The sequence below is a fragment of the Musa acuminata genome, chromosome BXJ3-3 (genome assembly GCF_036884655.1).
Source record: "Musa acuminata AAA Group cultivar baxijiao chromosome BXJ3-3, Cavendish_Baxijiao_AAA, whole genome shotgun sequence".
Taxonomy (NCBI): domain Eukaryota; kingdom Viridiplantae; phylum Streptophyta; class Magnoliopsida; order Zingiberales; family Musaceae; genus Musa; species Musa acuminata.
Window position 1 is genome coordinate 25974814 of NC_088351.1, and position 71020 is coordinate 26045833.

The 71020-nt window shown below is 40.7% G+C and overlaps 5 protein-coding genes and 1 long non-coding RNA gene across 13 annotated transcripts; all 6 read left to right on the forward strand.

The window, feature by feature from the left end:
* Window positions 1-11758: 11758 nt before the first annotated feature.
* Window positions 11759-14074, forward strand: LOC135632652 (laccase-11-like). Its single transcript, XM_065141295.1, has 6 exons — window positions 11759-11911; window positions 11990-12141; window positions 12207-12451; window positions 12533-12661; window positions 12731-13654; window positions 13764-14074. The coding sequence occupies exons 1-6, from the start codon at window positions 11813-11815 to the stop codon at window positions 13892-13894; spliced, it is 1680 nt and encodes a 559-aa protein (XP_064997367.1). The 5' UTR covers window positions 11759-11812; the 3' UTR covers window positions 13895-14074.
* Window positions 14075-16702: 2628 nt separating this feature from the next.
* LOC103978366 (auxilin-like protein 1) lies at window positions 16703-24328 on the forward strand. 3 transcript variants are annotated; one of them, XM_009394136.3, is made up of 8 exons: window positions 16704-17359; window positions 18513-21984; window positions 22119-22191; window positions 22310-22380; window positions 22487-22552; window positions 22640-22729; window positions 23462-23638; window positions 24054-24328. In XM_009394136.3, exons 1-8 carry the CDS (start codon window positions 17004-17006, stop codon window positions 24087-24089), a joined length of 4341 nt encoding a protein of 1446 aa, XP_009392411.2. In that variant the 5' UTR covers window positions 16704-17003; the 3' UTR covers window positions 24090-24328. The 3 variants fall into 3 exon arrangements, with proteins under 3 accessions (XP_018679395.2, XP_009392411.2, XP_009392412.2); XM_009394137.3 differs by having other exon boundaries at window positions 22313-22380; XM_018823850.2 differs by lacking the exon at window positions 24054-24328 and having other exon boundaries at window positions 16703-17359; window positions 22640-22725; window positions 23462-23637.
* A 204-nt stretch (window positions 24329-24532) lies between these two features.
* Window positions 24533-37098, forward strand: LOC135633552 (uncharacterized). The gene is made up of 3 exons (XR_010495054.1): window positions 24533-25031; window positions 25324-25441; window positions 36788-37098. It is a non-coding gene; the product is annotated as an uncharacterized LOC135633552 (long non-coding RNA).
* A 797-nt stretch (window positions 37099-37895) lies between these two features.
* On the forward strand, window positions 37896-41402 carry LOC103978367 (protein NINJA homolog 1). Of its 3 annotated transcripts, XM_018823993.2 has the most exons (4): window positions 37896-38166; window positions 38241-38499; window positions 39271-40450; window positions 40599-41402. In XM_018823993.2, the coding sequence occupies exons 3-4, from the start codon at window positions 39379-39381 to the stop codon at window positions 41084-41086; spliced, it is 1560 nt and encodes a 519-aa protein (XP_018679538.2). In that variant the 5' UTR covers window positions 37896-38166; window positions 38241-38499; window positions 39271-39378; the 3' UTR covers window positions 41087-41402. The 3 variants fall into 3 exon arrangements, with proteins under 3 accessions (XP_018679538.2, XP_009392413.2, XP_018679539.2); XM_009394138.3 differs by lacking the exon at window positions 38241-38499; XM_018823994.2 differs by lacking the exons at window positions 37896-38166; window positions 38241-38499 and adding an exon at window positions 38500-38635.
* A 4138-nt stretch (window positions 41403-45540) lies between these two features.
* On the forward strand, window positions 45541-53781 carry LOC135583728 (uncharacterized). Of its 4 annotated transcripts, XR_010494720.1 has the most exons (7): window positions 45542-46103; window positions 47355-47524; window positions 47805-48220; window positions 48295-49544; window positions 50128-52017; window positions 53086-53227; window positions 53310-53781. XR_010494720.1 is itself a non-coding variant. In XM_065141233.1 (6 exons), the coding sequence occupies exons 3-6, from the start codon at window positions 47424-47426 to the stop codon at window positions 51712-51714; spliced, it is 3354 nt and encodes a 1117-aa protein (XP_064997305.1). In that variant the 5' UTR covers window positions 45541-45774; window positions 46064-46103; window positions 47355-47423; the 3' UTR covers window positions 51715-52241. The 4 variants fall into 4 exon arrangements, 3 of the variants coding, with proteins under 3 accessions (XP_064997305.1, XP_064997306.1, XP_064997304.1); XM_065141233.1 differs by lacking the exons at window positions 53086-53227; window positions 53310-53781 and having other exon boundaries at window positions 45541-45774; window positions 46064-46103; window positions 50128-52241; XM_065141232.1 differs by lacking the exons at window positions 53086-53227; window positions 53310-53781 and having other exon boundaries at window positions 45542-45774; window positions 45927-46103; window positions 50128-52241.
* Window positions 53782-55971: 2190 nt separating this feature from the next.
* On the forward strand, window positions 55972-57181 carry LOC135633304 (uncharacterized). The gene is made up of 4 exons (XM_065142620.1): window positions 55972-56176; window positions 56256-56354; window positions 56440-56510; window positions 56594-57181. Exons 1-4 carry the CDS (start codon window positions 56026-56028, stop codon window positions 56681-56683), a joined length of 411 nt encoding a protein of 136 aa, XP_064998692.1. The 5' UTR covers window positions 55972-56025; the 3' UTR covers window positions 56684-57181.
* The last annotated feature ends 13839 nt before the right edge of the window (window positions 57182-71020 follow it).

Here is a 71020-nt window from a genome sequence, read left to right on the forward strand (position 1 = left end):
TATAAGTCTGGTATCAAAGAATGAAGTACTCATACAAAACATCCTTTGTGTCTCAAGTCTAAGGACCATATACATCATTGGAACTACGGAATTACTGTCTAGCAATAAGGCATCATCAACCATCCAGCATTCCGTAAGTGGATCAATCAGTGAACTCATTCTCCAATGAGCACCTGTATTGTATCCCTAGTGTCCACATACGAATAGTTGTGAGACCAGTTGCATCCATCATATGGATGGGTATATAGCACACCAGTCTATCCAGTTATCTCGATGTCCCTCTCGAGTAACTTATAACCGGGATTATTTAGGATCTGTGTTTAAAGGTGAATTGGTCTTATTATCATTATCTCATCACCATCTGATTCCCATTGTACAAATACATAGACATCACAATGTGTGTGTGTATATATATATATGTGTGTGTGTGTGTGTGTGTGTGTGTGTGTGTGTGTGTGTGTGTGTGTGTAACAAGCAATATAAAGTGATAAAATGCCAAATAATAATAATAAGCAAAAAGACTATGTGTCAAGTCACACGTGTCATCACTCATATGATTAGCTTGCAGGGCACCTATAACTAGCAATCTCTCACTTGACCTAAAGCCAATCACCTATGTGTCTGATCCACATCAGACCCTTGTGACGCTCAAAGACAATATGAGACTCTTCGGATGGAACTTTTTTCACTGCTACATCTCCTCGTGTCACAATTTCTATAACAAGCTGGAACCTCCTCAAAACACTTCTGATGAGACTTAGGTTCCTGTGTTTGACCAATCGCCACGTTGTTATCGTAATATAAGGGAATCAACTCCTCGCCACCTGACACGACTCCCAGATCTGTGAACAACTTCTTCATCTATACTCTCTCCTTTGTTGCCTCTATTGTAGCAATGTACTCTGCCTTTGTGATCGAGTCAGTAATAGTATCTTACTTGGAACTCTTCCAACACACTGCTCCTCCATTCAAGGCATACACATACCCTAAATTTGACTTGTTATCATCGACATTGGATTGAAAACTTGAGTCTATGTAGCCTTCAACCTTGAGGCTACTATCTCCATATACCAGTAAAAGATCCTTAGTTCTTCTTAAGTACTTAAGGATACACTTTACTATTTTTCAGTGCTCCAAGCTTGGATCCGCTTGATACTTGCTCGTGACACTTAGAGCATGCACTATATCAGACTTGGTATATAGCGAAAAGACCCAATCAATGAGGTATATGATATCCTATCCATGTTCGTCCTTTTTTTAGGAGTCTTTGGGGCATATTCTTAGAAAGTGATAACTCATGTCTCATCGATATGAGACCTCTCTTGAAATTTTTTATGTTAAATCTTTTGTCAATAGTGTCTATGTAACTGGACTGGGATAAGCCAAGCTTCCTTTATATCTATCTCTATAGATCTGAATCCACAAAATATACGATGCTTCCCCTAAATCTTTCATGGAGAAGTATCTAGATAACCAAGCATTTACTATGGATAGTATTCCTACATCATTCCCGACGATTAGGATATCATTCACATATAACACCAAGAAGGTGATAGTGCTCACACTTATCTTCATGTACACACAAGGCTCATCTTCATTTTTAACGAAGTCATAAGATGTGATTGCCTCATCAAATCTTATGTTCTAACTTTGGAAAGCTTGCTTTAGTCTATAAATGGACATACGTAACATACACACCTTATATCGGTAGTCCTTGGACACGAATCCCTCAGGCTGTATCATATACATATCCTCAAGGTTGTTATCGAAGAATGTAATTTTTATATCCATTTACCAGATTTCATAATCATAGTGTGTTGCAATAGCCAATAAAATTCAGATGGATTTTAGCATGGCTACGAGTGAGAAGGTTTCGTCATAGTCAATATCTTGTCTTTCACGATACCCTTTAGCCACTAGCCTTGCTTTATAGGTCTCTACATTTCTATCTATTTCGATCTTCTTCTTAAAGATCCACTTGCAATAAATGGGTATAATACCTTCGACTGCATAAACTAGGTTTCAAACCTTATTGGAGTACATGGAATCTATCTTAGAATTCATGGCTTCTGGTCACTTCTCGGAGTCTATACTCATAATAGCCTCCTCGTAGGTCTAAGGATCAATATCCTCAACATCCTCTCCTCTAATATGTCCCACATATCTCTCATAAGGATGGGATGCTCTATCGAATCTACATAAAGTCAGAACTTGTGTGCTAGATACCTAAATAGACTCAAGTTGTGGTGTGATGCTTGAGCTACGTTCTTCAACCTCGCTCAACTTTATCACGCTCCCACTATCTCCGCCAAGAATGTGTTCCTTCTCAAGGAACACCGCTCTCTTGGCTACAAAGATCTTTTGATCCTCGTGATGATAGAAATAATACTCATAAATTTCCTTGGGGTATCCCACAAACTTGCACCGCTCCGTCTTCGATTCCAACTTATCGGGGTTGTATTTTTTAATGTGGGTAGGGTAGCCCCAAATCTTAACAACCTTAAGATTGGGTTTTTTTTTCTTTCCATGCCTCATCTAGTATAGACACTACCGACTTAATTGGAACTCTATTCAAAAGGTAAGTTGTGGTCTCTATGGCGTATCCCCATAATCATATGGGTAGGTCAGTGAAACTCATCATGAACCGCACTATATCTAATAATGTATGATTCCTCCTTTCAAATACACCATTGAGTTAAGGTATATAAGAAAGTGTCCATTGGGATAAAATCTCATAATCTTTAAGGAATTGGGTGAATTCTATACTCGAGTACTTACCTTATCGATCTGATCGAAGAGTCTTGATACTCTTTCCAGTCTGGTTCTCTACTTCATTCTTATACTCTCTGAATTTCTTAAAGGTCTTGGACTTGTACTTCATTAAGTACACATGTCCATACCTTGAGAAATTATCAATAAAGGTAATGAAGTAGGAGTAACCACCAATGGCATGAGTTGATATGGGTCCATATACATTACTATATATGAGTTCCAGTAGCTTAGTGATTCTCTCTCCGGTTCTACTAAAAGGAGAATTGGTTAGTTTTTCACGAAGGCAAGATTCAAAAGTTGCATATGACTCGTAGTCAAATGGATCTAGATATCTATCCTTTGGCAACTTTTAGATCCTTCTCTTATGGATGTCACTTAGCCTACAATGCTACAATTAGGCATTGTTCACCTCATTTCGTTTCCTCTCGGTTACATTTACATTCATTATATATAGAGCAGTATCTAGCATAAACAAATCATTATATAGTATTCCTCTTGCTAATCTCCTAGGCTTTGCTAAAATCTATAACAAATTATAGATATGATAAGCACTATCGGTATCCAATACCCATGCACTATCATAAAAATCTAACAACTAGAGATTGATCATGAATATACTTGAAGCTTCTTCAAGCTTCTGTTTCGCCCTCTTTGAAAAGTACACTTTGCAGTTTCTCTTCTAGTACCCATCTTTGTCGTAGTGGAAGCACTGGCCTTTGTCCTTTGCTAGGATCTTTCTTAGCAACCTTTGCTTTGCCCGGTCTACCCTTGCCCTTGCCCTTCTTAAGGAACTTTTCTGTTTTTCGATTCTTTCTGGTCTCACTAATATAGAGAACTGGCTTCTCTTTCTTGATAGTGCTCTTTGCCTCCCTCAATATATTGAGGAGCTTAGTAAGAGTCACCTCAAATTTGTTCATACTAAAATTCATTATGAACTATGAAAAGAAATCTGGTATGGGCTGAAGCATAAGATACATACATAGGTTATTCTCTACGACCATTCCAAGACCTGTGAGTTTCTCTATCCACTCAATCATCTTTAGGACATGGTTCTGAACTGGTGTTCCCTTAGTCATCCTAGCGTGGAAGATACTCTTGGATATCTCATATCGTTGAGTCCTTCCCTGTTCCTCAAATAGTTTGCGGACATAAAGGAGAATAGATCTAGCATCCATCTTTTCATATTGTCTCTGTAGCTTAAGAGTCTTGGAGCCCATCATATAATACTGAGCTCATATATGTACTTTACGTAGTGAGCAATTTCATCCTTGCTTGTCCCTTCCTCGAGGATAGGCATCATTGTATCAAGCACGTATGCGATTTTCTCCACCATAAGAACAATTCTTAAGTTACGGAGCCACTTTGTATAATTCGGACTAGTGAGATAGTTGACATCAAGTATGCCAAGTAAGGGATTTGAAAGCAACATTTTTTGAAAATCAAGATGTAACAGAAATAAATAATATATAGATTTTGTAAAAAAAATAAACAATCAAGATATAGACTTCTATCTTAATATGCTCCCACTATTTTACAAGTGAGTCACATGACACCCTCAGCACGTGAAACGGAAGTCTCCGACAGACTTCTAGTGGGGATCGGGATCCAATCAACATCTCAGTATAACCTCGAGGGACTCGACTAATCACACTAAGCCCAAAAGGTAGGCAACTCTTGCCGATCATAATGCTAGTCATAGGTGCCCAGCAAGCCAATCATGTGAGTGATGGCACGTGTGACTTGACACAGAATCTTTTTGCTTATTATATTTTGGCGTATATCACTTTATAACTATTGCATATAAGCATATATATATTGTGATGTCCTTGGATTTGTGCAATGGGAATCGGATCGTGATGAGATGGATGCAGCTAATCTCATAGCTGCTCGTGTAGGGACACTAGGGATACAGTACAGGTGCTCATTGGAGAATGAGTTCACTGATTGAATCCGCTTACAGAATGCTGGATGGTTGATGATGCCTTATTGTCAGACAACGATTCTGTAGTCCTAGTGGTGTATTTGGTCCTTAGACTTGAGACACCAAGGATGTCCTGTATGAGTGCTCCACTCTTTGATACCAGACTTATAGGTTTGGTTGTCCTAGATCTAGTACAGCTGGTCATTTGGAGTGGTAGTCGACCTTACGAGGGCTATTGAGTGTCGATAGAGGATCATCCACTCTCGGCGTCATGAGAGGAATATCCCATGTGTTCTTGCTCAAACAAATCCCTAGCTAGGGTCATTCAGGTTGAGAGAGAAAGAGTTCTCCAGGAGAATCCGATTAGAGCGAGACTCGAGTAGAAACCGTATGGGTCTGACAGCACTATGCTTGATATACAGTCTCTGGGATATTAGAGGGATGAGGGACTATAGGTATACGATAACTGAGGACAGACAGGTCCAATGGATTGGATTCCCCTGTATCGTCTAGGGACTATGGCGTAGTGGCCTAGTACATCCGTAGTCGATGAGTCGAGTGAATTATTACAAAGATAATAATTCACTGAGTTAGAAGGAGTTCTGACAGGTATGACTCACGGCTAGCTCAATATTGGGCCTAGAGGGTCACACACATATGGTAGGCATTGTGATGAGTAGAGGTTCGAATATGAGATATCCGACGGAGCCCTTGTCTTATTGGATGCAGATCTAATACCCACTAGGGGAGGACCCATTAGGGTTTAACAGGGGATCTCTATAAATATGAGGGATTTAGAGCCTCATAGGCTAGAGCCTTTGCTTGTCTTTCCTATTCTCCTCTCCCTCTCCACCTCAAAGCAGGCCTGGAGTTTTGAGGAGCGTCGTCGTAACCCTACTGTGTGGATCACTACTAGAGAGGAGGACGCTTGACCTCCTTCACCCTCTCCTAAGGATCTGCAAGGAAATAGGGATATACGATCTCCCTAGGTAACACAATCTACTCTATACGTAGTTTTAAGTTTCGCGGATTTTGCGTACCAATCTTCGCACGACGACGGACATCTCTTTGGGAATCGAGGATTTTGTTTTCTTGTTCTTCCGTTACGCATATGATGTCGCCCCCAAGATTTTTCATCACATAACTCCGTGTGATTCTCGTCTTATTCAGCCTCTGAATCACCATGGTCTTGAGAGACTCAACCAACCATGATGTTCGGTTAAGTCAACATCATCGTTACAAGATGAGTCTAATTCGATGATATGCCCTCAAGGGACTCAACCAAGCATACCATGTCCTCAGGTCACCAGTGACATCTCTATACCATGTCCTCAGGTCACTAGTGACATCTCTATACCATGTCCTCAAGTCACTAGTGACATCTCTATACCATAAGCAAGATAGTGAATCGCGATATATACGAGTCTCGAGAGACTCGACCAACTCAACCTACATCGGGAATCGATCCCTACCTATAACGATGGAAGGCCATGTAGGTCAATCTAATTGTATCATATTTACTGACTTAATATTTATCGAGAGAGAAGATTTTAATTTGGTATCTTAATATGACATGTTACACACATACATATTTAATATATATCTACATCGCATTATATATATATATATATATATATATATATATATATATATATATATATATATATATATATATATATATATATATATATATATATATATATATAGTAGGTATATAAGCAATCATACATCACATGAGCAATCACACCAGATGATCATGAACCACAACCTAATATGATCAGTCTCGAGCCAGTTTGCCTAATCACTCACATCAAGATTTGTGTGTAACGGTGCATCTCTATGCCCTATGATCATATATCTCGTCCTCGTCGGTTTTGTCGGCATCTCGACGCATCTTCATGCATCACGATCGTCCGTCTTGTGAGTCCTACTATAGCTTCTATGCTCATACTGCATCCCCTCATATGATTACAACTTAATCATAAGCATCCAGGTCTGACAATAAACAAAAAATAAAATGGAGGCTCGCAGGCCCCAACAATAATAATCACAAGTACACACATATCACACGGTCCATGATCATCTGTCCATATATCATACATCACATGTATCCATCATCATCATATAGGACTACTAGATAATAATAATAATAATAATAATAATAATTAAACTTTTTAATTAATTATTATTTTCTAAAATCAAGTACATGTAGAAAAATGTTTGAATTATAAGGGATATTTTTATAATTTGGATAAATGATAAAATCTAGAATTTCTGAAATTTCAAGGGGCAAAACTATCTTTTGCCCAGAAAAAGTCCCTAAACCCCTCCTCCCCTTGCTTGTTGCGGCTACCGCCACACTACCGACGATGGAAATATTCTAAAGAGAGTATGGAAAAAAAAAGATATATCTTATAATCACTTGAGAGTCTTTAGGTGCAAAGCATTTATTCATATTCTCAAAGATAAGATGTCCAAGTTTGATAATAAGGCAAAAGCATGTATTTTCTTGGGATATGGTCATAAAGAGTTTGGATACAAATTATGGGATCCAGTGAAGAACATTATTAGAAGCAAAGATGTTGTATTTCTTGAAGACCAATTGTTTGATGATGGTGACAATGTTGAGAAACCAAAAACCTCTATTTATATTCCTTGGAGTTTGGTTCCAATCCCTCCACCTGCAGTTCATGATGATCATAGAGGAGATGAACAAGAACAATATGGTGAGAATGTTAATGATGATACTCCAACAATTGATGATGTTGAACCAATTGATGGGGGAGAGTGACAATTGAGAATGTCAGCAAGTACCTCCACCACCAGTTGAGATTTCATTAAGAAGACCCACAAGAGAGCGACAATTATCTACAAGATATCCTCCACATAAATATGTTATGCTTACTAACGGAGAAGAGCTAGAAACTTACTAAGAAGATATTCTACATAAGCGCAAGAAAGAATGGGTTAAAGCTATGCAAGAAGATATGAGACCCTTGCTTGAGAACCACACCTATGACTTAGTAAAGTTGCCTAAAGGGAAGAAAGCTCTCAAGAACAAATGAGTTTACAAATTGAAGACTGAAAATAATAGCTCTTAACAAAGATACAAGGTACTATTAGTCGTGAAATGATTCAGTCAAAAGAAATGTATTAACTTTAAAAAAATATATTCTCTTATAGTGAAAATGTCCTCTATTCGACTTGTTCTTAGTTTGGCTGCTCGTTTAAATTTAGAAGTTGAGTAAAAAACTATATTTCTTTATTGTGACTTAGAAAAAAAAATTTACATAGAGCAACCATAAGGTTTCAAATTCAAAGGAAAAGAAAATCTAGTGTACAAGCTTAGGAAAATCTTATATGGACTCAAACAAGCACCCATGGTATAAGAAGTTTGATTCTTTTATGATGAACCAATGTATAATAGAACCACATCTGATCATTATGTATTTACAAGAAAGTTTTCAGATGATGATTTCATTATTCTCCTACTATATATTGATGATATGTTAATTATTAGCCATAATACTGATAAAATTAAGAAGCTTAAAAGAGAGCTAAGTAAATCATTTGCCATGAAAGACTTAGGATCGACAAAACAAATACTTGGTATAAAGATTCTTCATTATAGGAAGACTAAAAAGATTTAGCTATCTCAGGACACCTATATTGAAAAGGTTATTGAAAAATTCAACATGAGTAAAGCTAAAGCAGCTTGTTCTCCACTTGTAGATCATTTCAAGCTTAGTTTGAAATAATATCTTTTAAGTGAGAAAAAAAAAAAGAAATATCCAAAGTGTCTTACTCATCTGCGATATGCAGTTTGATATATGATATGGTTTGTACTATGCTAGATATAGCTCATGCAGTTGGAGTTGTAAGTCGATTTCTCTCTTATCCTAGTAAAAAACATTGGGCAATAGCGAAATAGATATTAAGATATGAGGTAATTCCAGGTTATGTTTATATTTTAGCAATGATGAACCTGTGCTAGAGGGATACACACATGTAGACATGACATGTGATACTGATTTCAAAAAGTTCACTTTGGGTTTCTTGATAACGTTTGCAAGGGAAGCAATCTCTTGGCAATCTAAGTTATAGAATTGTGTTGCTCTATCAACCACACAAGCAAAATATTTATCAATTACTGAAGCTTGCAAAGAAGCTTTATGAATAAAAAAGTTTCTATAGGAATTGAGCTTGAAACATAAAGGATATACTATTTACTGTGATAGTCAGAATGTCATTCACCTCTCAAAAAATTTAATATATCATTCTTAATTCAAGTATATTGATGCAAGATATTACTAGATTCATGATGTGCTTGAGATGAAAGAATTGCACTTGAAAAATATGCATACTAATAAGAATAGATCAGACATATTGGCAAAGTCTTTGCCTAAGGAGAAACTTGAAGCATATAGGTGAAGAGCGAGCTTAGTATAGCCCACCATATGAGTTGGAAGGAGAGAATTATTAGGTCTAGCCCATAGGTAGGCTTGGACCAATTGATTTAGGCATTGAGCCCAAATCTGATGTATTAAAAAAAAGAAATAGTGGAGACGTGTATAGCAAAGGGTGTGCGACAAGAAGAGGCATGCGATGAAACTATGGTGACCTAGAGAAAAGGAACATTGAGACAAAAGGAGAGAAAAAGTTAAGATTTTGAGGCATTTGCTAGATGATTAAGTGGCTAAACTTCATCGGTTTTGTCTCAAATTTTGTGTGAAGAATCCTTATAAGAAGCTCTTAAATCTTAATCGTACCGATCTACAATTTATCTTCTCTGAGATGCTTTTATGTTATATCTACTTTGTGAGACTTAAAATTTTTCTTTCGTGAAATTCATCTATGGTGATGATGATATGTTATTGTTGAGATAAGATATATGTTGTTGATGTTATTGTGAGACTCTAGTTATTCCGGAAAAGACTTATTATAAACATATTACTATTATTAGTAATTGTAGAAGTTTGAAATATACTACGGTACTATAGTTTTTTCCACATTGGGTTTTTTACATAAAAATTAAATGTATCATTTTATGATTGATTTATTGTTATAATGTTTATATTACTTTGGTTAATATTTATTTTTAGTAACAAATTAATATTTTGATGAAGAACCTTATTTTGATACATAAATGGGGAAAAAAATTATTCCACTATAATAGCTTTTCCTAACACATACAAATGGAAAGCTAATTCAATTAAACATTACTTTGTATTTAGGATTGATGCTAATATTCATAGTTGGCGAAAACACATAATCATTTCCAATATTTAATTACGATTTGGATGATCTCATATCATATTATAAAAAAATTCCTCAAGTATTATATTCTTAGTCATATGAATTATTCTAATATTCTTTCATCCCTATAAATTTGTAATTTGACTGAATCTTCCGAACAAGAAATGAAGCATCGAATGACTCAATTCGGACTTTTTCTTTACCCGACAACGAGGCAGACATACGGAGCAAGATCTGGAGTAAATCTGAATCAGCATCTATATTGGACATTGCGTTAACACATGGTACTGCGAATAATAATTACTTGGAAACCGCGCAAGAATTCTCATTGTCCACCACAAATGGACGTAAAATAAAATTCCTAGATTCATGACCGAAGCCAGTGGATCGCACTCTACTCCCCAAAGCAAAAAGGACAGCATCCATGACAGATCAAAACGCAGAAACGTGGAAACAAAACAAGATGGTGAAATGCTTCAACGACGACGAGCGACTCCGACCCATATCAAGGAGAAGGCGCACCAGCTGCGCCGGGATCGACCGTGCCACCTCCACTGCCACCCACCTCCTCGTCCTTGGCATTATCGGCTCCTTGGGATCCGCCGCTCGCGGCGCCCGGCTTCACCTGAATGCCGTCTTCTCCTTTGGATTCCAGAGCTCGGTCCATTCGCGACACGGGACGGAGGTAGCGTCGAGCAAAGACTTGACCCACGTAGCAGGCGGCCGCCACCAAGACGGCGATCACCGTGAGCACGATGAAGACGGGCGCAAAAGAGCCGCTCTTGGAGCCGGAGCCGGAGCCATGCCGAGCTGCGATGTACTGTGGGTAGACGATCGTAGGCTGCTTCAGGGATGACATCTGTCCGCCACTCGCTCGCTGCCTTCTCTGGAGTACTCGGAAGAGTGGGGGGTAGGCAAAGAGTGTTGGTCTACCGGTGTGCTTCTTTGAGTGAGACCAAGGCAAAGAATAGATGTCCAAGCTAAAGAATCGATTCTTGCAGAAAGTCGCCATCTTACGCACTTCGAAGCAAGCGGAACGCTGCTGTGATACGTGTGATATCGCTGTTTACGTTCGTACGAACTCATTTTATACGGTGAAGCAATCATTGATTTCTCTTTGTCCTCTTCCCATCATCTGAGAGCAGCTAATGAGGCTTCAGTACGACGCACCAACTTCTGCTGCTTTGGAAATTAAATATTAATTCAACGGATTTATTTTATTAATTTCAAATTTTTCATTATACTGTTTCTATAATAATAATAATAATAATAATAATAATAATAATAATAATAATAATAATGATGATGATGATGATGATGGCCAATACTGGGCTGGAGTCAATGATAAATGGGCTTTCTCGTTTGACTTTATGATCCTTTAATCATCGTATGACACGTAACCAGCAACTCGATTCATTTGCTTGCATGTTTTCCCGCTCTTTAATATGAAACATGAAGGATAGAACAGCACATTAAGTTGACATATCAACTACTTAGGACACATCAATTCTTCCAAGTGACTCAATGTCGTCTCCTAAAAGTGCATCCGTATCCTCCCCATGCACAATTCTTGAAGCAAGAATCTCCACTGTCCCTTTTTCTTGAAGACAAAGCTGCAGGTGAATCCCATATTTACCTCCGGATAGCCTCCTCTCATGGTCTCACTATGCTTAACTTCCTCCGTCTTGCTTCCAAGCATCGGCGAGCCTCTCTCACCAACTCTTCCTTCCTTAACCTACTGATGCCACAAACCCTTCACCTTACACCTCTATATATGTATATATATACACACACGTAAGAATCCATCAACCTCACGACACAAACCATCATTGAAGACGAGGAACACACAGAGGAAAGAAGACGATGGGTTGTTTCCATGCTTCCATTGTCATCGTGCTCCTGGGCTTTCTCATGTTTGTTTCGGTACCGACAGAAGCTGCCACAAAGAAGTACCAGTTTGATGTGAGTAGTGCTTCTGCTTCCACGACGTTACAGATCTCATCTTTCTCTGTCCCATGTCCATGGTTTCTGCTACTTCAGGTCGTCGTGAGCAACGTGAGCAGGCTCTGCCATGCGAAGCCGGTCGTCACCGTCAACGGGCGGCTCCCCGGGCCTACCATCTACGCCCGGGAAGGAGATCGGCTGATCGTTAACGTCACCAACTACGCGCAGTACAACATGACCATCCACTGGTACATGACTCGAACACATCACACGCTGATTCCAAGATCTAAACATGCACGGTCATGGTGGGCAGGCACGGGGTGAAGCAGCTCCGAAATGGGTGGGCGGACGGGCCGGCTTACGTTACACAGTGCCCCATTCGCAGTGGCGGCAGCTACACCTACCACTTTAACGTGACCGGCCAGAGAGGGACGCTGTGGTGGCACGCTCACATCCTCTGGTTGCGCGCCACCGTGCACGGCGCCATCGTGATCATGCCCGAGCAAGGAGTTCCGTACCCCTTCCCTCAGCCCTACCAAGAAACCGAACTGATCTTAGGTGAGTCGTGGAGAACAGACGCCGAGCGATGATGGGTCGCAGTTGCAGAGAGATTCAACATTTGAGCTTGTGGATTTGTAGGAGAATGGTGGAACGCCGATGTGGAAAAGGTGGAGCAGCAAGGAAACTTACTTGGATTGCCTCCCAACACTTCGGATGCTCATACCATCAATGGGAAGCCAGGGCCTCTCTTCCCATGCCCGGAGAAGCGTAAGAGATCACATTCCTCTGCTTTCACCGACAGAGAAGCACTTGCTGAGCATGATGATGATGTTCCAGATACCTACGCCCTGGAAGTCGAATCGGGCAAGACATACCTCCTCAGGATCATCAACGCTGCCCTCAATGACGACCTCTTCTTCGCGATCGCCGGGCACAGCATGACGGTGGTGGAGATCGACGCAGTTTACTGCAAGCCATTCAACACCAGCGCCCTGGTCATTGCACCAGGTCAAACGACCAACGTCCTCGTTCGAGCCGACCAAGCTCCCGGCAGGTACTTCATGGCGACCAGGTCTTTCATGGACATCCCCATTCCCGTCGACAACAAGACCGCGACGGCGATCCTGCAGTACAGGGGAGTCCCCACGACCGTCGTCCCCGTCATGCCACAGCTGCCTGCGCCAAACGATACCTCGTTCGTCGCCAGCTTCGGCGACCAGCTCAGGAGCCTGAACTCGCCACGATATCCTGCAAGCGTGCCCCTCGACGTCGATCGACGTCTCTTCTACACCATCGGACTCGGGGTGAATCCGTGTCCCACTTGTTTGAACGGCACCAGGCTCACGGCGTCGTTGAACAACATCACTTTCGTGTTGCCCCAAGTCGCGCTGCTCCAAGCGCATTACTACGACATGAAGGGAGTGTTTAGGTTGGACTTCCCCGACAAGCCTCCCACCTCGTTCAATTACACCGGCACGCCCCTCACGGCGAACCTCGGCACATCGCTGGGAACCAGGCTCAGCAGGATCGCCTTCAACTCCACCGTCGAACTGGTGCTGCAAGACACCAACCTCCTCATGGTCGAATCGCACCCCTTCCACCTCCATGGCTACAACTTCTTCGTCGTCGGAACCGGGATCGGAAACTTCGACCCCGCCAAGGACCCGGAAACCTTCAACTTGATCGACCCGCCGGAGAGGAACACGGTCGGAGTTCCCACGGGAGGTTGGAGTGCAATCCGATTCAGAGCTGACAATCCAGGTTAGGTTCATGCTTCCTTTACATCATCATCGTCATCACCATTCTTTCTTGCAGCGATTTGAGCTGGGATTGAGTTCGGCACATGCTGAAGAAGCTTGTCTGGTCGCAGGGGTTTGGTTCATGCACTGTCATCTGGAAGTCCACACGAGCTGGGGGCTAAAGATGGCTTTCGTCGTGGAGAACGGAGACGGGCCGGAGGAGTCGATCCTACCTCCGCCGATGGATCTTCCACCATGCTAATTTGATGGAGGAGGAGGGGCTTGATTGATTGCATGCTTTGCTTGCTGGCGGGTTTTGGTGTCCTGCGAGTGTCGCAGGTGTTTGTGGATGATGTCGTGCTAAGAATGGCCAGTCATCTTCCAGTTGATGTGATGTAAGATTTGTATGAATAAAAAGTGCCCTACAAAAAGGCTCAGGGGATGCTTCTGTGTGTACCTTTTTCTGCATGTCGTCTTCAAGATTCACCCATTGCAAACACAAGCAGCACTGATTTGTATGGCTTATCAACAAACAGCTGAGGTGTGAATCGTTGGAAAAAAAATCTAAAATTTTATGTCTGAAGGTCTTCTTCGTTCACATGTTCATGCATGTATCTAAATATTTTTTTTGGTTGTATCTTCATTCCCATATTGATGCATATATCTAAATATTCTTTTGATTGTATCTTGGGATGAATTTATGATCAATATTTGCACGAAAAAGGTTCGGAATATGCCTTAGGACAGTGAATCATTTTTGTCTTAATTATAATTTTGTTAAGTTCTTGATCAGAATATATTTAGCATAATTCAATTCTGTCGCTCTGATCTTGAGCAGATTCATGATCACGGGGAACCAGGCCACATCACCGTCACTTCCAGAGACAAAAAAGGAGAAGAGATTTAAGGGGGGAAGACACATCAAACATTGAAGCCGTATATACCTACTACGACTCCACACAGTGCACATCCTTCTTGAAGGAAGACAACTTTCCAGTGTGTGAGAGTAGATAACCATTCCCATTGATCATTAATGCTCATTCCTTTGGATAGAAAGCTAGCGTCAACCAATGATCACTTCTCGTTTCAGATTATGATGTTTTATTAGGCGAAGGATTAGGATCTGTCTCCTCTCCTCCGAGTGCAAGCGTACAAACAAAAAGCAATCCCTAAAACATATAGAAACGAAGGCCATAGACTGGGAGAATCTTACTGGCCATGAACTGTGATGCACCTGATAGTGATGAATGCCAGCCAGCAGCATATCGAGATGATTGCTTGCGCCATCACTTCTTTCCTGTTGTTAGGCAGGCAGAGGAGTGATCTCCACTGCCCACCAAACTCCTCCTCGGACGTCCCCATCGATCACGCGGCCACATCACGTCGAACATGGCATGACCATTGCTTCTGCTGCGCCCCTCTTCCCACGTAAAATCACTGTTCATGCAACAGCCGAGGTCGACTGCAAACAGAGGCGACGAAGACATGGGCCAGCTCGTGGCCGAAAGGTAGCCGCCGTCCAACCTCGTGGGCAAAGGGGTGATGTGATGTCAGGAGAGGCACCCCAGACAATGTTTGCATTATAAAATATATATAATTTCAAGGATGAATTTTTTGAATTTCTTTTCTTTTGATATATCATTTTCCTCTAATACCGTAAATAATCCATAGGGTGTGATGTGAATTTAAAGAAGAGAAAAAAAAAATTAAATCTGAAAAATGGATGTAATTCATTATATAACTAATTTTTATAATAATGAAAGAAGACGATAAGAATAGACTTAACATTATAAAAAAAAAAATAATTAATGAATGAGAGGTTCTTGTGCTTGTGGATGGTGTGCTATCAAAAGGGAATTAATGGAAACAGTGCATGATGGCAAGCAGCTATCAGCATTTAACTAAATCAATTGCATATATGAGATTGACGGGCCAACCAAATCAAACAATGAATATTTTATTATAATAGCAGTCAGCTATCTGTGATAATAAAAATTGATAATATTTTACATTTGTATGTACTTCAAATCAAATAAACCGCTTTTTTTTGTAATTAAAAAATAATTAGTCTGAGTTTTATGAATGGACATTTATGATAGTCATATATGTATGAATATACATTTTTTTATTTATTGAAAAAATATATATTTATATGAACCTATTGTGTTACGATCTGAATCAAAATCAAAATCAAAATTAGAACCAATCGATGATTTTATAGTTTCAAACCGAATTAAAACTAGCCGGATAGTTTGTTCTTTGTCCCTGCCTTGAAACTGTAGCAGACGATTCAAATTTGATTTAGAACCGAGTTAAAAATTAAATATATAATATTGATAATAAACAAATAAAAATAATAATAACTCTAAAATTAGAACAAGAATTAATGACTCTCGATCAAAATTAAAAATCGTTTAGAATTAGTTCGATTTCGATTCTATATTTTATGAAATTAAAATTGATGGTTTCGAAACTGCGATTGGACTTTTGTGATTTTCACGTGATACATTTCTTTTATATATATATATATATATATTCTTTATAGATTATATGAAATTCTAATAAAAGAATGTAGACGAGGCATCCACCGTGAGCATCAATGTCTGTCATCATCACATCAATCCAAGCGTCATACACATCCCCGTAAGCGTACAACCAACAGAACGAGCTCCACCAAACCCATTGGTGGGTACAGGGGGGACCCAAAGTTGCTGCGGTCGTCACAAGATCGGGTCGAAAAGGAACGTCCCGCGAGCCTCCTCTTCGAAATTTGCGTGCGTAACTATACGCACGTGAAGCGTTAAGTCGACGATTATTGTTCTTAAATCACCGAAAAATAATTCGAATATGTGAAATGTACCCAATTAGTTCACGTAACTTTCTTTTTTTTGGTTGTTGCGGGGTTGGGGAGGTTAACGGAAATGACGTGTCATTTTAGGGTGGGACCCAGTGGGTTTAATGGTTTCTTTGGGTTGAGATCTGACATCAACGCCAATTACCATTACAGGATGCGGTCCAAAGCAGTCCCCCTCTCCGTCCTCTTAAAAGCATAAAAAGCCAAAGACAGCAAAAGCCTGGCGCCGCTGCTGACTGCCGCCCAGTCGTCACTCCCATCGACCCCCCAGCTCACTCCATTTCCAGCTTCCTCCTCTGCCCCCCATCCCATCACCAGTGCTCACCACATCATCACATGTCTCTCTCTCTCCTCTCTCTCTCTCTCTCTCTCTTGTTTGGGATGGTCGGAGCCGAACGGGAGAGAATGAGGAAGAGGAGACTGCGATGAAGCCCTAAATCCAGACGCTTCTCCTTCTTGGTCCCGTGCTCTCTCTCTCTCTCTCTCTCTCTGCGCGCGCGTGTGTGTGTGTTCTTCCATGGAGGGATCTCGGAGCCGACGACGGGGTGGGGCAGGACTAGGAGGGGGCGCCGCGGTCTCCAAGAAGGGCGCAGCGGGGGACTCCGCCTACGCCGACGTGTTCGGCGGGCCACCGAGGTTCGCGTACCCCTACGCCACGCGGCTGGACGACTACGCCGAGATCTTCGGCGACCTCGCCAGCACGTGCTCCATCCCGTTCCTCGACATCCCGCCGGCCGTGGACGGCTGCGACCGCGGCGCCGGGTTCGACTACTCCGAGGTCTTCGGGGGACTTGACTGCGGAGAGTTGGCGGCTCCGTACGAGGAGTTGTTTGTGGCGCCGAAGAGGGAGGAGGCCCTGACTACGAACGGGAGGTACGGGTTTGAAGGTCCCCCACTGCTCCTCTTTCGTTTGTTGCGGTGGTAGTTCTCTGAGATGATCACTTGATGCTGACCCCAAAATGTTCCCTTCTTTATGCGTTTTGCTTGTACAGATCTACCAATCTTCGTTGCCAAATGGTGAATGAGCTTAGTTTTATTACTATAGAGGCCTCTGGAGCCAATATTTTTTGTTCTGTCTGTGCTTCTAGTTTAATTCATGCTGTAGGTGGATGCTTGGGTTTAATTCCCTTCTAAGGATCCGTATCCATTTCTCTTGATGGAATAAACTGTTCAAGAGGGAAGAAAAAGTATTTAGTAACGAAATCAATTTCTTTGATGGTTTAGGGCAATTCCTTCAAGAGTTTGGTAAGCTGCTGGCACCATGGTGTTCAAAGAACGCTGATATATGCATATTTTCCTCTTGCATTGTTGGTATCATGATGAATTTACTATATATCGGTCTTGCTAATAAAAAATAAATGGCATTCATGCATGAATTAGATTATTTGTGCAGCTTCCAACAGTTTATTTTAGTGGTAGTATGTTCAAGTTTGCAAATTCGTTTCTATGTTGGTAACTGGAAAAGAATTCTGGTTCTTGGATCTACTTATCAATTATTTTAGCAAAAACAAATTGGCACTTCAATCCTACGGCCCAAGTATTAATGCTTTATGATTAAGGCACAGGGTTGAATGGGTATGTTTTGCCAAACATCTGGAGGAACACTTTTAGTGCATTCTAAGTGAGGAGTTGGCTCCGGATTTTGTGTTACCTGTAAGTTTTTTTTTCTATGTTCATGAATGCAAGTGGCTTTAGGAGGTTCTTGTGACTGGATAGTAATTTTCCTGAAATATTGATCATTCAAAACCAATCTTGATGTATGCTAAAATTGCACAGTAAGGACATTGTGATTTGATCTCCTCAAGGAACTTGATGTAGCGATTTTTTTTTATAAAAATATTGGAATACAAGTTGTGTCATTTTGCTAATAGGGGTTCAGACTCTTCTGTCCTTTAATTTAGTCTCTGCTGGTTCGGATGTAAAAGAATGTATGGTGAATATCTCTGTTTGCATAAATTGGTTAGTCCTATGGATACCAAGATATGATCATTAAACATTTTTCTTCTTGATTTCATTCATCAAAAAGGACTCTGGAGGAAGCAACCTGCAACCAGCAGGAAATGGAAGAATTCAAATTCCCCCCAAGACATTCAAACGGAGATCATATGGCTTGTCAAGAAGGCGATGTGCCCTCCTCAAATTCCAACCCGTCAGATAGTGTCTCCATGCAGTTCAATGTGTTATACAACAAAACTATCCAAGAAAGTAAAGAGGGTGTGATGAATGGAAAAATGCATACGACTCAACTTCATGATGATCCTGAATTGAGCTCTGTTATTGACACGGGCAAACCCTTCCGGATTTTTGGAGATGATGGTCCCCGTAGCATGTTAAATGATGGAATAGATGATGGGAAACACCAAAATAAAAGTCAAGCCATGTTTTCTTGTAACAATTCAAGGAGTTCAGAGAATTACTCGAGAGCTGATCAGAGACACTCTACCAATAAGTATCCTGTTTTGGAAAATGGTCATGCAAATGCAAGTTATCATTCACTCTCTCTGAGCAGTTCCATATCAAGTGGGGATGTATGGTCCTCTGATATCACGTATCTGACTGTCTCGGACATCAATCTTCGAACACAACCAGTGCGAGTGCCACCACCATCAAGGCCACCTCCTAGATTATTTGGTAAGCAAGGACATCCTAAACCAAGGATATCATCAAGTCCCAAAATTGGTGTGGAAGGAGCAAGTTTAGCTAAACCAGTTGCCAACGAAGAATACTTCCATGTTCATCAAGAGGACGTGAAGGACAGCTCTTCTAGTTTCTTTGATGTGGAGGTCGATGCTAGCTCAGCAGCTGCAGCTTCTGCTGCTGCTATGAAAGAAGCAATGGAGCTAGCTCAAGCAAAACTAAGAAGTGCAAAGGAGTTGATGGAGAAAAAACGTGATAACCTTCAGAACAGCAAGAAGCTGGATCACCATGAAAGCATAAAACATAAAGAACGAAAACTGGGTCAACCTTTCACAGGACAAAAAGGTCTTGAGAACATGCTAGTTGCTTTGGAGACAAAAAATGTCATGGGTGCTGCAAAACAGACTCCACTTTATGAAGAGAACAAAGAAGATGTTGTATTAACCGAAGAGGATGGACACACTAGACTAGGATCATCTAAACTACATGGTAAATCAGCAGATAAAGCTGAGAAATGGAATACAAATAAAGAATTCTATGAACTGGTAAACAGTGAGAAATACAAAATGACTGAAGAGGTTACTGACAGGGAAGGTTCCATGAAGAAAACAAATATAATGACAATGGTCTGTGAAGTAAAACAGAATGAGAGTGAAAAAGATGCACTGGCCTTTGAGATTGAAAGCAATAAGAAATTGAGAAAAGATAATGTAGCTCAGGTGGCTTGTGGAAGTGAAGACAATGCTAAACCAGAAGCTCATAATCCTTATGTGGAAGAAGTTGATCTACCCGAGGTTCACAATCTCCATGATCGAGAAGTGATTAAAACACTGCATGCAGGTGAGTCTTCTTTATTTGCAGGGAGTGAAAAGAAAGTGGAACCTTCAGACAACAGTAAGCTTCACTATAGTTGTGATGACAAAGGAGTAAAAGGCAAATTGGAGGCTTCTGTAGAAGCTCTTGAAGGTGAAAACTCTTTTAGGTTTGTGGAGATTAATGGGAGCAAAGAGGAGAAAGGGAAGTCAGAAGCTGCTAAACCTCAAGGTGGAAAATACGAGAAGGAAATCAATATTGATAACATTGATCCTGAACCTAGTAAAGGTGGGGAAAAGTTGATAGCAGCCAGTGTAACTGATGCACAAGAAGAATCAAATATTCATGTGCCTCATGGATCGTGTATATTGACAGGGGAGACGGAAAATGGAACTAGTAAGTGCACAGATTCCAAAAAAAGGAGAGAAGGAATGCAATGTGTTGCTGAGATTGTGAGTCAATTGGAGGGCACGATAATAGTGCATGAGCCAGAAAACAGGGAGGGACTGCATGTTAAACAACCGTCACACTTATCAACCGAAAATGAACTAAAAATTAAAGTAGATCAAGAAGCTGGATATCTTGAAGAAGATTCAAAGAAATGGAAATCAACAGTAGGAGCAGCAACATGCAAAGAAGAAGAGAAGTTGATAAAAGCAACAAAAGGTGACTGCTGGCAAGATTGCAATGGAAATAAGGCAAATGCAGGCCAACCTGAACTCCAGCAAAGGGACAAAAAAGAAAATGCAACTCCAGAGTCATGCAATTTGGAAAACTCTAAGGGCCAGAAAATATATGGAAGAGATCTACGAGACAGTGGAAATGAAGATATTATAGAAATTCAAGTTGAGCCTCATTTTATGAATAAAGTTATGTCTATGAATGCAATTCCAGTGATCTGTATAAGGCCTCTTAGCATGACTTCAGATGTCCAACCAGCCAATTTATCAGAGAAGGGAGATAATGTATCATATTTGTCTCTAGTTGCTATGGAGAGTCAACCTGTGGCTTCTCAAGACATTATTTTGGATATCAAGGAAAGGGAAGAACAACAAGAAAAAGTTGAGGAGGAAAGCGAACAGATGGAACATACAAGAAAATTAGAAGAAGAACAAGAGAAGGAAAGAATTCAAGAAGAAGATAAAAAAAGGTTATTGGAAGAGGCAAAAGAGATGGAAAGAAAATTAGAAGAGGAGAAAGTAAGAGCAAGATTATTGGAAGAAGCAAATAACAAGGATAGAAGATTGAAAGAGGAGAAAGAACGAACAAAGTTGTTAGAGGAAGCTAAGGAGAGGGAAAGAAAATTGGAAGAAGAGAAGGAGCAAGCAAAGTTATTAGAGGAAGCAAAAGAGAGGCAAAGAAAATTGGAAGAAGAGAAGGAGCGAGCAAGGTTATTAGAAGAGGAAAAAGAGAGGGAGAGGAAAATAGAAGAGGAGCGGACAAGAGTACTTAAAGAAGCAAATGAGAGGGAAAGAAAATTAGAAGAAGAGAAGAAGAGGATGAGGTTATTAGAAGAAGCAAAAGAGAAGGAACGAAAATTAGAGGAGGAGAGAACAAAAATATTAGAAGAAGCAAAAGAAAGGGAAAGGAAATTAGAAGAAGAGAAAGAGAGAGCAAGGTTATTGGAAGAAGAGAAAGAGAGGGAAAGAGAAAGAGAAAAGGACAGACTCGCTGTGGAAAGAGCAACACGTGAAGCACATGATAGGGCATTCACAGATGCCAGAGAAAGGGCAGAAAGAATTGCTGCAGAGAGGGTTACTTCTGAGGCTTGGCAAAGAGCACATACTCGAGAAAAGGCAGAGAAGGCCACTTCTGAAGCTCTTGAAAAATCATTAACTGAGAAGGCTGCCAGAGAAGCTAGATTAAGGGCTGAGCGTGCTGCAGTTGAGCGAGCCACTGCAGAAGCTCGTGAGCGTGCTGTAGAAAGAGCGCTTGCTGAAAAGGCCGCTGCAGATGCCAGAGAACGTGCTGAGAGATGTAATGCCACTTCTAGGGACAGAACAAGGAAAGAAAATGTGACAGAAGAGCATTTAAGGGCCAGGGACAAGGTATATGAAAAAGGCTCAAATCTAATTTTTAATTAAGCACAATGCTGGTCAACTAAATGTTTATCCCTTTTCTAAATTCGAAATTCTGTTCTTTCATTCTGATCATGGATGATTAATTAATGATTTATATGCAGGATGCCACACAGGATTCACATTTTCGAAGTACTGGTTCTAGTTACCAAGCAAATTCAGATTCTGATGACCAAGGTACTAATCATTTTGGTGAAGCGTCAATTTGTTATTGTCAATTGTCATTAGTTTGCACTTTTGACCTTTTATATTTGTTCAACTGAATCTCTAATCTACTTTGATTAATAATTTGAAGCAGGTGCAGGTGAATCAGCTTTAAGGTGTAAAGCTAGACTGGAGAGGCATAATAGAATAGCTGAACGTGCAGTATGTCCACTTTTTGGCTCCACATGCATTTTATTATCTGTAGAGCAAGTTTGGACCTGAAAATTTTATTGTCAGTCTTCTGAAAATTTGCCATTTGTGCTTCCAGGCGAAGGCTCTTGCAGAAAAGAACATGCGGGACATTCTTGCACAAAGAGAGCAAGCAGAAAGAAATGTAAAATCGTCATAGTCGACAAAATGTAGTAAGGTTGTAGATTTGTCTTTTCTCAATTGACAAACTTCAATCAAACTGTGGTTGCAGAGGTTAGCAGAGTATCTGGATGCTGACATTAAGAGATGGTCCAGTGGAAAAGAAGGAAATTTACGTGCGCTGCTATCGACACTGCAGTATGTATGTATAAATATTAGACCTCAGTTTGTATATCATCCGCATCAATTGCTCATTTGTTTTCTAAATGTGTCTTCAAATGCATTTTGATGAAGTGATGTAGATATCATTTAGAAATATTTTAAGTGACTGTTTCTCCTTGCTGAAATACCAACCTCTATTATTGTCCAAGACTGTTTTATATGCTCTTACGGAAGTTGCTTAAGCTGAAGACTGTAATTCTGGACCTTCATTAACTGTATTTTTCAAATTTTGAGGAACTTTGTTTAATTTTCTCTTTTTGCTATCACTTCTTTTGACTTTAATTATCTGGATCTTTTTAGTTCTTAACATATATGAAGTTTGGCATGCAGATGAACTGATGCTTGGTAAGTGGTCATGTTAGCATTCTCTAATTCTTTTTATATCTCATAAATTTCCAATAGTGAGGGACTTATTTGATTTTCAGTGGGAACTCTTTGCCAATTCTGCTTTTGGACATTTTGTACATTATGTGCTCATATGTATGTTTCTTGATAAATATATATTAGATATCATGTAATGCCTGAAGATTCCATATATTAACATAAGCTGTCTTCTATTTTTCATAAAATATAATTCATATTTCATTTATCACTACAAAACTTTCTTCTCAAATTTTATTTTTCACGTGTATGGGTGGCGAGACTACATATGTCAAGCGTTTCTTGGCAATAAAACTCTCCAGGTGTTTCACTTGAGATTTCATGTTTGCAGATACTCAGCCCTGAGAGTGGTTGGCAGCCTATTCCACTGACAGATGTTATTACAGCTTCTGCAGTAAAGAAGGCATACAGGAAGGCTACTCTCTGCGTTCATCCTGATAAATTGCAGCAAAGAGGTGCCAACATTCAACAAAAGTATGTTTGTGAGAAGGTTTTTGATCTCCTTAAGGTGAGCTACTTATTTTATTGAATTTCTTGAGAAAGTGGATCATTTTGATCAATGCTGACACACTGCAACAGTAGAAGTTACATTTTTTTTTATTTAACCAAACATTTTAGTGGCGAAGGGAACTGAGTAGCTGATAAACAAATTTGTTTGTGATAGAGCATATGTAACCATATTTGAAGTTAAGCTAAGGTTTTACTCCAGTACATTGTTGCTAGAATTTATTCCCCACATATTTTCTACTTGGTACATTGTTCTGTAGACTCTTGGAAACTAATAAGAAAGATTGATTCCTGCCTACATAATGTTGGATACTTGTGGAGCATTCATCATGAATCAACACTGTATTTTCTTGTATCTGATTGAATTTGAGATAAACTCCCCCAAAACTTATGGACATATTACTATCTTGGCACAGGAAGCTTGGAACAGATTCAACTCCGAAGAACGATAGTGGTTGAAAAGAATGTTGTAGCAGCATTTGTCTTTCGAGCTTTCAGTGGTTGTAAAGAAAAGATGCACTGCAGGTTTTGGTGGGAGAACTCAGTTCTGTAACACATCATCATCGTCAACATACTTTAGCATTTATGTAGATGTGAAATTTGCTGGAGTGCCCTTCAAAATGCTAAATCTGTTCTCAACCAGACAATTCAATGTTGTGAAGCACTTTGTCGGTGGCTTCCATTCGGTGCATGTTTTTACTAGAACATTGAATGCATCAAATTGATAGGGTGCTGAACCGAACCCAACATCCTAAAATGGTCCCACCCGATCCCAACCCCTGTCGTGAACCGGACGGTGCTGATATGACGCGACAATCGAGTCACGTTCCGTTGCTAGCAACTAAAGCTAGTTAGTTAACGCAACACAGCCCTTTCTGCGCGAGCAACCCTTTCAAATCGCATCGGTTCCAACGGCGGCCGTTTCCAAGGACACCCTTTCGTCTCCTCCGATGACTCCACTCCCTCTTCCGTAACAGTCATACCAGATGGCTACCGTCTCATCAATCCTTTTCTCTTCCCTCGGTACACAACACAACACCAATAACACCTTCCCAGTACCCACATCCTCTGATACTATCTCTCTTTCCCTTCCCATGGAAGAAACATCTCCAAAATAATCCTTTTGAGTTCTCTCTGTAACAAGTCTGCCCCCTTCTTCAGGTCCTCCCTCACCCTCACCGCTCAAAGGCTGGCCATCCCACATCTACACCGAAGAACCCTATGCAGGACCCCTTTCGCTTCCCTAGTAACAAAAAGTCTCAGAGGCCTTTCGAGCAGCTACGAATGAAGCCTTTGATCATGATGACTTCTTCTCAAAAGAAGAGGAATCGGAATGGTTATCATCACTTTACACAAAAAAAGATGGCTCCAAATCAAGAATATATACTATACAGGTTAGTACCAACCCTCTTTTCTTTGCATTAAATTATATAAATATAAATGAAAGAAAAATTGGATCTAAATCTAAATGTCCCTTTTCGAGACTCTAGCAGCAATTTGAACACTTAATTCCTATTTGTTTATCAATTTTTCTCAAAATTTATATCATGCTGAATATTGTAGTATGGAACTATAGAGGTGCTAACAAAAAAAAAAAAAAAAAAAAAATCCAGTTGTGAACAAATCAATTATCTAATCCATTTTCATTCGATCCACAATTTTGCTCTGTTGGAAACCCATATGCAGGAGGATGCTGGCATAGAACGAATCAAACGTTTTGGGAAGGTGATTCCTTTCTTGCCCAAGGTAGATCGAGAGGGATCTTGGTGGCTTGGAGAGTACATCTCATAAAAAAATAATTTTTGTGAGTATATCTTCTTAAGCCCTTCACTTTATTACTCGATATTTCTTTCTTGTGCTTTGTCTTCTTGGAATTAGAATTTTTTTGGCTCTATATTCGCATTGTGTAAGAATCGGTTTGGTGATTCTCGAATTTCTGCACGTCTTGATTAGGTCTTAGCCAATGATTTCTAGCTTTCTTTCTGAAGATATTACTATCTGACATCTTCCTCGCATTGCTTCGTACCATTCTTCTTCATTAATCTCTTTTGGTCATTCCTTTAGATCCAGATTCAACAAATCTCGAATGTTTAAATTTAAACTCTATTGGCTTCATTATCCCTGACATCTTTCATGTAATCAATAATTCCTCAAATAAACATCCCAATCATTCCAACTCTTTGTTGAAAACTTACTTAACTTTAACATGATCTCCGTAAATGGAGCAGATAACAAATCGATAGTATTGAATATAATCTTCAGACCACCACTAACGATATAGCAGCTCTTGAACTTAAAGGAGAACCTTGATGATTCACTTACTTAATCTCAGATCCCTTTGCAATCAAGTTGCTACCTTTAACCGTCAGATTCACCGAAAATGGTGGACTTGATCTAATTGGCTTGAGCAAGGTGATAAAAACATGAGATATTTTCACAATTCTGCTCGTATTAGAAAACAACTGAACTTTGTGAATCCTTCTCATCCAACTTGAAGACGGCCATATCACCAATGCCTACCAACTTTATCGGACAACATTTTTTTACTTGGTATATTAATCTTTGGAGCTTTTACAGTTCACTTGATTTCGAACAATGGTCAAATTGCCCTCCCCTCTCTCAAATCTAAACCTACACAATTTCAATGACCTAATTAAAGACATCTCGTGTTCTGAAATTTTCACTATCCTTGATTCCATGGGCCAAGCCAAGAGCCTGGGCCCGGATGGTTTCATGGTATAATTTTACTCTGTTCATCATGGTCTATTCTTTAAGATTTCATTTAGTAGGCTTTGCTTTTAAAGATCTTCTTTCACACACATTCGACCATCCCACACAGTTGGGTTAAGATTATTTTGATCTTTATTCCTAAAAAGCTCAACCCCTCAACAATTTTAGATTACAAGCCAATTGTGTATTGTAATATTATTTACAGACTTTTTTTCTTCTAAAGTTATTTCTAACCGATATAAACATCTTATCCCGAATCTAATTAATCATGAGCAATCTGCTTTCTTATGTGACAAAAGCATTCATGACAACATTGCCATCTTAGTTCATTCTATGGGTAAAAATCTTTTAATCTTGATTAAATTAATTAATCATGAGCAATCTGCTTTCCTATGTGACAAAAGCATTCATGACAACATTGCCATCTTAGTTCATTCTATGGGTAAAAATATTTTAATCTTGATTAAATTAAATCTTCGAAAAGCTTTTGATTCAATTTCCTGGACTGCCATCCATCGAGTGCTCAATCGAATGAACTTTCCTACAGAAATGATAGGTTGGATAATGGTTTGTGAAACCTCCTCAAATTACTCTTGTTCCTACATCTAATATGGTGATCCTCTCTCACCATATCTTTTTGTACTCACACAACAAAGTCTCTCTTCACTTCACCATTCTATTTCCACTAAAAATCCATCTGCTTTTAATATCAAAAGAGTTAATGATAAATCCTGCTCTACCTTATCTAAAATCCTAGACTTAGACACTGATCTCACTGAACTTTCTGTCAATATTTTTAAATCTGAAATTTACTACCCAAAACATTGCCCCGTTAACACCCGTCGTCATCAGATTACTCGACTTTTGGGTATCAAGAAAGGAAAATGACGAATACCTTATCTGGGAACTTTTGTTTCTCATTGTCTATCTGCTCAAACCAATCTAAGAAAAATTGATTGGCAAAATCACCTCTAGAATTTAAAGCTAGCAATCAAACAAAATCTCTCAAGCCATACTTATTAACTTGGTACTCAATTCAATATCTCTTCACACAATGATTAACACTCGGCTCACAGAAACTTCTATCAATAAAATCCATTCTCTTTCTAAAGTTTCTTATGGGAAGGCATTGAATCCCCAAAATCCTTAGGAGGTCTCGGACTTAGGGATCTCTCTACCGTAAAATCTTCCCTAGTAACCAAACGTATCATTCCTATTCTTAACAAGGATCAAAATCTTTGGACCAAAATCCTAATGGCTAAATATGATACTACTACTACTACTACTACTACTGATATTTGGCAAGATCCATGGATCTCAAACATACCACTATCCAAATGGTCTATTTTTTTAAACATTAACGCCACTGATCGATTCTCTAATGATTGGAACATTCCCCTTCTTATCTAACTCTTCCATGGTTGGAAGGCTATCTCAATGTTCTTCCTCAAATTCAAAATTTTCTACAAAGATTTCTATGGAAAGCGGACTATCTACCTCACATTGGCTTTCTAATATCATACACTGTTCATAATCTTGGCCCAAAGAGCCAAGCGACTTGGAGAAGTCATGATCTAACCATTTGAAAGCATTTTTTGCTACATCCTTTTGGATGCTAGGGAAGAACAAAAATGAGTTTCTATTCAACATCCATCGATCTTCCCCTTTAATTATAAGACGTAATATCTAAGCTGATAGCATATAAGATTTTCCTAATTGTACGAGGAAATCTCTTTACTTCGTTGAGGGAAATTCTCCCTCAATACATAACTTTTTTCATAATATGTATCTTTGTTGATAGTCTTCGGGAGTAGATGCATAGATAGTTCTGGAAGACAGTGATACCTCCAAGGCATCATCGACTACATTAACGCAAACTACGTCCACGACATCGTTGTTGGTACCTCCAATAGAAATGCACTGACGAAGTGTGAACCAGCTTTCTTGCTGGACTAGCTTCCCCGCCAGACCCGCTTCCTCGTCGGACCCGCTTCCCCATTCGCTAGTCCCATCTCTGCTCGGCCGGTCTCTACCGGTGCAAACGTGGAAGAGAAAGGCCCCATCCAAAGCGAGGAGATCAAGAAGAGCGAGGAAGAGGAAGGGCAACTTCCATCCATCGCTTCGTCCCTTATCCTTGTCTCTCACTCTTCTTGCCTCCTCCCCCTCTTTTCTTCTTTCTGCTACCACTACCTAGAGAAAAGAAAGAAAGCTAATTTAACACACCAGATGGCTCGCTCTCTCTCAGGTGCTGTTGCTCTCGTGGCATCTCTCTCCGACAACATCACCCTCTTTGTCGACTGCAAATTTCTTCCCCTAATCACTATAGATTTCTGCCCCTAATTACTACATATTTCTTTACCTAATCACTGTAGATTTCTCCTCCTCCAACATCATTGAAGCTTCCTCCTCTAGCATCACTGTAGCTTCCTCGAGCATCGCTGCAGCCTCTACCTCAGCAGTAGCCGTAGCCACCAGCAGCAACCGTAGCAGCAGCAGCAACCGCAACAGTAGTAGCCATCACCAACAACCGCAGCAGTAATAGTAGCCACCAACATGTCACGGACAAAATTCTAAACAAGATATTTGATGTAATGCTTATGTATGTCCGTGTCTTTTGGTATGTTCATACTTTGACTAGCATGTAGAGGGACAGCTGAAGGCTTATTAGTCCCATTTTAGTTCGGTCTGTAATGGATCATTTTTACCTTTTGTTGTGCAACTATTCAGAGCTTGGAAAGTTTGTTTGTAATTTGCATTGTCTATGAAGTGTTTTCAGAAATATTTACTTGTGGATCCCGAATGAGGCATTTTCTCTAATCCGTTCTCTCTTTTGTGGGTCCTAAGGGACATGGGAGGCTTCGGGGAGGCTGACCTTTGCGGATGGACACGCAAAGGTGTCGCACGACTTAGGCAAAACCAGCTAAGTCCGTGACATATGGTATCAAAGCGGGACAAGCACTTATAGAAACACTTAGCATGCAAATGTGGGGGACCTAGCGAGGCTGCGTTGAGGGCAGTCAGCACACGCACGACCGTTTGGAGGAAAACGGGCATGGAGATGTAGGGAAAAGGAGTCGCTCGGAGGAGCGGGCATCTGACATTGGCATTCAGAGGAATGGCCAACCCTTTGCGCAAGAGGCACCACGAGAACAGACAAGCTTGGAAGAATGCGGAGCGTACAAAGGTTGGGATGGTTGAGTTTGAGCTACGGCTCAACGTTGACAACTATACTTCATGGTGCTCAAGACAAACGAGGCGCTTGGTAAAGGATGAGACCATGCAAGGTGGAATGAGTTGCTCAATGACCAAAAGAGTTATGCAAAGCTCACAGAGGTGAGGGAAATTGCTAACTCGAAGAATTTGGTACTCATGCATAGGCTTGTATGCGGACGATGGAATGTTCGTAGCTATCCCAAGGCGATCGAAACTCGGCGCTATGGAGCATTGAAACTTTCTCTTTGGCATGTGAAGGATACGTCCGTAGGAGGCTGAAGTGTGCAACGAGTTCAGCAATTGATAGGCCTTGAGTGGTGTATTGGGGACTGTATTGATGTGGAGTCGCAATCTAGCAAGTGCGTTTGCAGGAGGTAGAACAATGCATAGTTTGTTCATCAGATCGGAGTAGTCCAAGGGGATGGTGGTCTCCGAAACGAAGAGAGATGTTGCTCCAATGGGACAGTTATCCAGGAGGGATAAGTCCCGGCTCTCCAGAGGGAGAATCATGAGGGATAGACCTCACAAGTTGAGGAAGAGTACCTCAACAAACAACAACTCCATGAAGCTCAATGGACTGAGTAAGCGGCGAGGAGTCGTCGCATGATCTCGCTTGAGAGAATGCATTGGTAGATGCATTGCGAGATCAAGTGGGGGAGCGACCCAAAGCAACTTAAATGAAGGCACATGATCGAAGCAACTGGAGAGTTGGACTGCTCCAGAGCTCATATTCGCTTAAGGGAGCCCGACAAGTCAGAGGACAAGGTCGAGTAAGCGAATGTTGCTACCAAGGAAGCTAAGGAGAACAGAATCGGTGCAAACCCTACAACGTGATGGCTGAGGCCATGCATGGGAGTTGCAGTCTGTCTTTCCATCGACCAAACGGACTACTTTGAGAACACAGAGGTGTTGAAGCAGGGGGTCGAAAGGGGCGAGGAAGCGACGACGAGTCCAGAGGGACTTAGCTACCCAAAATCAAGCATCAGTTAGAATGAAGGTGGACTCAGAGGAGTGCCACGGAGACATATCTATTGATCGTGAAGAAAAGAGATGCAGATGCGAGGCGACGGATAGTAGGGCCATGGGCATGACAGCGCCATGGTACCGTAGAGGCGGGACTTCCGTGAAAGTCATTGATCCCTTTCTCTCATGGAGGGAGAGCGCTTGGTCGTGAAAGGGGCCGAGGAGGTGGAGCATATAGAGGCAATCTCTAGGTACCGAGACAAGGCTGAAGGGCAGAGGCCGAGGAACTTTGTAAGACCGATGTCAATGAGTTTCTCATCAAGATAGCCGAAAGTGAAAGACTTCGGGTCATGTAAGAGTGCATAACCAAGGAACGAAGCAGGCAGTATGCGGTGCTGTACCTTTGCTACTCAGTGGAGTAGGCGGCAGGGTTGATGGAGAAGACGGTACAATCTCAGAGGCGACCAAACCTATGAGAAAATTACTCCAAGTTGGGGTGAAAACTTCCTGCATTTCAAAAGTTCGATGACATTGAGAAGGTGAATCACAGTAACTAACTCAATGCAAGGAGTGCAAACACTTCAAGTGCTTCAGAAGTGTGAACAAAGAGCAGGCGAAGGCTAGTAACCAGCTCAATGCATGGAGTACAACCTGGAGGAGGCGGGCGAAGTCAAGTAACCTTTGCCTTCTCAACCCTTAAGAGAATGGGCGAAACCGAGTACCCCAATTCTCTTATCTATCCAGTAGAGGAGCTTTGCACAAGTTCAAAGACCCTTCGAAGATAATGGAAGACAATAGTTGTCAAATCCTCTCCAATGGTGATCAGTGCTACTGAGAGTAGATTGTTCGTTTCATTTCCCAACGTAATGCCAATCGAAAGCGAAAGTGATGCGAACCTATTTGGATGTGATAACTAAGTGAAATAAGAGTCAATGAGCAAATTTTGTGGAGGAAGGACCCAAAACTTCAGAAGTTTGTGAGACGATGCTTGTTAAAGCTCCAACAAGCATCCACCCAATTCAAGCTGCATGAGGCATTTGAGAGACTAGCATAGTAAAGATAGTCTTTTCCTTCATCTAGGGGATCCGCAGGAATCAACAAGGATTAACATAACTCAGCCAACCCCACACCAGAGTTAGAGTCATTGGTGAGTTGAAGCAGCATAGCGGATCAAAGGTTTGACTACTCAAAAATAGCAACGAAGAGCAGCTGGGAGCCAAGAAGCGCATTGTAGCTGGAGCAGAAGATTGAAGACTTAGCAAAGGCGAGGAGTTGCAATGTCAACAAAGGCTTCAACGAGGACGTCGAAGGAATAAGTGGGGGAGAATGTCACGGACAAAATTCTAAACAAGATGTTTGATATAATGCTTATATATGTCCGTGTCTTTTAGTATGTTCATACTTTGACTAGCATGTAGAGGGACAACCGAAGGCTTATTAGTCTCATTTTAGTTTGGTTTGTAATGGATCATTTTTACCCTTTGTTGTGCAATTGTTCAGAGCTTGTAAAGTCTATTTATAATTTATATTGTTTATGAAGTGTTTTCAGAAATGTTTACTTGTGGATCCCGAATGAGGCATTTTCTCTAACCCGTTATCTCTTTTGTGGGTCCTAAGGGACATGGGAGGCTTCGGGGAGGCTGACTTTTGCGGACGGACACGCAAGGGTGCCGCACGACTTAGGCAAAACCAGCTAAGTCCGTGACAAGCAGCAACAATCTGCTCTTGCTCTTCCCACAAGCAAGAGATCCCTCGAGCCTCCTCCCTCTCTCCTTTTTTGTAAAGATCACTCTTAAAAAAAAAAAAAACATAAAAAATAACAGTAAAAAAAAAAGCGAAAAAAAAATGTCTGGGATGTCTTTCTTATCTTCTTATGATATTCCAGTTACTATTTCTGCAGAGACTCATAGTACTTCTCCTATAGGGCTTATCTCCATCAATGTTGTTATGCTTATCTCCATCAGGGTGGCAACTATGCATCTTGGCGGACTCAATTTTCTAATCTCTTATTTGGATATGACTTGCTCGGTTATATTGATGGCTCATTCAGTTATCCGCCAGCCGTGATCAACATCCTCAGAGAACCCAGTTCAGTACCAAATCTGACTCACAAATTGTGGCTGCGTTAAGATCTATCCTCCAAGCTATTCAAGCCTCAGTTGCTGGATCCGTTGCTCCATTGATATCCTCATGTGGGACTACTATCGAAGCATGGTCTAAGCTGTAAACTACCTTGGTAAATCATTCGCTTACTTGCAAGCTCAGTCTTCTGTCCAAGCTAATAGTGATAAAATAAGAGGGAAGTACTATCATTGATTATCTACAAAATATCAAAGTTATCATTGATGATTTAGCTTTGATAGGTTATTCCCTATGTGATGATGAGATCATCATCCATACCCTTAATGGTCTCGGAGACGATTACAAGGAGTTGACAGCTACAATTTGGGCACGCAACACGCTAGTATCATTTAAAGAAATCTATGATAAGTTGACTGATTATGAGACGTATTTGAAGCGTGAGGATAAACTGCTCAAACTGACTATCACAGCTCAAGTCAGTCACAAGTCTAAGAGAAAGAGCACTACGTACCCTTCGAATATCTCCAAAGGTTTGACCAATACACATCTTGATTCTATGGATTCCATGCGAAACCCCCCTTATCATCCTAATCATAACTTCTCGCAAAGTGGAAACTCCAATAATCATCCATCTTGGCAGGGTCGTCTGCTAGCTGTGTGATAAAATCAGACACTCTGTTAAAGTTTGTCAGTCTCGACCCCGCCTCCCTACTCTGTGACAAATCTTCTAACTACTCTGACGACTAGCCAACCCAACTAGATTGTCGACTCTAGCACCTCCCATCACATCACTGTTGATCTTCAGAATTTGTCTCTTTACAACACCTATGGCGGCGATAAAGGACTTCTTAAAGATATCATCATAGGTGACGGTAAATGACTTCCTATAACTCATACTAGTTATACAACGCTTACTTCTGATACTACCACATTTACACTCGATGATGTTTTATGTGCTCCTCATATTAAACGCAACCTCATTTCTATTTCTTAATTTTGCAAATATAACAATACTTCAATTGAATTCTTTCTTGATTCCTTTCTTGTTAAAGACTTGAGCATGTGGGCATCCTTGGTCCAGGGCCCGAATAGAGGCAATATTTATGAATGGCCATCAGCTCCACAAATAAGCTAGCCTACTGTTCATTCTTTCGTTACGACCCTAGTTGATGTATGACATCGTCGTCTTGGTCATCTCTCTTATTCATCAGAAATTACTTTTTCGTTACTCTTTCCTATTTTTAAATCACATAGTTCTATAATGCATTGTGATGCAAATCTAAGTAATAAAAGTATCAACAACCATTTGGCTCATCTTCCATTTCCTCATCTAAATCATTTGAAATTATTTATACATATATTCGGGGCCCTGCCCCAATCTTGTCTTTTGATACATTCAGATTTTATGTCATTTTTTCATATCATTTCACTAAGTACACATGGTTCTATCATCTTCACCATAAATTTGACATTTCGACCATCTTTCTCACTTTTCGAAAGTTGGTCGAAAACCACTTTCAGTCTATAATCAAAACGGTTTACTTTGATGGTGGTGGTGAATATCAAGCCCTGGCATCCTATCTCTCAGCTTGTGGTATCCAACACCTCAAGTCTCTCCCATATACTCTTCAACTTGTTGGCTCCGTCAAACGCAAACATCAGCATATATAGAAACTGGCTTCACACTTTTCTATTAGGCCTCCATGCCTTCAAACTTTTGGACAACATCATTTCAAACTGTCATCTACCTTATTAATAGAATGCATACGTCAGTCCTACAATACCAGTCCCCCATTTGACACTATTTCATAAAACCCTAAACCTTCGTAAACTCAGAGTATTCGATTGTCTATGTTATCCATGGTTACGTCCCTATACCTCTCATAAGTTAACATCACGATCTAATCCTTATGTTTTTATAGGTTACTCTCTTGAACATAATGCTTTCCGTTAATATAATCTCCACACTCACAAAGTCTTTATATCATGTCGTATTGAGTCTATCTTTTCTTTCCAAACTCATATCAATCCTACCATGTGGACCACTTCATTGACCATTCCTCACTGGCGTATACCTCCGATCCAACCGGACGAGCCTCCCATGACATCGTCTAGTTCCTCCCCTCATGATCCACACTATATCACTCCTAAAGTTCAACAATTACCCATTCCCTCCATTCCTACTCCACTTCTTTCTTCTTCATATATTGGGGCAATTAGTTCAGAAACACAATCGTTATCTTTACCTTCTTCTCGGTCAAGTGATACTGACGTACCTCCACCTGACCCAGCCCGTGTCAATGACTCTCAACCACTTATTCCAATAATACAACCTCATGATCCCGTAGTCTCCAACCATCCTATGACCACACGGTCTAAGAGTAGTATTTTCAAACCACGTCAAGTCCTTGACCTCTATGCTATCATGGATTCCTCATCCACCACCGTTGAACTCACCACCTTCACTCGAGCCCAAAAATCTTCGTATTGGCGTACCGCCATATGTGAGGAATATAATGCCCTCCTCTATAACTCAACATGGGATCTAGTACCCTTTCATCATATACAAAAATCATCAGGTGTAAGTGGGCCTTTCGAATTAAGCGAAACCCAAATGGCTTTATTGCCCGATATAGGGCACGCCTCGTCGCCAAAGGGTTTCATCAAAGACCTGGAGTTGATTTCACTGAGACATTTAGTCCCATTGTCAAGCCGACTATAATTCGATTTATCCTGAGTTTGGCCACCACTAAGGGCTGGCAATTACGATAATTAGATGTTAATAATGCCTTTTTATATGGGACTCTAACTGAAGTTATTTTTATATAATAACCTCCTGGTTTCACTCATCCTCAATACCCAGGCATGTTTGCAAACTGCGAAAAGCTATTTATGGACTTCGTTAGGCTCCAAGAGTTTGGTACACAGAACTTGGCTTTTTTCTGACTTCAGTTGGCTTTCTCAATTCCAAATCTGATTCCTCGTTATTTCTACGATAACATCGTGGGGACACAATATATATTCTGGTATATGTGGATGACATCATTGTCACAGGCAATAATCCCGTAGCAATCCAAGCTTTTATTAAATAGTTGGTAGATCGATTCTCGCTTAAATATCTAGGACCTTTGAACTACTTTCTGAGCGTAGAAGCTACATTCACTTCCTCCGGTCTCTTTCTCTCACAAAAAAAATACATTCAAGATTTATTATAAAAAATAAACATGCATGACATAAATGCGGTTACAACTCCTCTCTCTACTAGTGGGTCTCTCAAATTATTTAATGGAACTCCTATTGCGGAGCCCACTCAATACCGATAAGTCGTTGGCTCCTTACAGTACTTAGCTCTCACCCGTCCAGACATCTCCTTTGCAGTCAATAAATTATCACAATTTATACAAAGGCCGTCTACTATGCATTGGTCTGCGGTCAAACGAGTCTTACGATATCTTAAGGGGACCCTCAATCATGGTCTCTTTCTTCATAAACACTCTCCATTTCATCTTCATGCCTTTGCTGATATGTCGATTGGGCAAACAACATTGATGATCGAATATCCACATCGGGATATATTATTTTCCTTAGCGCTAGTCCAATCAGTTGGAGTTCTAAGAAGCAAAAGACAATTACACGGTCTACAACTGAAGCTGAATACCGTGTCATCGCCACTATCACTGTAGAACTCAATTGGGTCACAAATATGCTTAAGGAACTCAACATTAGTTCCTCTCCTTCAATATATTGTGATAATGTCGGAATTACCTATTTGTGCGTTAATTCGGTGTTCCACTCTCGCATGAAGCATATTGCTGTCGACTTCCACTTTGTGTGAGATCAAGTTATCTGTCGTCAACTTCATGTTTCTCATATACATACGGCTGATCAATTAATTGACTCACTCACGAAGCTTCTCGCTCGTAAACTATTTGTATTGTATCGATCTAAAATTAGTATCCTTAATTGGAGCACCATCTTGCGAAGGTATGATAACAAATAAGATTTCTAAGAAAATCTCTTTATTCTGTTGAGAAATTTTTTTTCTTTTAATCTATATAAATAGGGAGTGAACAACTTAAATAGCACGTTGAGTTGGAGGCCTCCATTAATAGCCTTCTCGCATTTCGAATTGACGCTGTCTTTGGATTTTCCTTGAGGCAAGATCAAGGTACTGCGTGAGAGAAGGTGATGTGTCCTCTCGCATGGCTTTTTGGGTGCTACGACGGCAACTTGCTCTCTGTCCTACCTGCTGCTTCTGCTGTGTCATTTTTACCAGGGGATCTGATGCTCTCTCAGTGTGCTCTCCACGTGGAAATCATGCCTTGGTAGGTCAAACTTATCACGATCAGTCATAAAAGTAGCAGAAGAAAGCATCACCATGTAGTTCCATCCCATTCATATCTTTTCCGCACTAGTTTATCTTATCATATTACCGTATCGCTTTGTCTGGAAGCCTTTCTTTTTACCCTTTGCTTGTTTAGTTTGCTTTACTCTTTTTTACCTCATCTAAGAGGCTGTCAATTACAAGAAATAATTATATGAAATATATGAAAGATATTGAGCGGTTTGTCTAAACACACTCAGTATTTAAAATTTTTTCAATCAGTGCATCTCATTTTATTTTTTTCAAAAATAATATCCCTATTTTAGGAAATATCTAAATAATTCCTTAAAATTGTTTTTTGGTTGTTACTATATTTTTGACTTGTTATAACTACCACAATTAAAACGTACTCACAGGTATTATAAATAATTCAAATGGATTCTTAAAAAAAATACTGTATATGTTATTGAAAAAAAGAGTCAAATAAGAATATTGTAACACTTTAAAATTGGTAAAAAATAAATAATTTTTTTTTAAAAGAAGTATTTTGGGTATTTAAAAAATTATTAGGATATTGTTGGAAAAAAAATAAAAAAGGTACAAAGAGATTTAAAATATTAGTATATATTTTTAGAAAAATCACCCAAATATATTTCAAATAATTATTTATGAATCATGCTTAAAGCATCAAATATGTCGTCAATGCAACACAAAGCACCACCACTCCGACGCTAGGCTTGTGGTGGGACCCACCGCACAATGGGAAATTTGTCCCATCAGACCTCAGGCGTCGGATTCATCATGCGGTTCAATCGAACCGGCCGTTTTGCGACTAGAGGACGCGCTCCTCTTTCGCAGAATCATCGCTGAAACACGTCGTGGGCCGACGGGACTCGACCTGCGCGAAATAACCCGAGAGACGTCCGAGGGGTCCGATTACCACTCACAGAAGGTGGAGGCCACCCTTGCGGACGTATGGCTTCTCAGATCAGAGAGACGCCACAACTCGGCTAGCTTTTAGGCAGCATTTTTCTTGTGGAGAGGAGGGGGTGAAATCGCGTGTCATACGTCCATCACGCTGTGTGATGCGTGCAGGGAGATGATTGGGTGACTCTTAAGATCCTCTTCCTCCGCCGACGACCTCGTCAACACTACACCACCGGGAGCGTCACGCACCGCCCATGGTAGCTTCGTAATCTCCTTTTTGACTCCGCAAGGTAAGCGGCGGCGTAGTAACTGGTTTCTCTTTCGTGGTTGAATGGATGAGTCGTGATCTCTTTTCCCTCTTTAGGCATTGATTTGTTTCAGATTCCTCCCGTTTCCTTTCCTTTTGCGATCTCGTGCGCGTTGAGCTCCGATCGAGACCGTAGAGATTCGCGTTTAGGGTTCTTTAGGCCGTCCTTGGGAGCTAGCGCTACGGAGTCTGGGTCGATTTTTCTGGGCAATTCGGGATCGGGAAAGAATTAGGCAGCGGGGGAAGGGCATCTGGAGTTGAATTTCTTGATTCGGGTTGGGAGGGATTCCTCTGCAAATAAAGCCGACCCTTAGTGGTGAGATGGGGTTCTGTTATGTTCTGTTCTGTTCTGTTCTTTCTTGTTTAAAGATTATCTCAACTGGTTGTTCCTTTGATCGCTACATGGCTTTGATTGATTTTTGAGGGCTTGCTGGTCTAAAAGTACTTTCCAGGTATCCTTTTCTTATGTGTATATTATCCTCTCAAAATCCTGCCTTTTTACCCATCCTAATATTTTCTTGGGACTCGGATATTATATTTATCGGCTTGTGTATGCGTTTAATTATCTTTAAATTGTAAAAGAAAACTATTAGGTGTAGTTTACTGGCATCTCTTACATCTTTGAGGGAATTTTTGCACTTTTTTTCTGTTCTTCTTCTAGTAGCAATCATTTAAAGTTGCATACTTTTGATCTTGGTGGTCCATCAAATCTTACATTTTGAAGATTAAACATTGTTGATGCTATTCTGCTATCCTCAACTTATTATGTCTTGGAATGGTTTTCATCCCAATATGCAAGCTTTTAATTTCTGGTACATGGATAGAGTTTCATATATGTCATGACCATTGTTCTCTAATTTTATCTTCTTATCATCTTCAACCATAGAACTAATTGGTGAATTCCTCCTCCTTGTTGCACAACTCTACACCTTACCGTTCATTGGGTTTTAGATTGACAAAGTCCTTGGAGACCTACCTATATGTTCCATACATTTCTTTTTGAGTGTCAGCCCATTCGCGATTGTTGTTATATGGGTATTTCACTTCAGTTTTGTTTCCTTATGAAATCATTTGTGTCTTTTTGCAGATATGCCAATATTTGGATATGTGTATAAATTTGAAGACAAACAAATGTAGTTGGTCCTGTCTGTTTTGGACAGTATAGAGAAAATTACTTGCTGACTATATTGAGAAAATGGAGGATGAGAATGAGCTGGAGCTTAGTTTGGGCCTTTCCTTTGGAGGATCTTCAGGAAAATCTAAAAGCAGAAGTATACCTTCGGACTCTATGGTGGAGGAAGGAAGTATTAGTCAATCAATGGGCAGATCTGTGACCATTTCAGATGTTCCATTCAAGAACTTCTTCCAGAATAATGGTGGAAACCAAGACCAAAGCGGGAAACAAGCAGTTTCTCCACCGCAAGAGAACTTCTGGAAGGATATTGGCAAGTGCAGTGCTCCAACTGCGGATGGTTATGAAATTGCACAGAGTAGCCAATCACAGTTTACCAGAAATAAAGAAATTCAGATTGCAAATAACAGAAGTAATGACACCGAGGAAGAGAATTCAGGTATGAAGAAACGAAGATTACACTCTGAGGAGACAAATTTTCAAAAGAAGCATGAGAAGGTAGCCGGCCATGCTGATGTGGTAGGTAAGGGCCCTGATGATGTCACTGTGCCAAAACATTCACATCGCTCAATTGCTGTAGACAATGCTTCAACCGGTGAAAACGAGGATGTTGCAGAATCCGAGACAGAAGTTTCAAGCTCTTGGTTAGTTTCACAGCATGTAGACATTGCTAAGCGCCCTGATCTTCTTAAAGGTACTGCTAAGCCTGCTTTAAGCGATCCGTCCAGGATTGGTTTCCAAGGGCAGATACAACAAAATTATTCTGGAAATATATCCGATGTTGAACTTCCAAAAGTAACATATGGAACTCCGTCTTCTCTTAAACCAATTGCTGTCTCGATGGTGCCGTATTCAGTACCTGCTAAACCAACTACTGCTGTTGCATCTATTGCAGCAAGCTATCCTTCACCATGTGTTGTGCAAGCCACGCTTCCAACAAACAATGACCATACTATGGTTCAGGGAACAAACACTGATGGCCAGCAGCTTGTTTTTGGGTACTCAGCGGTCCAGCTTCCAACACTAGAGACAAACTCTTCATGGGCATTTGGTTCTCAGCCTCAGGTAGTCTCTTCATCAACTGTTGGAACATCAAACTCGCAGCTTGTTGAAGTTGAGGCAAAGAGATCAAATGGTCAATCTCTCTTCTTAGACACCTCCATGCTTCTGATAGTGATATATTACATGAGACAACCTATCATAATTAGAAATTTAGCCTTATCCTTAACTTATTATCACCAAAATTATCCATATGCTTGATTTTCTGTATCATGTTTATGCAGTTCCCATTCAAATTCATTCATCAACAAATTTGGGATATGAAAAGAAGTTAGCAGGTGTAGGGAAAGGGAATGGTAAACATGTCATGGAAACTGGAACATCATCGTCTTCTCATGCTGAGGAAGGCAAGGGTATCAATTCTATTTTCAGGCAGAAGGAAATAGCTAAATCACCTATTGTTGAAGGCTTTCTTCATGATGTATCTTCCATAAAGCCTGGTGTTGCATCAAACTTGAAATTCGGAGGATGTGGCTCGTTTCCAGATCTCCCATGGGTTTCGACAACTGGGCCAGGCCCTAAGGGTAAGACCATATCTGGTGTTACCTACAAGTATAGTGAAAACCAAATTAGGATTGTCTGTGCATGCCATGGGTCCCATATGTCCCCAGAAGAGTTCATTCAGCATGCAAGTGCCGATCCTATCAACCCAGAAAACAATACAAGCTTGGCTTCATTCACTAGCAGTCCATCAGGTTCGGCGCAGAACTAGTTTTAAGCTCTTAATGAAGTTAAGCTATGTTATTCTCTTTTGAGAACAAATATGGCATGGCAGCAGATCATGCAACAGGCACATGACTGATTGAATGTGGTATTACTTGAATGCTGTCTTACTTTACTCTGTACTTAATGGTCTTGTCATCCATTAGCCGTATGTTTTATTCCAATACAGATTTTAAACATTATGAAGAGACTTTGTAACTTATCAGTTGTATGAATCTTATTTTTCCTTGTTTAAATTCGCCCCTCAACTTTCAAAGTGCTTTGAGGGAGGTTATCAATTAAGTTTGCTTGTCCATTGTCTTTTATATTTTCTTCAATCATTTTACTTACGTTTAATAAGCAAACTACATCTATTTTATAGTCTGTTGCTCCATTTCTTAATTATCATTTCTACTTGTGTAAACCTTTAGACTCTTATGTCAAAATTTTCCTTGCAATTTGCTTTTCTAATAAATGTAGAGGAACATTTTAACAGCTTTTGATTGTCTATTTGTTCGGAGATCATGCTATCAACTTACTACAGCCATTTTATATTTCATTGCCGAGGTTCACTCATTTGTTATTAAATTCTGTTGAAATCTAACGATGACATAACTGACACCCAAAATTTTGCACTCTATAATGTAATTCTGGAACATATGTTGTTTTATTTTGTTCATTTTTTCCATATAAAAGATTGAAGGAAAGAAAGGGACCTATTTGTAAAATGATACATTACATAGTGTACAAAATTATCATACTAAAGATGAATTTATTGTGCATATATATAAAAGAGATGGCTGAATTATGCATCAACAGCTTTCGTTTATTTAAATTATCATTTTATTTGCTACAATGTGGATGGTCAAATTGTGCATTTATGGAATTTCTGATTTTATATATGAATAGCAGCAGCAGTTTCTCTTGATTGGCAGGGTTTTTTACACTAAAGTATTGTTCTCAACCATCTTGTTGGCAACCGGACAAATGCAGGTAGAGATATTATTGAAATGTATGACGCAGAAAGACCAAAAATTTTTTGCTTGCAAACTCCTTCAGAATCATCTCCTGATTTTTCTCAGGTTTTACAGTCTGTCTTTTATTTGAATTGAAATTTCTTATTCCCTAGTTTTGTGTTTCTTCACTGTTTATCTCAGTATGAGACTTTATATACTGAAAACAGAATAGTAAATTATCGAGTTCTTATTTCCATTTTGATGGTTTCGTGATGAATTAGAAAACAACATGATACTATCAGATGCAAGATTCTCTACTAGTAGTCTTATCTGTTTTTTGTTCTCTTTTCCTCGACAGTTCAACCCAGGTAGCATGTATTGGACTTCCTGATCAGATAATCATTCCTTCTCCATCCGAATAGTGGAATACTTGTACATCCGAGTTTTTATTTCCATATCGATGATTTTGTTATGAATTAGGAAACAAACATGATACACTATCGTATGCAAGATACTCGGCTCAAAGTAGTTCTTTCCTTTTGTTTTTGTTCTCTTTTGCTCAACAGTTTAATCTAGATAGTCTGTGTATTAGACTTTATGATCAGATAACCATTCCTCATCAGAGTGCTAATGCTTAATACATCTCCTTGGCTGCATGGTGTTTTCAGTCAAAAGGCACATGAATTGTGCGAGATTCATAATGTCAATTTGCCAAACAACTAACCCAGAGCTTTGTGTTTAGGCATCATATTTATGCTTTTAATCGATCAAGGAGACAGGTCATGTGTGGACCATCTCATACTAGAAAGGTACCTCAAATCGAGGAGAGAAGGTTTGGATGTTGGCAATGATTACGGCAACAAGTTCTAAAATTTTTCATCGCTGTTGGATGGGATGTCTGCATAACTCGAGTAGCATAAGCAGGCATGATTATGATTTATGGAGCTACAGTGTAACAAAGTTTCTACATGCAAAAAAAGAAGGTGAGCTGGCAGCAGTAGAGTTTAACTTGCTGCAAATAAATTTGATATCAGAAAGGAGGGTGGAAAGGAAAGAGTCGATACAACACCAGCTGTATGAAGCCAGATCGAATGATGACACCTGCTACTGAATGTGGTGGTTCCTTTGGATTTGTTTGGTGGTGAACATATATATGTTGCATGGACCTGCACAGCTGAAGTTCAATCTCCAGTGGGTGGGTTGTAAATGGGTGCAAAGCTAAGAATTAATTTAATTGCAGTGACACCAGCCATGACAGCTGCTTACATCCTGAACCGGATGCACACTGCTCACACTTAAAATGGTTGTTCTTATGTCATGTCAGAATAGATTAGATGGTTGAGGAGGGTGAGTTTTACTCCGATCCATTTCATCGTTTAAGATGATTAGAGTATTTGAGAAGAAGGAAGATATTGCCAATATTAACATGCCCCAGGACCTCTCGGTATGATCAACAACATACGTACACAATGCAAAAAATCATGGGCATATCATGTCAGATACAGTATGTATACAAGGGAATAAATGGACTTGTATGGTGAAGTGGAAGGCCTTTTTCCATCATGGTAAAATAAATAGACTTGTCCTGTAAATCTATGATCATCATATCATATTGATCGGTTGGATAGCAGCCTAACCTAAAACTTCCTCCCTCCTCTCCATGGTGTAGGGGACAGAGTTCTCTGCAGATTTCATCCAAGCAAGCAAGCAAGAAACATGGAACATGGAACACACCCATCTCATCATCTTTTAATTGAACCCTAGTAATCGATCGAGTTCGTATGAATCGATTAGATTTTCAATACGTAATCGAATCATAATAAGAATATTTAAGTAATATCTGTTGTCATACATTAAATAAAAAAAGAGAGATAACTATGCAATATCTTCTATTGGCCACTCTGTGGGTCCCTCCATTTCTGACAGCCGCAGACTGTCATGCCCAGAGAGACACAAGGAGGAGAAAACAGTGGTAGGAGAGAGAGAGAGAGAGAGAGAGAGAGAGATATGAAGGGCAAAGGAAAAGAGATGAAGTGAAAGCATGGGAAGGAGAAGAAGAAACAAGCAAAAATAAATTATAGAAAAAGTAGTTTATTTATTTATTTTTATAGTTGAACTCCTTAAAAGAGTGAGTTGTGCACAAATATTTGACCCCCAAGGCAATTCATCATGTAAGGATTGATCATTATCACCACCTACTTTTAATCCACCACTGCCAAACAAAGTGGTAAGCAGTGAAGAACTCATTCCTGTGTTGTTTTTTTTCCTCTTTCGAGGAAAGGCATGATGATGTTCTTGGAAACCTGTCGAACCGGACGTATAAATGATCTCTTTGCTCTCTAATGGTGGATGTGATGGTCCTGCGTCTCCTAATTATTACACCACCCTCTTCACAAAACCAAGAGGATATTTACCGTTCCTTCTCCCCAAGCAAAGGCCAAAGTGCAGTGCAGACTCACACACCATTCCTTTGAAGGGAACTAACTGTCCGGATGTAGAAGCCACGCAGACATCATAGCCAACACACAACAAGAAGCAATTAACCACCCACCTTCTTCTTCTTCTTCGCTCCTCCTCTCTCTCTCTTTGGAGAACCGCATGACCGAAATCCACACCGAAAGAGAGAAAGAAAAAGGAAACAAGAGAGAGAGAGAGAGAGAGAATAGTCTTGCACAGTAAGCATGGTGGTGGGAAGACATGAGACTGCTGCATGCCTCCACAGTGAAGCAGCTCCACAAGAAAGTAATGACCGGAAGAAACATGCAGATAGTTACAAGGGAGCCCCATCATCTCTGAGCTGTTTGCATTAATTGTAGTACACGCTCTCCACTCTTCTTCTCCCTCTCTCTCATTTACGACTCCATCAAAGCAGGCAAATTAGAGTTGGGAACAGTAGTTCCCTTGTTCGTCAACCAAAGTGTATATTTCAGAACTTAATACTGTCATCAGAGTTATGAACCAAAGTTCCCTCGTTCATCAACCAAACTGTACATCTCAGAACTTCAACACTGGTCATCGATCACTGGCTGATGGTTTGTTTGCCAGTCTCGGGTCTCTCTCGACATCCTCCTTCCCCTCTGTGGTGCGAAAGAAGCATAAAGCTGCGTCAGCCACCACCCATTTACGGCCGTGCCTTTTTGGTTGGACCCCCACACCAAGCAGCCTCCCATGGCGCCAGCATCTTTACAACCATGCCATCAATCAACTTGTCGTGGGCCCACCCGCAGTGGACGGCCGAGATCACGTCCCTTTCGCGGCAATAGTAACAGCGCCAGACCATAACTGTACCGGTCGCGCAACCCAGGGCTCGGGTTAGGGTTTCGACCCCGGTTGGGACGTCGGGTTAGGATTAGGGTTTTGTTGCCGACCTTTTTGATGGCTTCTCATACGCGCGCGACCGCGACGGTGACCGCGCACGCACACGTACACACAGGTACAATTTATGGGTGGGTATGACATGTCACAGTACATGTGCCCCGATTCATTGCTTATTTTGATCCATTGGGAGAGTATTATTGTGCCTTTGGCTTTTGCTGCCCATAGATTCTCTCTCCCACACGGAAAACCCTAGCAATAGGTTGGGGTCTCCCGAAACCCTTTTTCCTTCGGTCCATCGTCGATCCCACGCTGATCTCTACCGTTTCACTTGCCCCGGCCGCGCCTCGGGATCGAAGGGCGAACCGCGGTTCAGGTTTTTATGGTAAAGAAGCTACCGGATTCCTTTTCGGGTTCCCCGTGAGAGGTACTCGTTCTTTACCTTGTTGGGAAGAGTTCTTGAGTTCCAAGTTCCGATTTTTATGCTTCTCTTGGGCTCCTTTCGTCGATCGCTCTACTTTGTTGATGAATTTGGTCTGAAATTGATGGGTATTGGCTTCTCGCATCGTGGTGCGTTAGGTCAGCTGTATTTAGTACGGTTTGGAATGTAGTCTAGAAGTTGAATGGGAAAGGAGCTTCTTTTCTGGAGTCGACTATGGGTGTGTGGTTGAGCCTCAGGTTTATGATGATCCGGTGGCCTGTTTGTTCCTTTGCAGAAGCGGGTAATCAGCGAAGCATGGCTTGATGTATGTTACGGTGTGTATTTCTTTCCGCTTTTGTTATTTTATGTAGTAAGTTTTGATTCGTGTGGAGTGTGTTCGCTGCAGTTTCCGCTCATATTTCTTTGTGCAATGGATCTTGTGGTTTTGGTTAACCTGATGTACCTATTTGTTAGCTCAAGTCATGCTTTTGTATGTCGTGGGAAGTTTGAGAAAGCACTTGTGCCTTCTATTTTCCTTGAGGAAACCTCGTTACTTGCCCAGAAAGATTCAAGTGATTCGCTATCGTCTCATCTTGATGCATTATTTTATGATCAGTTTTGAATGGTTAGAGGTTGATTGATGTCTGAACTTAACTCTCATCACTCGTGGTGCTCCGGAGAAGATTGTTTCTCTTATATTTCATGTTCCAACTTTGTTCTTTTCATGGCAACTAAAATGATCGCACACCACTTTTCTTTTATAGTGCAAGTGCCTCCTGTGTGTTTTAGTTAAAATTCTCATATTGTGACAGAAATATGTAAAGGTTCTCTTTCTATGACATCATCTTGTGATTTTTTGTTTTGTTTCTTATAAGTGGGGAGTGTTACTTGTAATGGTTAAGTCGCACTGGTCCATTCAGTAATCTCCATATGTTGTTTCTTTTTTGGTTTCATGTTGGCAATGTGTTAGTCTGCACAAGATATAATGTTGCTTCTTGAGTTTGTTGTGATGATACAAGTGTAGCGGCAGTCCATCTAAGTTCTTGGAGGAAGTTTCTTATCTTAGTTGTGTTCTTGCAAAAATCTGCTTGGACATGAATCAAAATGACTAAAGATCGTTGTGCTGATTATATAAATATTTCTGGTTATTAGTTTGATTGAGTCATATTAATTGCTGTACTAAACGATGTTCTATCTTTTCAGGCATGATTAGTTCCTGCTCATGTTATATTTAAAGTTCTCATTGAGAATTTTAAATACTTTATCGTGACTTATACTCTACAAATGACAATGAGAAGATAAGTTTGAGTAATGTTTGTGAACAAATGCATAATACTTTGCATGAATCCTCAAGTTCCTTTATCCATTCCTCAGTCTGTTTTATACAGAATGATGTGTTGTAATCAGTAAATTTTTTTTACAATTCATTTATATGCAGATTCATGAGGCTGGATCAATTATTAAATCTCATTAACGTTTAAAATTATTTGTAGCATTTGAAGCTAAATATGTTTGATACAATAATTATGCTGCTCAAAGTTATTTTGTCTCGATGCACGTTCTTAATTTGTCTGCTTTCTATTCAGCAAGGAGGAGCACATCCGGGAAAGACATATTCAACCTGCTGCATATGATTGTTCTCACCATTTTAAGCTATGGAAGTAGCAGTTAAGGAGCTGTATGTTAAAGGGAAAGAATTTGCTCCTGTGACTGATGGCAAGGAAGATGCAGAAGATTGTGACCATTTCACCATTCGGTATTTCCAGATGTCTATTTACCTGCTTTTCACTGTCTGACTTTCTTAAAATTAAGCAAATAGGAATTTTCAAATTCAGATTTGAACATTCGATATCTGCTTTGTGGCACCATGTACTTTGTTTAGGCCTATCTGCAATTTTGTTATTGTTGAAATTGTGGCACCAAAATCACTTTAGTCTGCATACTGAATACAAGTGACATATATTAACTTGTTGAAAACAGTTATCTTTTATTACTTTCTTCAGTAAACTATAACAGAGATATTTCCCTTCTAACAGTGGTTATGTTGCTGGTGTTCGAAAGAGAGATGCAAAGACTTGCTGGCCATTGTTTATGCCCCACAATGAAAGTTCAGATATAGATGCCAACATGCTACCACCACTACATGTTTCTAAGTTCAAACGATGGAGTTGCCTGAACTGTATTAATACTATTAGCACATCTGCAGATGTAACAGGACCTGCAGATTTAACAAGTGTACTACATGAAGAAATAAAGACAAAAAGCTCCTCATTTCTGTCAAATGCCAATTCAAATAGATTATGTTGTGATTCGAAACAATCTGAAAATAGAATACATGGGGAGAGACTCCTGTCAGATTCTTCTATCAGCATTAGTCATGGTGAACATAGCCCAGCACCATGCTGTGTCAAGAAAGCAAATGAATCTACAACAGAATGTGTGGCCAAAGAAGGTATCTGGGCTCTTACTCTATCATAATTTCCATTATCATCATAAGTTTTCATAGTCATTTCCTTCTCTTGACAGGTATCCGAGTATTCACATATGGGAAACATAGATCTGAAGAGAATCAAGATCGGTCATGCAAACCTGCATCCGCTGTGGTTGAAGATGAAAATTTTGAAGCAGGAAAAACCCAAGCAAGGAATATTGCAGTTACTGAGGACAATCCTGAGACTGTTCTTTCTGCTGATGGTTTTCCGATGGTTTGTGCCAAACCAAATGGAGGTGCAACCAGTGGAGTTTCTGATGCAGTTCTGGCTTTCAGAGCCAGCAAAGCATATGCAATCATAGACGATGAGGGGATTACTGATGAAGGTGAAATAGATGTAGTACCTGATGGCATGGTTAAGACAAGCTGGAAATTGGCTGGGGTTGATCTTGGCATCCCAAAAGATGATGCTCTAATTGCAACTGTTGCTAATGTTACCAAATATGCTTTAATGGATTTAGACCAGAGCAATAATGAAGCATCATACAGTAACATGGATTTGTTTGATCATGTGAATTGTATCTCAAATCAGAACAGTGTGCTTAGCAGTCCACACGGAAAAATGAACCACAAAAAGGTTCGTAAGCTACGCTTCCTGGAAGATATTATGAAAAGTGAAGAGTTGCACACATCTAAAAGAGCTTGTACTTTCAAGAGACACTCAGAAACATGTGAAATAAAGAGCAGCCATGAGCGAGGTTCAGGTGGACTGGAATGTGAAGCCCAATCTGGAAACTGCAAAAGCAATCTCGTTGGCCAGAACTCTGAAATGACATCAACTGATCCTAATAAAGGTATAGAATCTAATCGGAACAACGATGATGATCTTTGTCTACTGCACTGGCTAAAGAAGGTTTCTAAGAAACTTGTCACCGATGATTCTCAGAACAAGAAAGCCATTGGTGCAAAAGGATATGCTGAAATTAAGCACAGAGAGAATAAAGGTGGTGTATCTACCAGTACGCATAATGCGAAGGATGTAGATCCTCTTTCTAAAATTTCTAGAGAAAGTAAACATAATAAAAGCTATACCACTGAAAAGGAAAACAAGGTGCCTCTAGTAAAACCAAGTGGTTGTTGCCTCATGCAACAGGAAAATTTAGTTTCTAACAATGCAACAGTGAAGCATGTCCATCCTGAAAATGATTATCCTAAAATGAGAGACATAATTTCTGCACCTGGAAAACTAGACAGGAGCTATGATAAAAAAGTTGATTCCAGAATAAGGAAAAAGAAGGCATCACAAGGGGAGAGCAAAAGTTCTTCCCAAATAAAATGGTCAAAGGTATGCAAATTTTATCCTTTGTCATATTGTATTACTTGCAATTTTTATTAATCTCCCGTGTTCTTTTCTCAGTTTATTCTATGTTCGAGATTTTAGCTTTTCCATACTGATCAGTATCCTTATATTCAAGCCTATGTACAATATGGTATAGTTTACTATCATATAGAACTCATCCAGAAGCAGTTGGAGAGCTGATATAAGAAAATCTTAAATGTGAATGTATGATCTGATGAGCTACTCTTAATGAAAATTTGTGTACGAGCATTTAATTATTAAAGTAACTGCTGAGTGTGTTTTGAATCTTTTGAAGTCAGAGTAAAATCTAGAATAAGGAAAATAAAATTTCAGATATGTTACCGATTGAAGTTTTTTCATATTTATTTATTTTTCTGTGCATTTCTGATGCTTTTTAATTCTTACATTATCCTGGCTACAAGTTTTGCAAATTTCATTATAACTTCTGTTTGTGGGCCATAGTCGTGCAGCTTTACAAACTGGAATTATCTTGGCAAAACAGATAATATGATCATTGATTAGTAATCCTCTTTCTGTTGCACTTGTGCATGCTTGTTTCCACGTGCAGAAAGTAGTAGTAAAGAAACAAAGGACCACAAAGACACATGAAAAGGAAATTCTGGATGACATTCCGATGGACATTGTTGAACTCTTAGCGAAAAATCAACATGAAAGAAGTCTGATGAATGCTGAGGTTGCCAGCAAAAACCATCATGAGTTGTCAATGATGAATGATAAGATGAAGCATGGAAATATTTTAAATGTGTCTGGACACCGTGGAAGCAAGGTTATGAATGCGATATATATGAGTCATGCAAGTGATACAGAATTTGGTATTCCTACTACTCCATGTGGTAACCAGAATGCTGACCATGGAACAGAAGTCTGCAAGAGTGCCAAATATCAGAAACATATCCTTATAGATCTGAACCAACAAGCTACAGATGCCCTGACAAATCCAGAATATGATGAATACCAACTATGTACAACTCACCTTCATGCCGTTGATTCTAAAAAAAATCGTTCTCTTCCAAATTCTTATTGGGGAAGAATGAGGATGCAAGATTTTGGATTCTATCAGAAGGATCGAGGAGTTTTAGCTCAGAGTTCAAGTGGAGGTGACCATGATATATTGTCAGCGGCATTAAATGGCAGAATACATGGAGTCAGCGCCAGTAACATTCATGCTTATTGCAATTATGGGAAAATGGTGCCTGGTGATTCATTTCTTGATAGAAAACAGAGGACAGTTGTTCAGAAGGCTGACTTTCGGGAATCAATAAATACAAATGGCTTGCATTATCAAGCTGAGGGAGGGAAGTCTGAGCAATCAACAAACAGGACAACTCTACCAACCAGATCTTATCTTGTGGGAGGAGGAAATAGGTGTCATTTAGGAAGAACAGCATCAATAGATTTGCATACCAATGAAACAATTTCTGCATTGCATTTGCTTAGGCTAGTTGATCAAGCAGCTCTGACAGGTCTGTCATGCGATATAAACCATGTAGGAATTCCCCAAGGTTCTAACTTGAATTTTAGTAATAAATCCACAGAGGTGCTTGGTGTGGAAGTTGGAACCAAAATTAGAGAGACCCCTGAAAATCCATCCACAGCTGGTTACTCTGCTCATGACCAAAAAGAAGGAAATTTCAGCAAACCTCACCGTCCAATTCCCAGGGTAGGTGTTCTTGGGTCTTTGCTGCAAAAGGAAATTATGATTCACTCAAACAAGTGTATAGCACCATTGGGTTTTAATGCTAGGTGTTCTGGTGAAGCACCATCTTTCTTAGTTGAAGGAATGGATAAGACAGGTGCCCCTTCTTCATCTATTAATACTGAATATGGTGACGGCAGTAACTGTCTCTTTGGGACTACAAGTGCCAAGCAAATAGTAAGAGCTGGAGATTCTTCTGTACGTAAGTTTGGGATGGGTCAGGTTGGGATCACCAAAAGGAATGAAGCAATCCAATCCGTTAGACATGATTGTCATACCGTAAACTGTGTTGTCAACCAAAACCCTGCAGACTTCAGCATACCTGATGAAGACAACGTCTACATGCGCGGAAGTGAAAATCTACCCCCTGAATATATATCCCCCCCAAACCTCCATGGTATCAAACCCATCATGATGGGAATAAGTGGGAGGTGGTGAATTTTCAGGCATCGTAAGCATGAGAAGAGATGCTTTGGCATTCAAGCTTAGGTTTTCTGCAGGAATTTTGCTGGTGGCCAATCTTTCATGAAGATAGTCACATATATGTGACCTAGTATTTGGCTAGCTTCTATCTGCCTTCACCAATGTCATAAATTTAACTTTACAAAAGCAAGGGTGATGATGATGGGAAATGTTGAGCCATTGCAAGACTGGATCAGTTTGTTGACCGTTAGCTGTTTGGTGCTGTTTCTCCAACAGCTTCAGATCAGGCAGGAATGTTGTGAAAGCAGAAGCATACAGGTATTTCTACTTAAGCGAAATAGTGTATAGACGAGTAAATATGTATGACCAGCTTGTTGTACTTTTGTCCTATTTTTGTTGTTAAATTTTAATAAATCAAGGAGTTGGAACTTGGAAGAACTCAGATTGTTAAGACTTTCTTTTAAGCCTAGCCTTGGTCAGCTTTCTCTTAGTTTTATGACCAGCAGGATCAAATGATGTTATGGTAATTTTGTTACTGTTTACCCGAGTTGTCAAAGTCAAGTGCCTGATTCTTTCAGTTATTTTTTTATACTTCCTGAACATTGTTTTTTCATACCATGGTTGATACCTTAAAGCTTTTACTAGTTATTTATTGGCCACATAAGGTGCAACTATTACTTCATTCATTTTCGATCACCTCACCGAGTGTAGTACATGTTTAATATAAAATCTTCTCCCTTGTGTTAGGTCAGAGAGCATGTTATCTTTTCTTCCTTGTAGTTGGCATATTATCCACATTTCACTGATGAGTAGAACTTTAAAGCATATGTCAAGACCTCCTTTCAGGCATTGAAAAACTTATAACCACATTAGTGAATATATCATAAATATTAATCCGAGGCACCAACATGCAAGGTGAAGATTTAGATTTTGTTGTACATTAATGCTCCTAATATTTAGTTTTTGATATAAGTCTCTTAAATTTTGTTATAAATATAAAGTCCCTATAATCCTAGTGGATCAAGTATAATTTAGGATAGACATGTCCTATAATATATTAGTCTTATTTACATAACACCCCTAATGGAATATATCTGGAATATTCCATCAAATTAAACTTTCAGGCTAATATTAATAAGGGATTCAGGGAACTTTCAGAGGAATAAAATAATATTTCATTAACTTATATTCAAAATGAAAACCCTCTTCAAAATTACTGTTTCGTAAAAAAAAATATTTTAAATTTGAAAAAATGTTGCCGTGCTATCACTTCAATGAAGTGCAGTTTGTTTTGTCAAAGTAGCCACATTGAGAAGCAATTTTCTGTTACAAGCTTAAAAAGTTATTGACCACTTCGAGTCTGGTTTGTTGCATATTTACATCAAGGTTGCAAGACGCCTGCAATATGGGAAGAAAACAACCTACTAACAATGACCAAATTCCACCTGCATCGTATACACCACAGAATTTATGATTAGCTTTGTTACCCTCCTGCTGCAGCATATGCTGCATGGCCAACGGTGACAAGGTAACTATCGTCAAAATGTGTCTTGATCTTTCATTTTTACTTTTGATCCTTTGTTTTATGGAACTTCTGCATCATATTTCAGAGAAGATGAATTTGCATTACCTGTTAAAACTTTTGCCTTCGTGTCCAACGGTGACAAGGTAACTATCGTCAAAATGTGTCTTGATCTTTCATCTTTACTGTGATTTGTCGTATTTTAGAACTTTGTATCATGTTTCAGAGGAGATTGATTTGCATTACCTGTAATAGCTTTTGCCTGTGCGGTGAGAATTACTCTCTTTATCTTGATCTTTCGTCTTGACTTTAATGTGACTTATATCTCTGTGTTTCAGAGCAGACAGACTCGCATTTCCTGTTAGAACTTTTGTCTGTGTGGCCAAGGGTGACTCAGTTACCATTTTAAAAATGTATCTTGATCTTTCATCTTCTTGATGATCCTTCATTTATAATAACTTTTGCCTCAGGTTTCAAAAAAGATAAATTTTTTTCATTACCTACTACTAAAATTATTGCCTGTGGTCAAGGGAGACACAGTAACTATCTTCAAAATCTGTTGATTTTCATCTTTGCAGTGATGCTTCATCATCCAGAACTTTTGTCCTATGTTTCAGAGAAGATGATGGCTAAGGGTGACACAGGTAACTATCTTCAATAGGTCTTTCATCTTTACAGTAATCCTTCATATTTTACAACTTTTTTTCTCGTGTTTCTGAAGAAGATGGATTTGCCTGCCTATCTTCAAAAATGTGTTTTGGTCTTTTTGATCTTTACTGGGATGCTTCATCTTTTGGAACTTTTTGCCTCCTGTTAAAGAGAAGATGGATTTGCATTGCCATTTAGAACAGAGTGCTTGAGTTTATCAGCACAAACGAAGCAATAGGCTTCTAAAGACAAGGCAGTTTCTACTGGGAAGTTTAATCCTTCTTGTAGATTCCTTCACAGTTTAAGCCATTTTGAAAGCCTGTTTTCCATGTGCAACCTTTGGACACACTTATAATCTTTGGATCCAAATAAGAAACCACCAACTACCATTGTTCACTCTCTCTCTCTCTCTCTCTCTCTCTCCACCAGCAGTATTAAATGTCCCTAAATATAAGGGTAAGACTGCATACATTAATCTTCTCTGGATGTCATATTAGAGAAAAGTCTGTCTTAATGAGTTCACCCTTTGTATTCAATCATTTGTGTATATGACACCTAAATTAGTCAATGGAATATATATATATATATATTCTTCCAATTCCTCCTTTCAGGAAGGTATTGCCCTGCAAAGATAATTGAGCACACCTTCCTTCCACATTCCAAATATAATATTTGTTGTGCCACCTTCAAGCAAAGGAATCCACAGCTTGGAGATGGAGTGGTTGCCTTCTCCTTTCTCTCTCTCTCTCTCTCATTCTCTTTCTTATTGATTGCTTGTGTGTTTTGGGTAGCTTTTGACTGATGCTAAATCTTTAATCTAGTAGTTCCTCATCTCCCAAAAACAGATAAATGATAGGAACATGGAGCATGATCTCCACATGAGTTGTTCCAAGCTGTCTCTTGTCACCTCAAGTAATGCTTTCCTGCATGGCCCATACACGAAATTAATGCTGTCAGTACACCAGTAAGCTTCATGCGATCGCATCATCTGCCTCCCAAACACCTCCGTGTTTCCTCTTTCCAACAACACACCACCATCTCTTCCTCTTTAAACTAATCACTTCATGTGATCCCGAGGAGGAGAAATTTAGCAGATAAATTCTAGTGGTTTCCGAAACCCTAATGTCATTCCATCTGACGAGCGATGGATGAAGCCGAAGAAGGGAGGGACTAAGAGAGTATACATATTTCAATGAAATGCATCGTTAATCGTCACCTTAGAATTTCTATGAAATGCTTCTCTATAGAGAGAGTATATACATATTTCAATCCACGAAGATGTTATAATTGAATCATCAGTGACTCCAAAAATTCCACTTCTACTATTTTTTTTCTTCTTTTATTGAAAGGACTATAGAATTAAATCTATATTAAGTGTTTTTAGCCAAATAGTTTCTGATTGCATACAATTATTAAGAAAGGAACATTATGATAATACAACTGCAGCTCAAACAAACAAACAATTAGAACGAGATTTGCTTCAAGACAGACGGACGATTCGTGCAATAATAGCAGACCAGAAGGATACGCTCCAAATCTAGTGGTCCTCTGAGGCTCGTCGCACGTGCATCAGATATATATATATATATATATATATATATATCCCAAATCAAGATACGAAGAATCTAAGCATACCAGTAGCTATATCTACCATGAGATCCTCCTATCCACGTGACATGATTCGTGGAGCTTGCTAAGTAAACCTTTTTACTACCATATCGGAATCCGATAACCTGAATCTACTTGGATTTTGGCAGAAATTTTTAGTGTGATCTTCTGTAGATCTTTTCCAATACTAGTATATCAAATAAAATACTCTGACCTAATCTGCTTCCCCAGTTGGGAGAGTTGATATTAGTGCGCGGATTTTGTGGTATCGAAGTCCACAGCCAAAACTTTCTTTTTATTTATTGAGTTTGGATACGATCGATATTAGCACACAGCTAAGCAAATAAGATCTCCCTAAATCCACATACATCTAAACCAGCAAATCATTTCATTGGTCTCGGGCAACCCCACACCCTTTTTATATCAGTCATCTCTCGCTCTCTCATTCTTGTTCTTGTTGGTCTTCTTCTTGGCTTAGATTTGGAGATCGATCGGAAAGGAGGGATGGGAAGCACATACTTCAAGGGAGGACGGCTGGGAAGCGGAAGATGTGGATCATCCAGGAAGGGGAAGAAGGAGAAGTCAAAGCAACCCCAGAGAGGACTCGGGGTGGCTCAGCTGGAGCAGATGAGACTGCAGAGTCAAATGGAGGAATATGTTTCATCGCTCGACTCCCCATTCTGCAGCGATCTCAACATGGTCTCCCAGATCTTACCCATGTTTTGATTGTCCTTGTTCTTTTCTTCCTCCTCCTAAATCCCCATCATGGTTGTCTCAGCCGGAAGACTCGAGAGTGGAAATGGCATTCTCATCGCCTCCCTCGTCACCATCCGGTATCGTTTCAGGGCCTTCGTTTGCGCTTCATCCCAACATGATGGTATCTCAAGCTTGCACTTATGGGTTTGTACACGGACAAGATTGCGTCCGCTCATGCTTTTTGCTGCTTCTTTCGTGTATCGTAGATGGATTATCATGGAGACGCCGGAAGAACAAGTTTCACTGGTGGCGAACGGTGGTTGGGTCCTTGGGCAAGGTATAGTGTGGTTTGGTCATCAGATTGGGTGGAAGAGGTTTTGAAGGATGCTCACCGATTCTCCTGCTGTTTCATGTTACCAGATCGCATCTGAGTCAAGGAGGCATGTCTTCATCGCTCTGCTACTCGCCGCCAACCGTGACATTGCCGCTCTTCGAAGAAACCACCACTGAGGTTGTCTTGATTTCTTATGCTGCCTCACTTATGATCTAAATAAACTCATCGTTTGCCATGCAGGACTCAGCACAGGAGAATAGACGGCATGATCAAAACCTTTCGATAAGCTCGATCAGCCAGAATTCTGATCCGGACGATGCACGACAAGTAGTAGACTTGGAGCTTAGACTATGACTCTAAATACTTGCATGGATGACCTCCTTCCTGTTCATGCTCTTACTGTATATTCTGCAGAAAAAGAAGAGAAAGATTATTGTAGGGTATCCACTAAGGCAAAATTTTGATGGCATCTTCGTGTATTAGTCTTGCATGAGACACCATGAAGCACAGATCTAATATGAGGTCATCTTTGGTTCTCATGAATCGTAGATGGTTGAGGCTTTCTCTATCTTTGGTTAGCAGCTAACAAGAAATCACTTGCCCATTTCATGGAGACTCTCTCTTTCTCTCTCTCTCTCTCTCTCTCTCTTTTATCCTCTTCTTCTCTTCTCTTCTATTTTGCATGCATGGCTACTAAGTCCTACAAGAGACAGGAAACAAGTCTTTGGGCAAAAGATAAATGATCATGCCAAGATTTCAGTAGTCCATCAGTTTATGTATTTAGATCTGTACTTCTTAATTCACTTATATATAGAATAATTTTATTTTGAATTCGTTACAGCTGGCTTAGCACTACTATCAAATTGTATCTTGGCGAAGATATTGACTAGCTTAGCTAATAAAAATCTTACTGATTATTATCGTAATGTTTTGAACTCAATCCTACTTTCACTATTTACTTTTTTGCTTTAAAAAAAATCATCTAATTGTTCGAAAACACCGTCAGTATTATCATTATTATTATTATTATTATTATTGTTATTGTTGTTGATGTTGTTGTTGTATCCACGGAGACATGATATCTTTAGGTATCGCAAGTAACAAAAACCTTATAACAATTATATTAATGATATGATAAATATTGCTTAGAATCCATAAGTATCCTTATCCCACTAGTATTGTATGCCACTAGGCTATCACATCAGATCTTAACTTGCATGCAAGTAGATTATTTTCATAACTAAGACTCTCGTCATCTAGATATCATAGGAACAATCTACCTCTTAATGTCAAGACTGTTAAGACTCTAGCTAGAAGAGTCCTAATTGAGAGAGACATTCATATAAAACTTACCTAAGCCGACCCCTATTAAAAGTTGAGATCTATTAATGTGAAGAGGCCGGCTAGGGTTAGGAGGTTGTTTCTTATAGAAGAATTAGAAGTTGTAAAGGAATATGAGTCTTGAGTAGAGTCCTATTAGAAGTTGGTTAGAAGTACTGAGTCCTATTAGAAGTTAGGGTTTAGAAGCCCTATAAATAACCATGTATTCCTTCTCTTTTCATAAGCAATAGATGAATCTTTTCTGCAGCCTTTGAGCAGCAACTTGGAGGGAGGAACCCTTATAGAGTTCCAAGGAGGCCGATCAATCCCTATAGAGTTCCAAGGAGGCTGATCTCCTAAAGGGATCAACCCTAAGTTTAGAATCTGTAAGGGTTCTAACACCTGGTATCTGAGCAACGTTCTTGGCGTCTCGCTGCCCTTCCACAGCCATCCATCAGCCCTCCACAATCGCCCAAAGTAATTCTCACAATTGCTTAAAAGATCGTCACCAAATTTCACCATCATCCCACCACCATAGATCATCATTTGATCTCTCCGTGAATTGTAACAGGTTTTGGTTTCCTATCTTACTGCTGTTGTAATTTAGTTATCCTTATTCGAAAATCCAAAAAAAAATTGTTCTAAAATTGCTGCATAAACTTTTCGTCGTAAAGTTTTCATCTCTACGACAAAAGATACATTGCAGAATTCCAATAGCATAGCACAATCTGTTTGATCTTGCTACTATATTTTTTCTATCCAAATCTCTATGAAATTTTTATAATAGCTTTGACACTTCATAATAGTAGATTTTCCTTTGGTTTTGTCAAAAAATTCTCAATATAAACTATTGATCTTTTACGTCTAATCTGTTATACTTGAAAATCTACACTGTAAAATTCTAGCCGCATAGCACAGTTTGTTTGATCTTGCTACTACGTTTTTTCTGTCCAAATCTCTACAAAATTTTTATGATAGCTTTGATACTTCCTAACAGTGGATTTTTCTTTCATTTCATAAATTTTTTTTAATATAAACCACTGATTTTTTACGTCCAATCTACTATATTTGAAAATCTGTAGAAAATTTCAACCACATATTGTTGCCTTAACCGATCTATTTGCAATCCTTTTTAAACAAAATTTCTTATACACTTCATAAATCATCTTAGCTTCCATCTAATGTTGATCTATTGAGGAATTCATCTCTAAAAATGATTTTGTGTTGCTATAAATTTTCGTCGCAAACCGCTAAAATTTTTCGACGAGAATTCTGCTATTGCAACTTGTATCAATTTTCTTGCTGTTATACTGCTGAAATTTTCTTGATTAAAATAAACATCCTTGCTGTCATATAAACTGAGATTTTGCTATCAATTCCCTCCTCAAACCTCTCAAGTTTTTGATGGAAATTTTGTCGAGAAACCATAGTTTTTTTTATAACAATTCTGCCCTTACAAGACCACATATTTGCAGCAACTTCCATTGATTTCTGTCAAACCTTTGCTGCTATCTACCACAGATCCAAAACTTTCATCCACAGCCCTAAAACTCCACTAAACCATACCCTCAAACTGCACCCAAAATAGCCACAAAACAAGTCTAAACTGCAGCCTATATCCACCGATCCACCAACCCTTTCGACCATCACTTCTTTCAACCTATATATGCCTTTAACCCGACAACAAAAGAGAGATCTTAACATCACATATTTAGAGACATATATTATGGCATTTGAGGAGGCAATCAATGCTAAATTCGAAGCCTTCAAGGTGCAAATGGAGGATAAGATTCGAACGCTCTTTACCGAACTTAGATTGAGCCGACCACTAAGCCTAAAGAAATCACATCAAGGAGAAAGCTTTGCCCAATCGCACCAAGCTCGAAGAGATGACTTCCAAGGAAGGGGAGGCTCTATGACTGACCCCAACTATCTACGCATGAGGGTGGACTTTCCTAGATGGGAAAAAGGAGACCCGATTGGTTGGATCTCACGCGTGGAGCGATATTTTCGGTACCACAAAATTGCGAACGTATTTATGGTGAAAATTACGGCTATACATCTTGAAGGGGATGCTATACAATGGTTTGACTAGTTTGAACACACTCATGGAATCCTTTTATGGCGACAATTCAAAGAAAGACTGCTGATCCGCTTTGGACCAACCGATTACGAGAACATTGACAGACAACTAGCAAAGATCCAACAAACCTCCACCATTCAGGAGTACCAAATCAGGTTTGAAAGGTTATCTAATCAAACTCGTGATTGGTCTCAAAAACAGCTATTAGGGACCTTCATTGAGGGCTTGAAGCTGGAGATCCAGGGAGAAGTTAAAGCACGATAACCGTACATGCTTATGGCAGCCATCTCTTTCGCACGACATCAAGAGGAGCGATTGAACCATGAAGCTCGGAGGACTAGGGTCGCTCCTCGACCAGCAATACTGAAGCCCTCGGCCCCCTACTGTTGATCGAGTCCCTGCACCAAAGAGGTTGACAAGAGAAGAGCTTCGGGAGCGATATGCGAATGGGTTATGTTGGCATTGCGATAAGCCGTGGAGCCGTGAGCATCGCTGTAGTAAAGGGAGACTTCTTATGATTGAATCAATAAAAGAATATGTTATTGAACATCCAGAAGAGAGCTTTGAACATGAAGAAGAAGATGTAGAAGAAGAGCCACAACCGAACGAAGTCACGGTACATGCACTAGTCGGCTACTCAAACCAGTAAACGATAAAAGTTGGAGGCCTTCTCAAACAACAATCGATCACTATTTTCATCGACATGGGCAATACTAATAACTTCCTATATAGTAAGGTTGCTGTCCGGATGGCCTTACCTATCAAGAATTGTAGCAAGTTTGATATTAAGGTCGTCGACGGATGGATTTTGAAGTATGATCGTAGGCGCCCACGAGTGAAACTATTGCTACAGGACCAAGAGATAATTGCATATTTCTTCCTCCTCTCTCTTGATGATCATAAGGCAATACTCAGAATTAAATGGTTATGACATTAGATGATATTGTTGGGAAATCATAGGGGGGGGCGACATCATATGCACAGCGGAAGAACAAGAAAACAAAAATCCCCGATTCCCAAAAAGATGTTCATCGTCGTGCGAAGATTGGTGCGCAAAATCCGCAAAAACATAAAACTGCGTATAGAGATTGTGTTACCTAGGGAGATCGTATATCCCTGTTTCCTTGCAGATCCTTAGGAGAGGGTGAAGGAGGTCAAGCGTCCTCCTCTCTAGCGGTGATCCACACAGCAGGGTTGCGACGACGCTCCTCAAAACTCCAGGCCTTCTCTGAGGGGGAGAGGGAGAGGAGAATAGGAAGGGCAAGCAAAGACTCTAGCCTATGAGGCTGTGAATCCCTCCTATTTATAGAGATCCCGTGTCAAAACCCTAATGGGTCCTTTCCCTAGTGGGTATTGGATCTGCATCCAATAAGACAAGGGCTCCGTCGGATATCTCATATCCGAACCTCTACTCATCGCAATGCCTACCATATGTGTGTGACCCTCTAGGCCCAATATCGAGCTGGTCGTGAGTCATACCTGTCAGAACTCCTTCTAACTCAGTGAATTATTATCTCTGTAATAATTCACTCGACTCATCGACTACGGAAGTACTAGGCCACTACGCCGTAGTCCCCAGACGATACAGGGGAATCCAATCCATTGGACCTGTCTGTCCTCAGTTACCATGTACCTATAGTCCCTCATCCATCTAATATCCCAGAGACCGTATATCGAGCATGGTGCTGTCAGACCCATACGGTTTCTACTCGAGTCTCGCTCTAATCGGATTCTCCCGGAGAACTCTTTCTCTCTCAACCCGAATGACCCTGGCCAGGGATTTGTCTGAGCAAGAACACATGGGATATTCCTCTCATGATACCGAGAGTGGATGATCCTCTATCGACACTCAATAGCCCTCGTAAGGTCGACTACCACTCCCAATGACCAGCTGTACTAGATCTGGGAACAGCCAAACCTATAAGTCTGGTATCAAAGAGTGGAGCACTCATACAGGACATCCTTGGTGTCTCAAGTCTAAGAACCAGATACACCACTAGGACTACGGAATCGTTGTCTGACAATAAGGCATCATCAACCATCCAGCATTCCGTAAGCGGATCAATCAGTGAACTCATTCTCCAATGAGCACCTGTACTGTATCCCTAATGTCCCTACACGAGCAGCTATGAGACCAGCTGCATCCATCATATGGACGGGTATACAGCACACCAGTCTATCCGGTTATCACGATGTCCCTCTCGAGTAACCTATGACCGGGATTATTTAGGATATGTGTTTAAAGGTGAATCGATCTCATTATCGTGATCTCATCACGATCCGATTCCCATTGCACAAATCCAAGGACATCATAATATATATGCATTTATGCAATAGTTATAAAGTGATATACGCCAAAATATAATAAGCAAAAAGATTCTGTATCAAGTCACACGTGCCATCACTCACGTGATTGGCTTGCTGGGCACTTATGACTAGCAATCTCCCACTTGACCTAAAGCCAATCACCTATGTGTCTGATCCCCATCAGACCCCTGTGACGCTCAAAGACAATCTGAGACAACGGCTTTGTCAGTGGATCTGCAATGTTATCTTCGGATGGAACTCTTTCCACTGCTACATCTCCTCGGGTTACGATCTCTCTTATAAGCTGGAACCTCCTCAGAACACTTCTGATAAGACCCGGGTTCCCTTATTTGAGTAATCACCCCATAGTTGTCGCAATATAAGGAAGTCGACTTGTCGCTATCTGTATCGACTCCCAAATCTGTGATGAACTTCTTCACCCAGACTCCCTCCTTTGCTGCATCTGATGCAGCAATGTACTCCGCCTCTGTGGTCGAGTCAGCAGTGGTATCTTGCTTGGAACTCTTCCAGCACACTGCTCCTCCATTCAAGGTGTACACATACCCTGAATTCGACTTGCTATCATCGACATCAGACTGAAAACTTGAGTCAGTGTAGCCTTCAACCTTAAGGCTATTACCTCCATATACTAGTAAAAGATCCTTAGTCCTTCTCAAGTACTTAAGGATACACTTTACTGCTTTCCAGTGCTCCAAGCCTGGATCCGCCTGATACCTGCTCGTGACACTCAGAGCATGCGCTATATCAGGCCTAGTACATAGCATGGCATACATGATAGACCCTATTGCTGAGGCATAAGGTATCATATCCATGTTCGCCCTTTCTTCTGGAGTCTTTGGGGACATACTCGTAGAAAGCGATATCCCATGTCTCATCGGTATGAGACCTCTCTTAGAATTTTCCATGCCAAACCTTTTGACAATAGTTTCTATGTACCTGGACTGGGACAAGCCAAGCATCCTTTTGGATCTATCTCTATAGATTCTAATCCCCAAGATATAAGATGCTTCTCCTAAGTCCTTCATGGAGAAGTGTCTAGATAACCAAGCCTTTACTGTGGATAGCATTCCTATGTCATTCCCAATGATGAGGATGTCATCCACATATAACACCAAAAAGCTAATAGCGCTCCCACTTACCTTTTTGTATACACAAGGCTCATCTTCGTTCTTAACGAAGTCATAAGATCTGATTGCCTCATCAAATCTTATGTTCCAACTTCGGGAAGCTTGCTTTAGTCCATAAATGGATCTAAGCAACCTACACACCTTATTTGGGCAGTTTTTGGACACGAATCCCTCAGGTTGCATCATATACACCTCCTCCTCCAGGTTCCTGTTGAGGAATGCGGTTTTCACATCCATCTGCCAGATCTAATAATCATAGTGTGCTGCAATAGCCAATAGAATTCTGATGGATTTTAGCATTGCTACGGGTGAGAAAGTTTCGTCGTAGTCAACACCTTGCCTTTGACGATACCCCTTAGCCACTAGCCTTGCTTTATAGGTCTCTACCTTTCCATCTACTCCGATCTTTTTCTTAAAGATTCACTTGCAACCGATGGGTACAATACCTTCGGGTGCATCAACTAGGTTCCAAACTTTATTGGAGTACATAGAATCCATCTCAGAATTCATGGCTTCTTTCCACTTCCCGGAGTCTATACTCATAATAGCCTCCTCGTAGGTCTGAGGATCAATATCCTCTACATCCTCTGCTCTAATATGTCCCACATATCTCTCAGGAGGATGGGATACTCTATCAGACCTGCGTAAAGTTGATACTTGTGTATTAGGTACCTGAACAGACTCGAGCTGTAGAGTGGTGCTTGAGCTTGGTTCTCCAACCTCGCTCAATTCCATCATTCTCCCACTGTCTCCGTCAAGAATGTGTTCCTTCTCAAGGAACACTGCTCTCTTAGCTACAAAGACCTTTTGGTCCTCGAGATGATAGAAGTAATACCCACAAGTTTCCTTGGGGTATCCCACAAATTTACATCGCCCTGTCCTTGATTCTAACTTATCGGGGTTGTGTCTTTTAACATGGGCAGAGCAGCCCCAAATCTTAACAACCTTAAGATCAGGCTTCTTCCCTTTCCATATCTCATATGGTGTAGACACTACCGACTTAGTTGGAACTCTGTTCAGAAGGTAAGCTGGGGTTTCTAGGGCATATCCCCAGAATGAGATGGGTAGGTCAGCGAAACTCATCATGGACCGTACCATATCTAATAATGTACGATTTCTCCTTTCAGAGACACCATTGAGCTGAGGTGTATAAGGAGGTGTCCATTGGGATAATATCCCATGGTCCTTGAGGAAGTGAGTAAACTCTGTACTTAAGTACTCACCTCCTCGATCTGATCGAAGAGTTTTGATACTCTTTCCAGTCTGGTTCTCCACCTCATTCTTATACTCTCTGAATTTCTCAAAGGCCTCGGACTTGTACTTCATTAAGTACACATATCCATACCTTGAGAAATCATCAGTAAATGTAATGAAGTAGGAGTAACCTCCAATGGCATGAGTTGACATGGGTCCACATACATCACTATGTATGAGTTCCAACAACTCAGTGGCTCTCTCTCCAGTTCCACTAAATGGAGAGTTGGTCAGTTTTCCACGAATGCAAGGCTCACAAGTTGCATATGACACATAGTCGAATGGATCTAGATATCCATCATTTAGCAACTTTTGAATCCTTCTTTCATGGATGTGACCTAGCCTACAATGCCACAGGTATGCACTGTTCAACTCATCTCGTTTCCTTTTGGACACATTTATATTCATGATATGTGGAGTGGTGTCTAACATAAATAAACCATTATGCAATGTTCCTTTCGTGATGATCTTATCATCTAATAATATCGAACAACCATTGTTCTCAAAAACAAATTTATATCCACTAACTGTTAAACATGAAATGGAGATAATGTTTTTGATAATAGAAGGAACAAAATAACATGCATCTAATGCAATAAAAGCTCCACTAGGCAGATGTAGGGCGACCTCGCCAACAGCTAATACAGCAACTTTTGCTCCATTACCCATCTTGAGGTCCATCTCGCCTCTCTCTAGTCTCCTAGGCCTTGCCAGAACCTGCAACGAATTACATATATGATAAGCACTACCGGTATCTAATACCCATGTGTTATCATAAGAGTCTGACAAATGGAGACTGATCATGAATGTACCTGAAGCTTCATCAAGCTTTTGTTTCGCCCTTTCTGCAAGGTACTCTTTGCAGTTTCTCTTCCAGTGCCCATCTTTACCACAGTGGAAGCACTGGCCTTTGTCCTTTGTTGGGTCTTTCTTAGCAACCTTTGCTTTACCTTGTTTGCCCTTGCCCTTTCCCTTCTTAAGGGACCTTTCTGCTTTCCTTTTCTTTCTGGTCTCACCAGTGTAGAGAACTGGCTTCTCTTTCTTAATAGTACTCTCTGCCTCCCTCAACATATTGAGGAGCTCTGGGAGAGTCACCTCAAGCTTGTTCATATTAAAGTTCATTATGAACTGTGAAAAGGAATCTGGTAGGGACTGAAGCACAATGTCCACACACAAGTTATCCTCTAGGACCATTCCTAGACCTGTGAGTTTCTCTATCCACTCAATCATCTTTAGGACATGGTTCTGAACCGGTGTCCCCTCAGTCATCCTAGTGCGGAAAAGGCTCTTGGATATCTCATATCGTTGAGTCCTTCCCTGTTCCTCAAACAATTTACGGACATGTAGGAGAATGGATCTGGCATCCATCTTTTCATGTTGTCTCTGTAACTCTGGAGTCATAGAGCCCAACATATAGCACTGAGCAAGAGTGGAGTCATCAATGTACTTCACGTAGCGAGCGATCTCATCCTCGCTTGCCCCTTCTTCGGGCGTAGGCATCACTGTATCAAGGACGTACACGATTTTCTCCGCTGTGAGAACAATTCTCAAGTTACGGAGCCAATCCGTATAATTTGGACCAGTGAGGCGGTTGACATCAAGTATGCCACGTAAGGGATTTGAAAGCGACATTTTCTGAAAATAAAGATGTAGCAAAAATGAATAACATGCAGATTTTGCAAGAAATAAACTATCAAGATATGGACTTCTATCTTAATATGCTCCCACTATTTTACTAACGAGTCACGCGACACCCTCAGCACGTGAAACGGAAGTCTCTGGCAGACTTCTAGTGGGGATCAGGATCCAATCAGCGTCTTAGTGTAACCTCGAGGGACTCGACCAATCACACTAAGCCTAAAAGGTAGACAACTCTTGCCGATCACAACTCCTTGTGATTCCCATCCTATTCGGCCTCCGAATCACCATGGCCTCGAGGGACTCGACCAACCATGATGCTCGGTTAAGTCAACACCTTCGTTACAAGATGAGTCTGATTTGATGATATACCCTCGAGGGACTCGACCAAGCATATCATGCCCTCAGGTCACCAGTGACATCTCTATGTCGTAAGCAAGATAGCGAATCGCGATATAGGTGAGTCTCGAGGGACTCGACCAACTCAACCTACACCGGGATTCGGTTCCTACTCATAACAATGGAAGGCCACGTGGGTCAATTTAATTGCCTCACGTTTACCGACTTAATATTATCGAGAGATGTTTCTATGATTTGGTCTCCTAATATGACATGTCACACATATGCATATTTAATATATATCTACATCGCATGCAAATATATATACATATCTAGTATGTGTATAAGCAATCACACCAGATGATCATGGACCACAACCTAATATGATTAGGCCCGAGCCAGTAGGCCTAATCACTCACATCAAGATCTATGTGTGCAACGGTGCATCTCCATGCCTTGTGATCGTCCATCTCGTCCTCGTCGGTTCCGTCGACATCTTGATGCATCTCCATGCATCACGATCGTCCGTCTCGTGGGTCCCGCTATGGCATCCACGCTCCCGCTGCGCCTCCTCATGTGATTACAACTTAATCATAGGCACGCAGGCCCGATAATAAACGAGAAATATAATGGAGGTTCGCAGACCTCAATAATAATAATCACAAGTACACACATCACACGGTCCATGATCATCCGTCCACTCATCATACATCACATGTATAAATAATCATCATCATGTAGGACTACTAGATAATAATAAAAATAATAATCAACTAAACCTTTTAATTAATTAATATTTTCTGAAATCAGGGATATATAGGGAATTTCTCAATTCCTAAGGGTATTTTCGTAATTTGGACAAAAGACAGAAACTGGAATTTCTCAAATTCCGAGGGGGCAAAACTGTCTTTTTGCCCAGAAAACCCTAATGCCCTTCTCCCCCTTGCTGCTGCGCCGCCGCCGCCGCCACCCTGCTGGCGGCGGCCTGTGCGGCGAGGGCGAGGGCACTGCCCTCGCCTGCAGGTGGCACGCCCGCTGGGGTCGCTGCCGCTGCAGGTGGGCGCCCCCGCGGGCGCCGCCGCCTCCGCGGGCGGTTCTGCCCGCGAGTCAGCGCCCGCAGGTGGTGCTGTCTCGCTTGCGGCCGCCCCTGCGGGGTTTTTGCCCGTGGGAGCAGCGGCCACAGGCGCCGCTGCCCTGCGGTGTCTCAGCCCGCGCTGCTGCCCCGCGGCGCCTCTGCCCGCTGGCTCAGTGGCCGCAGGCGCTTCTACCGAGCGGGCTGCCAGCCCCGCCGGCCGCAAGCCTGCTGCAAGCAGACCGCCGGCCGGCTGCTGCAGGCACAGCGCTTGCGCATGCGCCGGCGCTGTGCTGCCTGGCTGCGGCTGCGGCTGGCTGCAGGCATGCAGATCGAGGGCAGCAACTGTTGCTGCCCTTCCTTGCTTTTGCGTCAACGATTTTGACGTCAATATTCTTCCTAAACACAACACACGCAGTTCAAAAAACCAATCATTCGCACGAACAACCTGGCTCTAATACCACTGTTGGGAAATCATAGGGGGGGGCGACATCATATGCGCAGCGGAAGAACAAGAAAACAAAAATCCCCGATTCCCAAAAAGATGTTCATCGTCGTGCGAAGATTGGTGCGCAAAATCCGCAAAAACACAAAACTGCGTATAGAGATTGTGTTACCTAGGGAGATCGTATATCCCTGTTTCCTTGCAGATCCTTAGGAGAGGGTGAAGGAGGTCAAGCGTCCTCCTCTCTAGCGGTGATCCACACAGCAGGGTTGCGACGACGCTCCTCAAAACTCCAGGCCTTCTCTGAGGGGGAGAGGGAGAGGAGAATAGGAAGGGCAAGCAAAGACTCTAGCCTATGAGGCTGTGAATCCCTCCTATTTATAGAGATCCCGTGTCAAAACCCTAATGGGTCCTTTCCCTAGTGGGTATTGGATCTGCATCCAATAAGACAAGGGCTCCGTCGGATATCTCATATCCGAACCTCTACTCATCGCAATGCCTACCATATGTGTGTGACCCTCTAGGCCCAATATCGAGCTGGTCGTGAGTCATACCTGTCAGAACTCCTTCTAACTCAGTGAATTATTATCTCTGTAATAATTCACTCGACTCATCGACTACGGAAGTACTAGGCCACTACGCCGTAGTCCCCAGACGATACAGGGGAATCCAATCCATTGGACCTGTCTGTCCTCAGTTACCATGTACCTATAGTCCCTCATCCATCTAATATCCCAGAGACCGTATATCGAGCATGGTGCTGTCAGACCCATACGGTTTCTACTCGAGTCTCGCTCTAATCGGATTCTCCCGGAGAACTCTTTCTCTCTCAACCCGAATGACCCTGGCCAGGGATTTGTCTGAGCAAGAACACATGGGATATTCCTCTCATGATACCGAGAGTGGATGATCCTCTATCGACACTCAATAGCCCTCGTAAGGTCGACTACCACTCCCAATGACCAGCTGTACTAGATCTGGGAACAGCCAAACCTATAAGTCTGGTATCAAAGAGTGGAGCACTCATACAGGACATCCTTGGTGTCTCAAGTCTAAGAACCAGATACACCACTAGGACTACGGAATCGTTGTCTGACAATAAGGCATCATCAACCATCCAGCATTCCGTAAGCGGATCAATCAGTGAACTCATTCTCCAATGAGCACCTGTACTGTATCCCTAATGTCCCTACACGAGCAGCTATGAGACCAGCTGCATCCATCATATGGACGGGTATACAGCACACCAGTCTATCCGGTTATCACGATGTCCCTCTCGAGTAACCTATGACCGGGATTATTTAGGATATGTGTTTAAAGGTGAATCGATCTCATTATCGTGATCTCATCACGATCCGATTCCCATTGCACAAATCCAAGGACATCACAATATATATGCATTTATGCAATAGTTATAAAGTGATATACGCCAAAATATAATAAGCAAAAAGATTCTGTATCAAGTCACACGTGCCATCACTCACGTGATTGGCTTGCTGGGCACTTATGACTAGCAATCTCCCACTTGACCTAAAGCCAATCACCTATGTGTCTGATCCCCATCAGACCCCTGTGACGCTCAAAGACAATCTGAGACAACGGCTTTGTCAGTGGATCTGCAATGTTATCTTCGGATGGAACTCTTTCCACTGCTACATCTCCTCGGGTTACGATCTCTCTTATAAGCTGGAACCTCCTCAGAACACTTCTGATAAGACCCGGGTTCCCTTATTTGAGTAATCACCCCATAGTTGTCGCAATATAAGGAAGTCGACTTGTCGCTATCTGTATCGACTCCCAAATCTGTGATGAACTTCTTCACCCAGACTCCCTCCTTTGCTGCATCTGATGCAGCAATGTACTCCGCCTCTGTGGTCGAGTCAGCAGTGGTATCTTGCTTGGAACTCTTCCAGCACACTGCTCCTCCATTCAAGGTGTACACATACCCTGAATTCGACTTGCTATCATCGACATCAGACTGAAAACTTGAGTCAGTGTAGCCTTCAACCTTAAGGCTATTACCTCCATATACTAGTAAAAGATCCTTAGTCCTTCTCAAGTACTTAAGGATACACTTTACTGCTTTCCAGTGCTCCAAGCCTGGATCCGCCTGATACCTGCTCGTGACACTCAGAGCATGCGCTATATCAGGCCTAGTACATAGCATGGCATACATGATAGACCCTATTGCTGAGGCATAAGGTATCATATCCATGTTCGCCCTTTCTTCTGGAGTCTTTGGGGACATACTCGTAGAAAGCGATATCCCATGTCTCATCGGTATGAGACCTCTCTTGGAATTTTCCATGCCAAACCTTTTGACAATAGTTTCTATGTACCTGGACTGGGACAAGCCAAGCATCCTTTTGGATCTATCTCTATAGATTCTAATCCCCAAGATATAAGATGCTTCTCCTAAGTCCTTCATGGAGAAGTGTCTAGATAACCAAGCCTTTACTGTGGATAGCATTCCTATGTCATTCCCAATGATGAGGATGTCATCCACATATAACACCAAAAAGCTAATAGCGCTCCCACTTACCTTTCTGTATACACAAGGCTCATCTTCGTTCTTAACGAAGTCATAAGATCTGATTGCCTCATCAAATCTTATGTTCCAACTTCGGGAAGCTTGCTTTAGTCCATAAATGGATCTAAGCAACCTACACACCTTATCTGGGCAGTTTTTGGACATGAATCCCTCAGGTTGCATCATATACACCTCCTCCTCCAGGTTCCCGTTGAGGAATGCGGTTTTCACATCCATCTGCCAAATCTCATAATCATAGTGTGCTGCAATAGCCAATAGAATTCTGATGGATTTTAGCATTGCTACGGGTGAGAAAGTTTCGTCGTAGTCAACACCTTGCCTTTGACGATACCCCTTAGCCACTAGCCTTGCTTTAT

Bases quoted from the DNA above. Each gene is read 5' to 3' on its own strand.
- LOC135632652 (XM_065141295.1), top strand. From the start codon at position 11,813: ATGGGTTGTTTCCATGCTTCCATTGTCATCGTGCTCCTGGGCTTTCTC. The intron at 11,912-11,989 runs GTGAGTAGTGCT...CTGCTACTTCAG, and splicing joins CAAAGAAGTACCAGTTTGAT to GTCGTCGTGAGCAACGTGAG. The intron at 12,662-12,730 runs GTAAGAGATCAC...ATGATGTTCCAG, and splicing joins CTTCCCATGCCCGGAGAAGC to ATACCTACGCCCTGGAAGTC.
- LOC103978366 (XM_009394136.3), top strand. From the start codon at position 17,004: ATGGAGGGATCTCGGAGCCGACGACGGGGTGGGGCAGGACTAGGAGGG. The intron at 22,192-22,309 runs GTACTAATCATT...AATAATTTGAAG, and splicing joins TTCAGATTCTGATGACCAAG to CAGGTGCAGGTGAATCAGCT. The intron at 22,553-22,639 runs GTAAAATCGTCA...CTGTGGTTGCAG, and splicing joins GAGAGCAAGCAGAAAGAAAT to AGGTTAGCAGAGTATCTGGA.
- LOC103978367 (XM_018823993.2), top strand. From the start codon at position 39,379: ATGGAGGATGAGAATGAGCTGGAGCTTAGTTTGGGCCTTTCCTTTGGA. The intron at 40,451-40,598 runs GTCAATCTCTCT...ATGTTTATGCAG, and splicing joins TGAGGCAAAGAGATCAAATG to TTCCCATTCAAATTCATTCA.
- LOC135583728 (XM_065141233.1), top strand. From the start codon at position 47,424: ATGGAAGTAGCAGTTAAGGAGCTGTATGTTAAAGGGAAAGAATTTGCT. The intron at 47,525-47,804 runs GTATTTCCAGAT...CCCTTCTAACAG, and splicing joins TGTGACCATTTCACCATTCG to TGGTTATGTTGCTGGTGTTC. The intron at 48,221-48,294 runs GTATCTGGGCTC...TTCTCTTGACAG, and splicing joins AGAATGTGTGGCCAAAGAAG to GTATCCGAGTATTCACATAT.
- LOC135633304 (XM_065142620.1), top strand. From the start codon at position 56,026: ATGTGGATCATCCAGGAAGGGGAAGAAGGAGAAGTCAAAGCAACCCCA. The intron at 56,355-56,439 runs GTATCTCAAGCT...CGTGTATCGTAG, and splicing joins CGCTTCATCCCAACATGATG to ATGGATTATCATGGAGACGC. The intron at 56,511-56,593 runs GTATAGTGTGGT...TCATGTTACCAG, and splicing joins TGGTTGGGTCCTTGGGCAAG to ATCGCATCTGAGTCAAGGAG.